This window comes from Sardina pilchardus, chromosome 22 (assembly GCF_963854185.1).
Source record: "Sardina pilchardus chromosome 22, fSarPil1.1, whole genome shotgun sequence".
Lineage (NCBI taxonomy): Eukaryota > Metazoa > Chordata > Actinopteri > Clupeiformes > Clupeidae > Sardina > Sardina pilchardus.
In genome coordinates this window covers 3,758,122-3,820,621 of record NC_085015.1, presented here as the reverse complement: position 1 = coordinate 3,820,621, position 62,500 = coordinate 3,758,122, and the positions used below count along the sequence as shown (strand labels likewise).

General features: G+C 43.1%; 4 protein-coding genes across 4 annotated transcripts in view; 1 reads left to right on the top strand and 3 right to left on the bottom strand.

Annotated features, from left to right (window-relative positions):
- Positions 1-9,072, top strand: part of csf2rb (colony stimulating factor 2 receptor subunit beta) — a 23,882-nt gene extending 14,810 nt beyond the window's left edge. Inside the window, exons 8-14 of the mRNA XM_062526200.1 lie at positions 116-270; positions 2,964-3,088; positions 3,527-3,707; positions 4,171-4,267; positions 4,873-4,942; positions 5,593-5,687; positions 6,322-9,072. Coding sequence (XP_062382184.1) covers positions 116-270; positions 2,964-3,088; positions 3,527-3,707; positions 4,171-4,267; positions 4,873-4,942; positions 5,593-5,687; positions 6,322-7,285 — 1,687 coding nt within the window. The 3' untranslated portion in view covers positions 7,286-9,072. The remainder of the gene's footprint in view (positions 1-115; positions 271-2,963; positions 3,089-3,526; positions 3,708-4,170; positions 4,268-4,872; positions 4,943-5,592; positions 5,688-6,321) is intronic.
- Positions 9,073-10,148: 1,076 nt separating this feature from the next.
- LOC134070014 (NACHT, LRR and PYD domains-containing protein 1 homolog) lies at positions 10,149-17,647 on the bottom strand. The gene is made up of 4 exons (XM_062526201.1): positions 17,551-17,647; positions 17,056-17,229; positions 14,981-15,127; positions 10,149-12,025 (listed from the first exon to the last, which is right to left on the bottom strand). The coding sequence occupies exons 2-4, from the start codon at positions 17,223-17,225 to the stop codon at positions 10,723-10,725; spliced, it is 1,620 nt and encodes a 539-aa protein (XP_062382185.1). The 5' UTR covers positions 17,226-17,229; positions 17,551-17,647; the 3' UTR covers positions 10,149-10,722.
- A 4,973-nt stretch (positions 17,648-22,620) lies between these two features.
- Positions 22,621-54,656, bottom strand: LOC134070514 (NACHT, LRR and PYD domains-containing protein 3-like; the record flags this gene model as incomplete). Its single annotated transcript, XM_062526898.1, has 9 exons — positions 54,640-54,656; positions 54,054-54,505; positions 50,441-50,564; positions 48,460-48,531; positions 45,773-47,647; positions 41,023-41,196; positions 38,518-38,691; positions 37,543-37,716; positions 22,621-22,780 (listed from the first exon to the last, which is right to left on the bottom strand). Coding segments are annotated over exons 1-9 (3,222 nt in total), but the record flags the coding sequence as incomplete, so codon positions are not given.
- Positions 54,657-56,187: 1,531 nt separating this feature from the next.
- LOC134070513 (NACHT, LRR and PYD domains-containing protein 1 homolog) overlaps positions 56,188-62,500 on the bottom strand; it is a 24,498-nt gene continuing 18,185 nt past the window's right edge. The window contains exon 9 of the mRNA XM_062526897.1: positions 56,188-59,676. Coding sequence (XP_062382881.1) covers positions 58,482-59,676 — 1,195 coding nt within the window. The 3' untranslated portion in view covers positions 56,188-58,481. The remainder of the gene's footprint in view (positions 59,677-62,500) is intronic.

Sequence of the window (62,500 nt, the reverse complement as noted above, 5' to 3'; positions counted from 1 at the left end):
TCTCTCCCTCTCTCTCTCTCTCTATTTTGGTCTTTTCACTTCCTCTTTGTGCCCCATTCTCTTCCTCTTCTGTTCACACACTCAACACACTCTCTCCTCCTTCCCTGTTTCTCAGGAGTGTGCCGTGCTGTCCGAGCCCATCGTTGACCTCTGACCCCAGTGCTGCGCTGCTGGAATTCCGTTGCTTGCTCAACGTCTCGGACCCGCAGGACTTAAGAGTCGAGCTGACCCCGACAGAGCACTCCAGAACCTTCAAATCCTGGAAGTACAGTGAGTGTTCTCTCTCTCTCTCTCTCTCTCTCCCTCTCTCTCTCTCTCCCTCTCTCTTTCTCTCTCTCTCTCTCAATTCAATCCAACTCAAAGGAGCTTTATTGGCATGACTCAAATATGCAGTGTTGCCAAAGCTGACATATTACAAAACAAACAGATACAATATCTCTCTTTCTCTCTCTCTCTCTCTTTCTATCTCCCTGCCTCTCTCTCTCTCGCTCTCTCTCTCTGTGTATCTCTCTATCTCTCTCTCACTTCCTCTTTCTTTCTCTTTCACTCTTACTCTATTTTTCTCTATTGTTTTACTCTCCTGTTTTCTCTTTCTTGTACACTTACTCTGTCTGTTTTTCTCATTCTTTTTTTATTATCAGACTCTCATACAGTCTATGTCTGTCTTTCCTTTACTCCATCTCAAAGCACTGCCTGTTGTTGTCCTGTCTCTATCACTTCCCCTCTCTCTCTCTCTCTCTTTAAACACACTTTTTTTTCACCCACAAACACACGGGTGACGCGTCTGCCTCTGTGTAGGTCTCTGGTCTCAGCCAATGCTGCCACCTAGTGTTGAAACAGGAGAACAGGCCGAGTGAGATTAGTTCTGAATGCTAAATTCTAAGATGATGTCATAATGCTGCAGTCAGTGGGCAACACACTCACTCGTAACGTACAGCGGGGGAGGGGGGGGGGGGGGGGGGGGGGCTGTAACGTAACTGGCAGCAGCACCCATACCACATTCAGGTCCAGTGTTGTGCATGAACGAGTTCAAAAGAACGTGTTCATTGAACACGCTCATTTTTCTGTGAACGCTGAACTGAACGCAACACATTTGTAAATAATGAATTTGAACGTGAATTCGCTCAGATTTTGGGAAATGAACGACGAACGTCACTGTTGATGTCCAATTAAACGTTACGGAATTTATTTTGTCCTGAGAAGTCGAGTGACACTATCTGCTGGCAATTTAGAAACAGTATATCGTTGTCACACTCACTGCCCACGGGCGCCACTCCTAAACTACAGCTTTGCACTACCTTACATTACCCATGATCACGTTACGCATGATGCATTGTACACAGAACCGCTGCTGAATGCAATCGCGGAAAGATTCTGCACTTGTCAGTGATGAGAGGGATGCATAACGTGTTCAAAGAGCCCTACAGTATGTCACTGAACAGTTCCATCGCAGCAGGTAATGAAGCAAGGCAGCCTCCTCCATACTCCCGGTGTAAAAACTACACTCTTCTGCTGTCAGGCATGCACAGCTGACGCATTTATTATTAATTATTAATAAATGCGCGGCCGCATTTATTAGGCGTCGGTATCTGCCATAGACCTAAAAGAAATTCTCAATTAGATGAGAACAACAGGTGGCTGTAGCCTATATTCCGTCAGAAACAGATTTTCATTCAAATGAACTGAATTTGAACTAGTTCAAAATTAAAAATGGTGAACTATGAACGTGAACAGTTCACTTTGCACGTGTGTGAACTGAACTTTGAACTAGTTACTGAAGAGTGTGAACGTGCACAACACTGTTCAGGTCCTGGGGCCGGTTTCACAAAGCACTTTGAGTTTTGTCCCTCAAGTATCAATCTTAAGGCTTAATTTCTCCTTAGGTAAGGAATTTATTTAAAGGTGTTACACAAAACAAAATTTCTTATATGGTATGGTAAGGAGGCCAAATCTCATGGTAGGCTCACAGGTAGGACATCTGACTTGAGTGTGTTACCACTAGGCCTAAATAAACCATACAATATCAGTATTAGGTGCATAGGTCTAATGATATTAGCGGAGAGATGGCAAGAGTGGTTAATTAACTTGATTTATTAGCATTAACTCAGATAATAATATGGTTAAGGTCGAGTCAGAGGTGCCTTAAGGAGAAAGGAGAAAACCTTAAATACATGAGGAGAATAAGGAGAATACTTGACCAATTTTATTTTAAGTGGGCCTTAAGATCAGATTTTAATGGAAAACCTTAACTCCAGTGTTTTGTGCAATTGGCCCCTGGGTCCTAGGGGATCTGGGTTTGTTTCCTGCTCCCATTCTCACCTCATCTCTCTCTCTCTCTCTCTCTCTCTCTCTCTCACTTGCTGTCACTCTGGCCGGTTGAGTTAAAGGCATAAGAAGCCGAAAACCCGCCCTCTTCAGCCAAAAAAAAGGCCTGACAACAATTTTGTCATAGAAAAAAAAATGTTCAACCCAAATTTTATCTGCCCGCCTAAGGCTTTTTCCCCCTGCCCGACATAGTCAAAAGAAGCCCACTTGGTCTGTTAAGATTGAAATGAAAAGATTAAGAGTCAAATTTGTTGTTTGTTTACGCAAACCTGGCCAATAAAGTTGATTCTGATTCTAAAGCTGATTCTGGTTCTGATTCTGAATCTGGTTCTGATTCTAAAGCTGGTTCTGATTCTAAAGCTGATTCTGATTCTGAAACTGGTTCTGATTCTAAAGCTGGTTCTGATTCTGAAACTGGTTCTGATTCTAAAGCTGGTTCTGATTCTGAAACTGGTTCTGATTCTAAAGCTGGTTCTGATTCTAAAGCTGATTCTGATTCTAAAGCTGATTCTGGTTCTGATTCTAAAGCTGGTTCTGATTCTAAAGCTGATTCTGGTTCTGATTCTAAAGCTGGTTCTGGTTCTAAAGCTGGTTCTGATTCTGATGAGTGCTGATTTGTGTGTTCTGGTTCTGTCCAGTCCAGCCTCCGTCTCCGGCCCGCTTCCGTGTGGAGGAGAAGGACAAGAGCTGGGTTCTGCGCTGGGACCGACCCAATGTCCAGCCCAACGTCAAACTCTGCTACCAGCTACGCTACAAACCCAAGGTGAGAGTCTGAACCAGCAAGAGCACCCTGTGGATTGCGGAGTCGTTAGAAGTCTAATTGATTGATTGATTGATTGATTGATTGATTGATTGATTGAGGTGCTAAGGTAGAGATGACGGTGTGTGGATTGCGGAGTCTTAAGAAGTCTGATTGATTGATTGATTGATTGATATGCCACTGTAGAGATGACAGTTGGTGGATTGCGGAGTCGTAAGAAGTCTGATTGATTGATTGATTGATTGATTGACAGATTGATCGATTGATTGATTGATTGATTGATATGCCACTGTAGAGATGATGGTGTGTGGATTGCGGAGTCTTAAGAAGTCTGATTGATTGATTGATTGACTGATTGATTGATTGAGAGTCTTAAGAAGTGTCTGTAATGGGCGGTCGATCATGCGTGTTCCTAACTCCCATGATGCCCCTGGGCTGCAGGAGAGTGAGGAGTGGAAGCCGCCCATCTCCCTGTGCTCCACGTCCACTACCTTCTCCCCAAACCAGCTGCTCCCCGACACCACTTACGTCGCCAGGATCCAAACCCTGCTGGACCAATCAGGCACCTATGACGGAAAACCCTCTGCCTGGTCCATAACTGTGGAATGGACAACACCTCCAGGTACCTGACCTTTGCTCTCTCACCTTTGACCTTGACGAGTAATAAAGGGAAGGGCTGCAGAAGTGAGCATATGCTAAAGTGAAAGACTATCTATTCAGAGTTGGGGTGAGAAGAATAATATTTGAAGTAGTGGCCTTGTGTGTTGGCTCTTTCCACAAAGTAGAAAACCTCAACAAGTCGTGTCTTGTAGAAAGATCACTACAGACCAGACAATGTGTTACCACACACACACACACACTCACACACACACACACACACACACACACACACATGCCCAAACACACACACACACACACAAATACATCTTAGGGAGCTACTGGTGTACAGACTTTTTTGTTGTCACTGCTGTGACTTTGCTTTGATCCAGCAACCTAAGTTTAGGCTACTTTCTGTAAATGTGCATGCAAGTTTCAAATGTGTGTGTGTGTGTGTGTGTGTGTGTGTGTGTGTCTTGTGTTTGCAGCTGGTGTTTCTCTGGCCACCATCTTGTATATCATGGTGGCAGTGGTGGTGGTGCTCATCTTCACCTTCATGGTGGTCACGCTGCCCAAGTGCCAAAAGTAATTACGCTCAACTCCATTATCCACACACTCAGCATCCAACTCCATCATCCCACTCACTCAGCATCCAACTCCATTATCCACACACTCAGCATTCAACTCCATTATCCACACACTCAGCATTCAACTCCATTATCCACACACTCAGCATTCAACTCCATTATCCACACACTCAGCATTCAACTCCATTATCCACTCACTCAGCATTCAACTCCATTATCTACTCACTCAGCATTCAACTCCATTATCCACTCACTCAGCATTCAACTCCATTATCCACTCAGCAGTCAACTCCATTATCCACTCACTCAGCATTCAACTCCATTATCCACTCAGCAGTCAACTCCATCATCCACTCACTTATCAACTCCATTATCCACTCACTCAGCATTCAACTCCATTATCCGTACTGGTGAAGCAGCATTCAGTGTTAATTATGGAGTATAACTAAATATACTCACAACTCTATTATCCACACCAGTGAAGCACACACTTAGCATTCAATGCATGTTCATTATACATTATAGCTAAATATACTCATAAATACACAAATACATTTGTTTTGATGATAAACCAAGTGTGTGTGTGTGTGTTTCTCCCTACAGGAGAATACATGACTGGAAGCGGTCCATTCCATCTCCGACACACAGCAACGTTTTGTCAGAAGTGATTAAGGTGAGAAAGGGGTGGCGTCAGACGCTGCACAGTGCTGAATCCCGACGGAATTACGGATCACTCCCAAACTGTTATAGTGTCTTCCTCGGGTAATGCCTGACATTCGCTGAAAATTTCAGCGAAATTCATCCATTACTTTCTGAGTTATCTTGCTAACAAACAGACAAACAGACAGACAGACAAACAAACAGACAAACAGACGCCGGCCCCCGATGAAAACATAACCTCCTTGTAGAAGTGTCGCAGTTTCAAAAGCCAAGCTCAGCAAATCCCTATTGATAGCTGGACAGGTTGATTCCTTTGCGGGGCAGCCGTGGTGTACTGGTTAGCGCACCGGGCTTGTAACCGGAGGGTTGCCGGTTCGATCCCCGACCAGTCCACCATGGCTGAAGTGCCCTTGAGCAAGGCACCTAACCCCTCACTGCTCCCCGAGCGCCGCTGGTTGGGCAGGCAGCTCACTGCTCTGGGTTGTGTGATTCACCTCACTGTGTGTTCACTGTGTGCTGTGTGTTCACTAATTCGGTTAAATTGGGTTAAATGCAGAGAACTGAATTTCCCTCACGGGATCAAAAAAGTATATATTCTATTCTATTCTATTCTATTCTTCTATTCTTTGTAAGATGTCGCCTCTCTCTCTCTCTCTGCCTCAGAGGAAAGCCAGTGACTGGCTGTACGTGGTCAGTGAGAAGGAGAAGGTGTCCATGTGCACCATCCAGGACCAAGAGGACACTCACTCCCGACTCAGGTGAGCACTGCAGCTGCTGTATCATGCCACATCACACATCGCAAGCAGAGGACTAGGTAGCCTCCACCCAATCCAATTCAGTTCAGTTGAATTGAATTGAATTGAATCGAGTCGTCCAGTCCAGTCCAGTCCAGTCCAGTCCAGTCCAGTCCAGTCCAGTCGAGTCGAGTCGAGTTGAGAGTTGAGTTGAGTTGAGTTGAGTTGAATTGAATCGAATCGAATCGAATCGAATCGAGTCGTCCAGTCCAGTCCAGTCCAGTCCAGTCCAGTCCAGCCAAGTCCAGTCCAGTTGAGTTGAGTTGAAGAGAGAGCAGTTGAAGTGGCCCACAGCCCAGAGCGTGGATGGTGGGACTGGTGTAGACTATTACAGTGATAAACGTACTGTATGCTTGTTTTATTCAACAGCTTATCTTTGATCATTTCCTAAAACAAAATGATAACTGCAATGTACGGCAACACACACACACACACACACACAGACACACACACACGTAAATACTGTACATAGACACACGCACACACACACACACACACACACACACATAGACACACGCACACAAACACACACACACACACACACACTTGTGGTCAGTGGCTGAGAGTATGAGTGTGTGTGTTTGTGTTTGTGTTGTAGTTCCTGCAAGGAGCGTCTGTGGCCTTGCGCCGATGACGAGGACGGTGACCGAGACTCCCTCCAGCTGGTGACGTACCAGACCGGCTCCACCACCGGGGGGCGCTCTGCTGGCTCTGGCCCGCTGGACAGCTCCGGCATGAGCTTCAACGGGCCCTACATCTTCTTCCGCAAGGAGTCCGGCCCGTCCAGCTCGCAGTCCCTACAGCACCCTCGGCCACCGGACCACGACGACGCGGTCAGCAGCTGCGGATCGCCGTCCTCGGAGCTCGCGTCCCCGTGTTCGTCATCGCCGTCCTCTCTCTCGCTCTCGCTCTCGTCCTCGCTCTCGTCCTCGCTCTCGCCCGTCTCGGCCGTGTCCTTCCTGTCCTCGCTGTCCTCGATGCCCGGCGGGTACGTGGCCACCCTGCAGATGTCTGTGCCCATGGAGGGCGCTGCCCCGTCGGACGACGACGACCCCGACGACGACCCCGACGACGCCAACAACCCCGCCGACCTGGCCCTCTGTGCCCTCATCGCTCGTGATCCCGGCGACGAAGACGACCGCTCGCCAGCGCTGGCTCCGTCCTGGCAGAGTGCGTCCTCCGGCGAGGGGCGCGGGGGGGCACGACCCCCCCTACCGACGGACCGCCCGCCAGCCTACACGCTGCAGCCGCCCGCCCTCCACACCGTGGTGCTCCCCCGCCCCTCCGGCTACTGCTCGCTGCCCAGCCTGGACCTCAGCGGCTGGGCCTCCTCCTGCTCCTCCTCCCCTGCTGCGCCTCCTCCTGCTCCTGCTCCTCCAGAGACAGATGGAGCACCAGCTGCAGTCACAGCGTCGCCGTCCTGCCCACGGCCACCAGAGGGCGATCAAGGGGGATCCTCCGGCGGGGAGCGGCGCCAGTACGTCCGACTGAAGACGGGATACACCACGCTCCAATCAGATCCAACAGAGCGGCGTCCCACCGTCCAATCAGATGTAGGATAGGACAACCACCCGGCTGCCAGCCTGAGGACTGGATCCTTTACGAAGACACCGTCCAATCAGATTTGAGACTGGACAACTAGCTGTCCAATCAGTTGGCAGAACACAAAGCTAATCCAACTGCTACGTCTGGTATTAACATTAGCTCAGGTGAGCTAATAGTTTAGCGATGGCCGCTTAGACTTCAGTGGGTGCCTGAAGCTTTCAGAACTGGCCAGTAGGTGGCAGTATGGCTTCACTCTGGCCTGTTAAGGTGATTTGAGTGACAGCTGTCAGTCGGCCAGCGAGAGGGAGGCTCCAGGCTGGTTCCGCTCCATGCGTCGTGTATTGTGTCTATACCTGACCTCCTCTCGCTTGAAAGGATTCATGAACTTAATGACACACACACACACACACACACACACACACTCACACACACACACGTATGTATAAATGTAATATATGTGCATATGTAACACACACACACACACACATATTTAAACAGTACATATTTGTATTTCACTCACACACTCTCTCTCTCTCACACACACACACACTGTATATAATATGGAATGATTTACCTAAAGTTCTATGTTCTTGTGGTAGCTTTTGATCTTGTAAGAAATGTTTAAAGACTCATCTGTCACCTTGCACTTAATTGATTAATTGATAATTAGCTTTTTTAGTTATTAGTTTGTTCATTGATGATTTAATGTGTAAACATACTTAATATAGTATATTTAATAGTTCATGAAAACTTGTCATATTAATTGTTGATATTTTATATTGTTATTACTGATTGTGTTATGCTGATTTGACAAGAGTATATATATTTTTTTTTCTGTTGGTGGGCTATGACTTTTCAGGCAAAGTCTAAACAAAATCTGCTCTATATTAACTGTGATAGACAGTCTTCTGTGTGTTTCATGTACCAATGACCAATGAATGTCAAAGCGATATCTCTGAAAATGTTGAATCCTATCTGTAGATGTTTGATTAGTGGATTCAATTAATATATTTAAGTGTGTGTGTGAAACAGAAATATGGTTTAATCTGTATGTATATTACAGATGTCTTTAAATAAGAGTCCATTTGTGCCTAACTTTGTTTATCCGCAAAACATGCTGTACACTTCCATGGATTAGCCCATAAGACAGATAGATTTGGGGCGATAATAGCTTTCCATCCACCTGCTTACATATAGGGTGCCTCTCAATTGGGCTTATTTTATACGTCCTCCCTCACTCCTCGGCCCTCGATCCTCACTGATCTAGATAAAGAATGATGGGGCGGCAACAATGGGATAGTCTATCCAGTGGGAACGCCCCTCGAGCATCAAGGAGAGATGTTGAGAGGCACCCATAATGTATAATTCGGGGGCTTTTTGCCTTCATAGGACAGTGACAGGAGTTGGATGTGAAAGGACTGTGGGTCAAATTCTGTGGGTACTAGGGGTCGGATTCTGTAGGTACTAGGGACCAGATTCTGTAGGTACTAGGGGTCGGATTCTGTAGGTACTAGGGACCAGATTCTGTAGGTACTAGGGGTCAGATTCTGTAGGTACTAGGGGTCGGATTCTGTAGGTACTAGGGACCAGATTCTGTAGGTACTAGGCGCCAGATTCTGTGGGTACTAGGCACCAGATTCTGTAGGTACGAGGGGTCAGATTCTGTGGGTACTAGGGGTCAGATTCTGTAGGTACGAGGGGTCAGATTCTGTGGGTACTAGGGGTCAGATTCTGTGGGTACTAGGGGTCAGATTCTGTGGGTACTAGGGGTCAGATTCTGTAGGTACTAGGGGACAGGTTCTGTAGGTACTAGGGGACAGGTTCTGTAGGTACTAGGGGTCAGATTCTGTTGGTACTAAGGATCAGATTCTGTAGGTACTAGGGGTCAGATTCTGTGGGTACTAGGGGTCAGATTCTGTAGGTAGGAGCCAGATTCTGTTGGTACTAGGGGACAGATTCTGTGGGTACTAGGGGTCAGATTCTGTAGGTACTAGGGGTCAGATTCTGTGGGTACTAGGGGTCTGATTCCGTGGGCACTTGGACCCAAAGGTAGAATGGTAGTGTATAGACACTGCACACAGCTCCATCTCATCTCCATTCATCTTAAAAGTGATGTTCATATACTGTACATTTGCACACAAGCGTCATCGCTCCCTCTGTTCGCTGATTGGACCTGCACATTGTTGTCTTGAGAAAACCTGCGAATATACCGCAGACCCAGACGATGTACTGAAGGGAAATGATAATGAGCGGAAGTACATAGGAGGGCGGAGCCAGGCTACTGTACTGAAGGGAAATGATAATGAGCGGAAGTACATAGGAGGCGGAGCCAGGCTACTGTAGGGCGGAGCCAGGCTACTGTACTGAAGGGAAATGATAATGAGCGGCAGGACATAGGAGGCGGAGCCAGGCTACTGTAGGGCGGAGCCAGGCTACTGTAAGTTGCTTTTCAGGTGCAGTTCACGCATCCCTTGAACTCGACCTGATCCAAGGATTCCCACCGCGCCTGATTTGTATACTGTATACCAAAAACATGAACATAAACATCAGCACATCTAAAGGGCAAATAATTACATGTCATATTATAACAATGAAATAATCATACTGCACTGTTCTGATTTTTTTTGCACTGGTTAGACGAAAACTGTGTTTTGTTGTCTTTGAGCTCTGCACAGTGACAACAAAGTTTAATTTACTCCAAGCTTGTTCCCACTGATCTATAAAGAACACTGGATAGACTATCCCATTGTTGCCGCCCCATCATTCTTTATCTAGATCAGTGGGAACGAGGACTGAGAGAGGAAGGGAGGATCGATAAACAGATGAATGAGAGAGCCCCTGTGTGCGGGAGCTTTCTACTTCTTTGGATATTGGTGTGCAAAAGGAAAAGGACAACTTCGTTTGATAAAATTATTTCTTCAAATGACTCCGCTGGATTTTATTTCATTAATATTATTATACACATTAAAAATGGAAAAAGTGCACCATTCAGAACTTAACAATTCCTTGTGGCTCAATTCATATCATCAACATCATGTTACGTGTAACTGTGTACAAAACGTGGTATTAGGAAGCCTGAATGCTTCAACACTGGAGCATTATTTGATGAAGTTCATTTTGTTGGAATCTGTTTGAGGAGAAACAAACACTCCTGCTGTTCCCACCATTCCCAGCTATTGGAAAACATATTTGAAATGTGCACCAGCTAGCAATGTTCTATCAGAGCCAACTGTGCTATTGTCTTCTGACAAGGCAAGGCTGTGGACTATTACCAAGTTAGATGACTAGCTTTGGAAAAACATAATGCCTGATTGTCTGATTTCATTTTATATTCATTAAATATCTAAAAGTGTAAACTGTGGCTCCATATTTCAGTTCACTCTAAAGACGGTCATGCTCATGTTCCTCCCATGATCTGTAGGGGGTAAAGTGGTGGGTCATGTTCCCAATGTACTCAATCCCAGCCCAACTCTCTCAGCAGGGAAGAGTGTTGACTCAGAAGGATTTTGAAGAACAAACTTTTTTCAGGAGACCCACAAGAGCGCAAGGCATCAAACACACACCTCATCTTGCCCTGGTCAGTGAGCTCCGCTTTGATGTTGTTGTACTGTTCTCTTTTGATGATGTCTTTCGACAGCATCTCATCTGCTAGAGGCATCACATTGGTCACCCTCTGAATGAGCGCTGCCATTTTGTCTTTGAGGAACTCTTCTACAGTTTCATCTACTGTGTGAGTATTGTCCTGCTGAGGTTTCCGCAATCGTTCAGTTCTCTGGACTTCTGCTTGGTTGACTGTCTGTTGCTCCACAGAGGTTGGGATGTTGACGGCCTCAGATGAGCTTGGGAGTGTGGACTTGTCCTGTTGAGGTTTGTTCCAGCATTCCATTTCCAAGATCTCTGCTTCCCAGACTTGCTGACTGTCTACAGAGCTGAGGAGCTCCATCTTGAAGTCGTCAGCCTTGCTTATGCGCACCTTAAAGAACTTGGGAACAAAACTGCCCTCTATGAGTTTCCGCTCTACTGGATAAATTGTAGACTTGCAGTCAGTTTTTAACCTATATAAGTCATTCAACTGAAGATGTTCTTCAGGACAAGGCAAAGCAAGTCTGAACCCTCTGAATCCCTCCAATTGTTCCTGATCCTCCACTAACTTTGTGAGATGCTTATCCATAGGCAGCAGGTATGTGCGGAAAATGAGGGGTACCATCCTGCTCCAGTAGACCTGGACATCTGCATGGATCTTAATCTGAGAGATGAGAGACATTAGAGAGTAGAAAATCCCACGAAGAGAAAAGGAGGGGTTCATCAGTTTGGCATGGAAGCGACTCAGCTCACACTTCTCTATCAACACTCCACTGTCCTGCTTATGCAGAACCTTCACAGCATCCTTCAGAGAAGACAGACTACTTCCCAAACAGAGGAAATGTGGCAGGTGGATCTCCTCCAGCTCTCCTGACATGAGCTTGATGTCCATTGAAGGGCCAGCTGGTCTGTACTGCATGTGGGGCAGCTCATCAGCCAAGAGATGCCAGTCCATGAAGCGGTACTGCAGGGTGACTGGACCAGCACACGTCCAGCGCAGACCAGACTCTGAGCACTCATAACTTCTTGCTGTAAGTGGAGACACTCTCAGGATGTAGGTGGAGACGCTCTCCTCTGTGGAGACTTCAGGCTTCACCAGGACCCAGTGGCTGGAGTCTGGAACTTCAGCACAGGATTTACAACTCCTCTGTGGGGCATCCATGTGGTGATCCTCCCTTTAACGCACACACACACACACACACACACACACACACACACACACACACAGTTAAACACAGAAAAAGCAGCACAATGACACAATTGAGTCTGGAACTTCAGCACAGGATTCACAGTGGTGATTCTCCCTTTAAGACAAACACACACACACACACACACACACACACACACACACACACACACACACATACACACACACACACACACCTGAAGCTGTTTGGACGTTCGGATGTGATGCTTTAACTGAGCTGAGCACTGAGCAGAGTGAACACATGCAAGACAGTAGGTCCCAGGATGTGTGTGTGTGTGTGTGTGTGTGTGTGTGTGTGTGTCTGTGTGTGTGTGTGTGTGTGTGTGTGTGTGTGTGTGTGTGTGTGTGTGTGTGTGGCCTCAGGCTATGTGCTGCAGAACTGATGGAAGTAGCCACAAACATGTTCAACATTTCTCTCACACTGTTTACAATCACACCCCATTGTTTAGTTTTTGTTTTTAAATATTTGGGTTTTAGGCCTTTAATTGGGCAGGACAGTAGAGGCAGGAAGTGAACAGGAGAGAGAGATGTGTTGAAATGACCCGGGACATGTGGACCTGAATATGGTATGGACGCTATAACCAGTTGCACCCCAGCAAACCCCCAGTGCCATCCTTTTTAGAGTCCACCACCATCACACCTGTACCAAAGAGAGGGGCGGCCTCATGCCTGAAGGACTACAGGCCAGTGGCCCTCACGCCAGTGCTGATGAAGTGATCTGAGGGCCTTATCAACACACACACATCCTGAACATCGTTCCAGCAACCCTGGATCCAATGCAGTCTGTGTACAGGTCAACCAGGTCCATACAGGATGGCATCTCTCAATTCTGATTTAATATTATCATCCCCACTGACCTCATGAACAAACTGCATAATGTGGGTCTCTATGCTGCTTAACTGGATACTGAACCTCCTCACTGGCAGGCCACAGCTTGGAAGCCACTGCTCCAGCACCCTCATCATGAACACTGGAGCAGCACAAGGTCACGTACAGTACTCAGCCCTATACTGTACGCCCTCTTCACACATGACTGGGTCACGTACAGTACTCAGCCCTATGCTGTACGCCCTCTTCACACACATGACTGGGTCACGTACAGTACTCAGCCCTATACTGTACGCCCTCTTCACACACATGACTGGGTCACGTACAGTACTCAGCCCTATGCTGTACGCCCTCTTCACACATGACTGGGTCACTGTCCAGCCCAACAGCATCATCATTAAGTTGGCGGAGGACACCACAGTCATTGGTCATCACGGGCGATGATGAGTCAGCACACAGGAGGGAGGTGGCAGAACTGGTCACATGGTGTGAGGCTAACAAGCTTTCACAGTCACACACGCTACAAGAGAGAGCGACAAAACGACAGGCTGCCGTTCATTTTTAATGGGAGTAGACTCTTGCCGGAAACAAGCAACAAGCTTGCCGCTGTCGCGAGCAAGGCGGGGCTAAAATAGACAAGCAGGCTATTTTATGCAAATGTTGAGCGAAGCGACAAAGCAACTGCCAATCGGAGTGAAGGCAGCGTGACGTTCCTTGTTTGAAAGTAAAGTTGAAATTTTTATCCAAGATGGCGGGGCTAACTAATCGAAGGCAGTATTCCTGTACTAACAAGTAGGTTCAGGGTTTGTTGCCTTATATTTTGCTACTTCTAGTGAGGAATATGAACTTTAAAATCCAAAAAGCCAGGTTTTGTAACCAAAAAATATATCTGAAGGTATGTACGAGCTATCGGTCAGCCACCTAGCACGTAGCAATCGTTAGCCGTCAATCACTCGCGAATCACCTCCCCACTCAACGGCAAGTTGGTGGAGTTGTCGCTGTCTCTTGTAGCGTGTGTGACTGTAGGGTGAACATCAAGAGCAAGGAGATGGTGCTGGACATGAGAAGGGGTGAGCAATTACACCTGCCACCACTAACTGGACACTCAGAGGTGGAGAGAGTGGACAGCTACACATTCCTACTTCTCACATAGCACATGATATTGGCATTACTGATCTCCAGCTTTGTTTTATACATGTTAATGCATAACCTCCCAACACACACACACACACACACACACACACACACACACACACACACACACACACACACACACACACGGTTTGAACACAGAAAGAGCAGCTTAATGATGGGTCCAACATTGCTCAAGTCAAGCTGTACTGTAGGGAGTCGGGACGTGTGTGTGTGTGTGTGTGTAAGAGAAAGAGAGAGAGAGAGAGTGTGTGTGTGTGTGTGTGTGTGTGAACTACTGCTCTGCACCAACATACACTTGTCACGTATCACATAAGTGATATTTCTCCATTTGAAATGGGCTTTTTTAGAGTATTTGCTGTGTGTGTGTGCGTGTGTGTGTGTGTGTGTGAGAGTGAGTAAGAGAGACACTGAGGGCCAGATGTACTAAGAAAGTGCTAATAGCGAGTTTTTGCATGCGCAGAATGCAAACACTGTGCCTTGCGTGGAGTTTACTAAGCTGTCACTTCATTACACTAACAGCGTTCATCACCGCCCGTCCCCGCCCCCTCTACGACGCCAATTACGCGTGCAGAGCTGAGCCACAAGCGCAGTTGAATATTGCAACATTAAAAAGAATCAAAGTTTAGCGATCATCAAGAGATGTCAATGAGCAGCGACAGATAGAGTAGGCTTAGTAGTTCTACTAATCCACCCACTTCTCCTCCCCTGTGCTTGCGTGATACACCCACTTTTTAGCTGATACGCCCAAGAATGCATGACACGGAAAAGTGCAAATAGCTGTTTTCAGCTCCCACGACAGGCAATCTGCGTTTTTCCTTCAGTGTGACCTGTTTGTACATACCATCGCCATGTTTTTACGCGCACGTTACGCCTGAAATGGCCGCAAAAACGTTAGCACATCTGGCCCGAGAGTGTGTGTGCCATTGTCCACCAGACTCACGTGTGAGTGTCCAGAGAGAGCAGCTGTGCTCCTGGGTCCTGCTGGACTTTGTCTCTGAGGTGCAGCTCTGCAGCATCTGAGTGGGAGCTGCTAGCAGAGGCTGCTGCTGCTGCTGGACTCTCCTTCAGGAAGGTACGACCATCCACTCTAGAAGACAAATGATTACTCATGTGTTAATACTCTATGTTTCTACAGTTTACAAACTATTAAACAAAAACACACACACACACACACACACACACACACACACTCTCTCACACAAACCGGTACTCACTCATCACTGGGTTATTTTCCCAAACAGAGATCTGTGTGTGTGATCAGACTCATGACACTTTCTCTAGTATCAGGGTATCACAGTGGGTATCAGGGTATCAGGGTATCAGGGTATCTGGGTATTCCCCCCCCCCCCCCCCCACACACACACACACACACACACACACACAGTCTCTTATGAACTCCACTCACTCATGACTGGGTCATCACCCCCCACACACATCTCCAGTATACTATACTACATCTCTCATCTATAACACTCAAACACTGTACATCTAACTATACAACAGATACACACACACACACACACACACAGACACACACACATACACACACACACACAAACACACCTACACAAAACATTATTCGCCCGCACACAGTATATTATTTTCATGCACTCATCAGAGGCAGCAGCTGTAAGGATCTAAATTCCCAGGCTGATGACATTCCTTTCAATCATATATGGACTCTTGATTAGCTACTATTGTGGACCTCCTGTCACATGTTTGTCCAAAGTCCTCAGAAGTCAACTTGGACCAGGAAATGTAACCAAATGTATTGTCATGTCTTGATTGATTTACTCAAGTGGTTTCACTACAACAATGGTCTCAGTTTCACCTACAGTACTCATCATGTGATCTCCATTCATGTAACCCCTGTCACTGTGTGAACCAATCACAAACCTTGTAGCCTATAAAAGCGTAGACAAAACATTATTCATGGAGTCTCTTAGCCATGAGCTCCCACACTTCGGTGTGTAGTCATCTTCCTCTGAGCTGGTAAAGTATGTTTCATTCTCTGTCTGTTTTTGTATCTTAGCCTAAGTATTTCTTGAACCTGTTTAAGTAACTTTCACGCTTTGCATTTAGATGTACTTCTGTAATGTGTTGGATGACTAGCTTGTACCTGTCCAATAAATTTGTTATGCTGATCCGCGTAGCCATTATGTACTTATGCGGCTGTGTCCGGTCCCAGGTAACGTGCTAGCGTTATGGATGGCTAGGGTCTAACTACCGCCGCCGTAGGAGTTAACCATCTGGAAAGGGCAAACTGTCTTCGAAATTGACTAATATTATGAAGCGATGGGCCGTTATGTTTTACGGGGGCTGCCATAGAAATGTCTATGGTGATCTGTATCGAGTAATCGCGTCCTAGCATAGCCAGAACCCTCTGTGCTAGTATGTGGTTGTGGAGCAGCACGTATCACAGTATTAATAGTCCAGGTCACCGGGGCAGACCCTGAATCCTTTCTGGAAACTAGTAACAATGATAACGTATGGGAACCGCCCGAATTACTCGGCAGTGGAGGAGAATAGGACCCTCAGCATATTCCTAACGATACGGGGTCGGTAAGAATGACTGGTGGCATTGCACAGTAAATAGTTGATCAGACGCTTATGGCTCACATAAGCCTGATCCCGGAGAATTCACAATGTTACTTTCGAAGGCACCACCAGGCTCACCAGCCTGACCCCTGAGAATAATGTTACTTTGAACTAGACCTTCTTATATTTGGCGGAGTCAGCTTTATTAGGATTCAACAGGGGTTATCATTTAATGTCTCAAACAGCGCGCGGCTGCTTCACGGATTTTCCTTTGACCACTTCCTGTTCCCTCATTGGTTCAGAAAAGTGACGTCTTACACAGCTGTCTCATGCAAACTCCTATTTGAACAATAAAGTGTCACACAAACACACACACACGTATCAAGGGTTATTACACACATAAGCAAACACTCACTCCACTCACTCATCACTGGGTTCTCCCCCCACACACAGATCTGTTGTTGTGTTCAGACTCACTTTAGTTTCTCCAGTTTGCAGCGGGGATTCTTGAGGAGCTCTGAGAGATGCTGAACTCCTGCATCATGAAGCTCATTGCCACTCAGGTTCAGCTCCTTCAAACTGCAGGAGTTTGATCTGGCAGCTGACGCTATCGCAGCACAGCTCTTCTCTGTGAGGGAACAACGCATCAGCCTGGAGAAACACAACACATGATGACATATCTGATTATTACACTCACATACTATACCTGTAACTATACCACACACACATACACACACACACACACACACACACACCTACACAAAACATTATTCGCCCGCACACAGTATATTATTTTCATGCACTCATCAGAGGCAGCAGCTGTCTCATGCATAGTCCTATTTGAACAATAAAGTGTCACACAAACACACACACACCAAGGGTTATTACACACATAAGCAAACACTCACTCCACTCACTCATCACTGGGTTCTCCCCCCACACACAGATCTGTAGTTGTGTGTTCAGACTCACTTTAGTTTCTCCAGTTTGCAGTGGGGATTCTTGAGGAGCTCTGAGAGATGCTGAACTCCTGCATCATGAAGCTTATTCTCACTCAGGTTCAGCTCCTTCAAACTGCAGGAGTTTGATCTGGCAGCTGACGCTATCACAGCACAGCTCTTCTCTGTGAGGGAACACCACCTCAGCCTGGAGAAACACAACACATGATGACATATCTGATTATTACACTCACATACAGTACTATACCTGTAACTATACAACACACACACACACACACACACACACACACACACACACACACACACACACACACACACACACACACACACACACACACACACACACACACACACACACACACACACACACACACACAGTCTCTTATGAACTCCACTCACGTCTGGGTCATCAACCCCCACACACATCTCCAGTATACTACTAACTCTCTCATCTATTACACTCAAACACTGTACATCTAACTATACAACAGATACACACACACACACCTACACAAAACATTATTCGCCCGCACACAGTACATTATTATCATGCACTCATCAGAGGCAGCAGCTGTCTCATGCATAGTCCTATTTGAACAATAAAGTGTCACACAAACACACACACACGTATCAAGGGTTATTACACACATAAGCAAACACTCACTCCACTCACTCATCACTGGGTTCTCCCCCCACACACAGATCTGTTGTTGTGTGTTCAGACTCACTCTAGTTTCTCCAGTTTGCAGTGGGGATTCTTGAGGAGCTCTGAGAGATGCTGAACTCCTGCATCATGAAGCTCATTCCTACTCAGGTTCAGCTCCTTCAAACTGCAGGAGTTTGATCTGGCAGCTGACGCTATCGCAGCACAGCTCTTCTCTGTGAGGGAACAACGCATCAGCCTGGAGAAACATAACACATGATGACATATCTGATTATTACACACACATACTATACCTCTAACTATACAACATGCACACGCACACGCACGCACACACACACACACACACACACACACACACACACACACACACACACACACACACACACACACACACACACACACACACACACACACACACTCTGAACTCCACTCACTCATCACTGGGTCATCACCCCACACACACATCTCCAGTATACTATACTACATCTCTCATCTATTACACTCACACACTGTACACCTAAATATACAACAGATACACACACAGATACACACACAGATACACACACACACACACACACACACACACACACACACACACACACACACACACACACACACACACACACACACTCTGAACTCCACTCACTCATCACTGGGTCATCACCCCACACACACATCTCCAGTATACTATACTACAGGGCTATTCAATTAGTTTGTAATAGGGGCCAGTTCATGAAAAGTCTCACAACTGAGGGGCCGGAGAAATACCGCTTGAAATATGAGTAATCACGTACAAATGATACAATAAACTACAACAGCACCAATATGGGTGTTCAAATATATATATATATATTTTTTTTGTTTTGTTATTTGTGTTTTGGGAATATTTCTGCCACAGGCCCAGCCTACCACAGTGGTTGGCCAACATTGGGAAGGTGACACTGGATCTATATTGCTAATATGTTGCATTTTGTAAAACCATAATAACGTTTTTTGGTGGTTATTTATTATATTTGTGTTTTGGGAATATTTCTGCCACAGGCCCAGACTACCACAGTGGTAGGCATTGGGAATGTGACACTGGATCTACATTGCTAATATGGCTGATATGAAATCTGTGATAACATTAACAGCAATGGAATCTGAGATTTGCGCAGTAACTGCTAAGTCCATACAATTTCCAATGGGTAGGCCTACAACCAGGTTTCAAACGGTGCTCAAAAGAAATAAATGTGCGTAATCGGTCGCATATTTAACTCTTCTCAACATACGTGTACATTTAACGTTCCCACCATAAAAATTGGATGAGCGTGTTCACAAATCAATGTTACTTACAGTGGACTTGACATCAAGGTGATGGATGTGTATTTTCACAGATTCACCCTGAAACTATTTGCGTGGTCAAACCCGTTAAAATGTTAGTAGCTTATATACTCCAACGTAGTGGCAATTTACCTTGAAACTAAGCTAAAATGGAACTTATGTTCAACTCGTTCTAAACATTACGTGCAATTGGCTAAGGTGCAGTGGCTGCAGGACTTCCGAGCGAGTGAGCGCATGAAACAGAACTGATGCCACCGAAGTTAAACTTTTAAACCGACTCCTATTTGCCTCAATAGCTACATTACGAGTGGCGAATGTTTTCGCGAGGATATGCTTGGACTGGAGAGGCACACTACCGCTGAGATTTCATGCACCAAAAATGCTTCATGCTTTGAGGAAAACAACTTGGCGCACGTCAACATGTTGGTGACGCTGCGTAAAAACGAAGCAAGGCACAAGTAACGTCTTTGCATAATACCCAGTCACACAGTAGCCTACAACGGCAACGCACCACACAGAACATTATTTATAGGCGCTACTCGCAGTGTAGCCTATCGCTGTACCTCCATTATTGTGTTTTCCACCAGCTATATACGTCTCTACTGATTATAAGGATTTGCTTATATAACATCAGCCAACACTTCAAGGGCCACTACAAAGTATCTCGGGGGCCGGATCCGGCCCGCGGGCCGCTAATTGAAGAGCCCTGCTATACTACATCTCTCATCTATTACACTCACACACTGTACACCTAAATATACAACAGATACACACACAGATACACACACAGATACACACACAGATACACACACAGATATACACACACACACACACACACACATACACACACACACACTCTCTGAACTCCACTCACTCATCACTGGGTCATCACCCCACACACACATCTCCAGTATACTATACTACATCTCTCATCTATTACACTCACACACTGTACACCTAAATATACAACAGATACACACACAGATACACACACAGATACACACACAGATACACACACACACACTCTCTGAACTCCACTCACTCATCACTGGGTCATCACCCCACACACACATCTCCAGTATACTATACTACATCTCTCATCTATTACACTCACACACTGTACACCTAAATATACAACAGATACACACAGATACACACACACACACACACACACACACACACACACACACACACACACACACACACACACACACACACACACACACACACACACACACACACACACACACACACACACACACACACAAAACATTATTCGCCCGCACACAGTACATTATTTTCATGCACTCATCAGAGGCAGCAGCTGTCTCATGCATACTCCAATTAAGTGTCACACAAACACAAACACACACACACCAAGGGTTATTACACACATAAGCAAACACTCACTCCACTCACTCATCAGTGGGTTCTCCCCCCACACAGAGATCTGTTGTTGTGTGTTCAGACTCACTCTAGTTTCTCCAGTTTGCAGTGGGGATTCTTGAGGAGCTCTGAGAGATGCTGAACTCCTGCATCATGAAGCTCATTCTCACTCAGGTCCAGCTCCTTCAAACTGCAGGAGTTTGAGCTGGCAGCTGACGCTATCGCAGCACAGCTCTTCTCTGTGAGGGAACACTTACTCAGCCTGGAGAAACATAACACATAACACATAACACAAGACATATCTGATTATTACACTCACATACTGCACCTCTAACTATACAACATGCACACACATACACACACACACACACACACACACTGCATTTTATCTTCATCAGAGGGGGGCACTGGCACACATATACTCACCTATTTGAACAATGAATTTGTGAACACACACACACACACACACATCGGTCATCACTCGGAGTGGACACAGGTGCGCACACACACACACACACACACACACACCCTCGAGAACTCCACTCACTCACCACTGGGTTTCCCACACAGATATTCAGCATATACAACAACTATTACACTCACAAACTGTACATCTAACAACACACACACACGCACGCGCACGCACACGCACGCACACACACGCACACACACACACACACGCACACACACTCCACACACTCCACACACTCCACTCGCTCCTCACTGGGTTAAACCCCCCCCACACAGATCTGTTGTTGTGTGTTCAGACTCACACTAGTGTCTCCAGTTTGCAGTGGGGATACTTGAGGAGCTCTGAGAGATGCTGAACTCCTGCATCATGAAGCTCATTCTCACTCAGGTGCAGCTCCTTCAAACTGCAGGAGTTTGATCTGGCAGCTGACGCTATCGCAGCACAGCTCTTCTCTGTGAGGGAACAATGCTCCAGCCTGGAGAAACAGAACACATGATGACATATCTGATTATTACACTGACAGTACATACTGTACTTCTAACTATACTACAAACACACACACACACACACACACACACACACAGTCTTCCACCACACACTGCACTTAATCTTCATCAGAGGGGGGCACTGCCGCACACACTCACCCTATTTGAACAATGAATTAGTGTCACTCACACACACACACACATACCGGTCAACACACACACACACACACACACACACACACAGTCTTCCCCCACACACTGCATTTTATCTTCATCAGAGGGGGGCACTGCCACACATATACTCACCCTATTTGAACAATGAATTAGTGTCTCACACACACACACAAACAAACACACACATCGGTCATCACTCGAAGTGGACATAAGCACACACCGACACACACACACATCGGATAACACTCTGAGTGGACACACACACACGCGCACACACACACACACACACACACACAGAAATAGACATACACACCACACACACACACTCCACACACATCCTCGAGAGCTCCACTCACTCATCACTGGGTTTCCCACACACAGATATTCAGCATATACAACAACTACTACACTCACAAACTGTACATCTAACAACACGCTCCACACACTCCACACACTCCACACACTCCACACACTCCTCTCACACATACAAACTCCACACACTCCACACACTCATCAGTGGGTTCTCCCCCCACACACAGATCTGTTGTTGTGTGTTCAGACTCACACTAGTTTCTCCAGTTTGCAGTGGGGATTCTTGAGGAGCTCTGAGAGATGCTGAACTCCTGCATCATCAAGCTCATTCTCACTCAGGTCCAGCTCCTTCAAACTGCAGGAGTTTGATCTGGCAGCTGACGCTATCGCAGCACAGCTCTTCTCTGTGAGGGAACACTTAAACAGACTGGAGAAACATAACACATGATGACATATCTGATCATTACACTCACATAAGTCCCTTTCCCACCTAACTTCTAGAAGTTACCCGGACATATTTACCCGGTAGTGGCACGACACGGACGTTTCCCACATGAGCTTTATGTCCCAGTGAGATACGGGTAATTGTGTTCACACTAGACCCGAGTAGGAGCCGCGAGGGGTGGGGCAATGTCAGCACATGCAGGGGAAGGGAGATGACGCTAAATAAATGCGTTGTTGTGCTGTGTTGCCTGGATGATGCGAACTTACATCAGATCCAAAACATCATGAAACAACAGAAGTAGTTAGCTCGCTAGTCAGCGGGAGCTAGCATAGAGGAAAAAATAGCTAACGCCAGGACCACAGTATAAACAAAGCTCTACTTCAACCCTCTCTGGTATAAACATCCAACACAACAAATTAATAGAAAATAATGACACACCTGGAAAATATATAAACAGCACACAGAGGTCTGAGGCTCCTTCCCAACTCCTACAAAAAGCAACAATGCTAAACTAGAAATGCAATTCCAAGGAATTACCAGTGCATGAAAATGCAAAAAAATGTAGATATGGCTACTAAGGTGTAGCTAGGGTAAACATGGTGGTTGCATAGTTTAAAGAGAGTTGATAGTGTTAAGGTAGACATTTAAAAGCTTAAATATTCCTGTTCTAACTTAACTAATGATTTCTAACAGGTATTCTAAAATGTTAACTATGCTAACAATGCTAACCAGGTTGATAAGTTAACTTAGCTGATGATTTCTAGCAGTAACGCTAAAAATGCTAACTATGCTAACATTGCTAACTATGTTAACAATGCTAACCACGTTGATTAGCTAACTTAGCTAATCATTTTAGCAGTTGTGCTAAAAATGCTAACTATGCTAACTATGCTAACAATGCTAACCAGGTTGATTAGCTAACTTAGCTAATCATTTTTAGCAGTTATGCTAAAAATGCTAACTATGCTAACAATGTTAACTATGCTAACAATGCTAACTTGCTAGTGAGGACTTTTATTTTGAAACAGTAGTTGCTAGGGTATCCATGGTGCCCACTATCAGGAATAAAGAAGTTACTGTAGTATAATCATGTTGGTTGCTATGGAAACTGTCAAAAACGCTTAATTTTAATGGTTGCTATGTTGGTTGCTAGGTACATGGAGGTTTCATTTAGTTGACTGGAGGCATAGTTGATGATAACTGACAGTTGGAATGGTTGAACAGTTAAATAGTTGAGTAGTTTCAGTGGTAAAATGATTTAATAGTGTATTATTGCAGTGAGGACTTTTATTTGGAAACGGTTGTGGACAGAGGAAACAGTAAACAGGATATGTAGTCTTCACAGAGAGATTGTATGCTTATAGCCTGAGAGAGAGAGGGCTGCTGCAGGTGGGGCTGGCCACCTGGCATAAGATTCTAATTGCTCAACGACCCGATTGTGATGTCATAGAGGCCAATGTTAAGTCTATGGGGAAATTTTAATAGTTTTTATTTAATAGTTCAAAAAGTATAAAAGTTACAAAGTTGAAAAGTCATACCAACCCGATCCATTAGATTAGAAGACCTAAATTACAGAGTTTGAATGAAGTTTCTAAGTTAAACGGTTGAAGAGAAATTGCGGTTAGAAAAATCGATCAGCGGAATAATAATAACTAGAAATGCAATTCCAAGGAATTACCAGTGCATGAAAATGCAAAAAAATGTAGATATGGCTACTAAGGTGTAGCTAGGGTAAACATGGTGGTTGCATAGTTTAAAGAGAGTTGATAGTGTTAAGGTAGACATTTTAAAGCTTAAACATTCCTGTTCTAACTTAACTAATACTTTCTAACAGGTATTCTAAAATGTTAACTATGCTAACAATGCTAACCAGGTTGATAAGTTAACTTAGCTGATGATTTCTAGCAGTAATGCTAAAAATGATAACTATGCTAACATTGTTAACTATGTTAACAATGCTAACCACATTGATTAGCTAACTTAGCTAATCATTTTAGCAGTTGTGCTAAAAATGCTAACTATGCTAACAATGCTAACAATGTTAACCAGGTTGATTAGCTAACTTAGCTAATCATTTTAGCAGTTATGCTAAAAATGCTAACTATGCTAACTATGCTAACTTGCTAGTGAGGACTTTTATTTTGAAACAGTAGTTGCTAGGGTATCCATGGTGCCCACTATCAGGAATAAAGAAGTTACTGTAGTATAATCATGTTGGTTGCTATGGAAACTGTCAAAAACGCTTAATTTTAATGGTTGCTATGTTGGTTGCTAGGTACATGGAGGTTTCATTTAGTTGACTGGAGGCATAGTTGATGATAACTGACAGTTGGAATGGTTGAACAGTTAAATAGTTGAGTAGTTTCAGTGGTTAAATGATTTAATAGTGTATTATTGCAGTGAGGACTTTTATTTTGAAACAGTTGTGGACAGAGGAAACAGTTAACAGGATATGTAGTCTTCACAGAGAGATTGTATGCTTAAAGTCTGAGAGAGAGAGGGCTGCTGCAGGTGGGGCTGGCCACCTGGCATAAGATTCTAATTGCTCAACGACCCGATTGTGATGTCATAGAGGCCAATGTTAAGTCTATGGGGAAATTTTTAATAGTTTTTAATTTATAGTCCAAAAAGTATAAAAGTTACAAAGTTGAAAAGTCATAGCAACCCGATCCATTAGAATACCTACGTTACAAAGTTTGAATGAAGTTTCTAAGTTAAACGGTTGAAGAGAAATTGCGGTTAGAAAAAGCTGTCAGCGGAATAATAATAAAGATAATAACTAGAAATGCAATTCCAAGGAATTACCAGTGCATGAAAATGCAAAAAAATGTAGATATGGCTACTAAGGTGTAGCTAGGGTAAACATGGTGGTTGCATAGTTTAAAGAGAGTTGATAGTGTTAAGGTAGACATTTTAAAGCTTAAACATTCCTGTTCTAACTTAACTAATAATTTCTAACAGGTATTCTAAAATGTTAACTATGCTAACAATGCTAACCAGGTTGATAAGTTAACTTAGCTGATAATTTCTAGCAGTAATGCTAAAAATGCTAACTATGCTAACATTGCTAACTATGTTAACAATGCTAACCAGGTTGATTAGCTAACTTAGCTAATCATTTTAGCAGTTGTGCTAAACATGCTAACTATGTTAACAATGTTAACTATGCTAACAATGCTAACCAGGTTGATTAGCTAACTTAGCTAATCATTTTTAGCAGTTATGCTAAAAATGCTAACTATGCTAACAATGCTAACCATGCTAACAATGCTAACTTGCTAGTGAGGACTTTTATTTTGAAACAGTAGTTGCTAGGGTATCCATGGTGCCCACTATCAGGAATAAAGAAGTTACGAAAGTATAATCATGTTGGTTGCTATGGAAACTGTCAAAAACGCTTAATTTTAATGGTTGCTATGTTGGTTGCTAGGTACATGGAGGTTTCATGTAGTTGAATGGAAGCATAGTTGATGATAACTGACAGTTGGAATCGTTGAACAGTTCAATAGATGAGTAGTTTCAATGGTTAAATGATTTAATAGTGTATTATTGCAGCGAGGACTTTTATTTTGAAACAGTTGTGGACAGAGGAAACAGTTAACAGGATATGTAGTCTTCACAAAGAGATTGTCTGCTTAATAGCCTGAGAGAGAGAGGGCTGCTGCAGGTGGGGCTGGCCACCTGGCATAAGATTCTAATTGCTCAACGACCCGATTGTGATGTCATAGAGGCCAATGTTAAGTCTATGGGGTAATTTTTAATAGTTTTTAATTTATAGTTTAAAAAGTATAAAAGTTACAAAGTTGAAAAATTATAGCAACCCGATCCATTAGAAGACCTACGTTACAGAGTTTGAATGAAGTTTCTAAGTTAAACGGTTGAAGAGGAATTGCGGGCAGAAAAAGTGGTAAGCAGAATAATAATAACTAGAGATATAATTCCAAGGAAATTACGAGTGCATGAAAATGCAAAAATGATGAGGACTTTTATTTTGAAACAGTTGTGGGTAGAGGAAACAGTTGAACAGGATATATAGTCTTAAGAGAGCCAGAAAGCCTGAGACAGAGAGTTGCTGCCAGGTGGCTTTGAACACCTGGCTTAAGATTCTAATTGCTTAACGACTTCATTGTGATGTCATAATCCAATGTTAAGTCTATGGGAGAAAAAATGTTTTAAAAAATTCATATAAATTAAACGATAAAGTTTTCAAAGATGAAAATTACATAGCTGAAGTCACCTAAGTAAGACCTACGCAGCGCAGTTTGAATGAAGTTTCTACGTCGAACGGTTGAAGCTGAATTGAACGCACAAAAAGTGTCTGAAGAAGAATAATAATAATATCGATAATAAGAATAAACAGCATAACAGTAGAGTGCATTTTCATGCACTCTAATAAGAAGTCTAGGAAGAACAGTACAGTGCATTTTCATGCACTGTAATAAGAAGACTAGGAAGAACAGTACAGTGCATTTTCATGCACTGTAATAAGAAGTCTAGGAAGAACAGTACAGTGCATTTGCATGCACTGTAATAACAGCGACGTTAACTATTAGCTGTTAATTGCTAACCACTGTAATAAACAGCTAGTTGCAAGCTAATCGACAACACTTCAAGCTATTCACGTTTGCAAGGATAATCCTGCCTGTCCCGCAACAAACACAACAACGTGATTGCAGTTTAAATTTTTCTTGTACGTACACAACAAAATGTCACTGTTTTCTGTAGCTACTCCGGTGTTGTCATCTGTGTTCATACTCGTAGGGCAATGTTTATCGTTACCATGGCAATTTGTACTTTCTGCCTCGCGCTGCAAGCAGGCTGCAAGGGCGCATTTCTATACGTCATCGGTACGCTCCCCCATCTCTACCCAGAACTGTGCCGGCTGCGTTCCCACCTAAGCGCACCCGGGTAACATCTAGAAGTAGTACTAGGGGGCTAGTAGGGTGAGTTCCGGGTAAGAAAATACCCGAGTTTTGCGTTCCCACATACAGCCACCCGTTTGATATCCGTTTGACATCCGGATGTCTCGCTCATGTGGGAAAGGGACTATAACATACCTCTAACTATACAACACACACACACACACACACTCACATCTGCAGCTCACATCTAACAACACACACACAAACACACACACACACACACACACAGCGGTCATCACTCGGAGTGGACACAAGCACACACCGACAGACAGGCAGACACACACACAAACACACACAAACACAAACACATTGAATAACACTCTGAGTGGACACACACGCGCGCACACACCAACACAGAAATAGACATACTGTACACACCACACACACACACACATACACCCACTCCACACACACCCTCGAGAACTCAACTCACTCATCACTGGGTTTCCCACACACAGATATTCAGCATATACAACAACTATTACACTCACAAACTGACTGTTCATCTAACAACACACACACTGTGACGGGTCGCATGCGTACCGTCACGGTAGTGATACGCTACCTTGTTAAAAGAGTCTGTATTTGTTGTCTGTGTTTGTCTGACGTGTCTATGTTTTCAGTTGACCTCCATACTGCTCTAAAATCATTCGCTAACATTGTCATTCATCATACACCTCTGCCGTAATCCCGTAGCTGTTTATAATTACAGTGCATGAAAATGCACTGTACTGTTCTTCCAAAACTTCTTCTTCTTATTACAGTGCATGGAAATGCACTGTATTGTTATTCCTAGGCTTTTTCTTTTTATTATTACAGTGCATGGAAATGCACTGTATTGTTATTCCTAGGCTTTTTCTTTTTATTATTTTTATTTTTATTATTATTCTTCCAGGCCCTAATTTGACTTGAACCGCTTATCGTAGGAACTTGGTTCAAACTTTGTCACGTAGCTCTTGCATCAAAGTTTCGGCCTATTACTTTTCATACTTCTACGACTTTTACTTTTTGAAATATTAAATAAAAACTAAACTTAATTTTGCCATAGACTTAACATTGGCTTTGTGACATCATAATTAGCTTTTAAAGAAATAGAATGGAATCAACTTTGCCAGTGTTCTCTCACTGACTTCAGCAACTTCAATGGAACTTCTTCTCTGTGTGTCTCTTCATTGAACTGGATAGCTCACTTGTCATCCCCACTTTCTTTCACTTCTTTTTCTTCACTTCCTCTCACTTTCTCTTTCACTCTCTCTATTTCTCCCAATTTTGATAACTTTTCAAAACTATATTTAAAATAACACTTTTTATAGCAAAGCAATCACTATAATTACTTAGTAACAACCTAGCAACCACTTCCATAATGACACCCTGGCAACCACCTTAGCAACCAATGTGATTTCCCTAGCAACCAACGTGATTTCCCTAGCAACCAACCTAGTAACCACTTTATTTAGCCTAGCAACAACTTAGAAATCACTTTAAGTACCCTACCATAATCCTTGCAATGGCTTTCCATGCACTGGTATTTCCTTCAGGAAATGCTTTTCTAGTTTTTATTATTATTATTCTTCCAGGCCCTAATTTGACTTGAACCTCTTATCGTAGGAACTTGGTTCAAACTTTGACACGTAGCTCTTGCATCAAATTTTCAGTCTATTACTTTTCATATTTCTATGACTTTCACTTTTTGAAATATTAAATAAAAACTAAACTTAATTTTGCCATAGACTTAACATTGGCTTTGTGACATCATAATTAGCTTTTAAAGAAATAGAATGGAATCAACTTTGCCAGTGTTCTCTCACTGACTTCAGCAACTTCAATGGAACTTCTTCTCTGTGTGTCTCTCCATTGAACTGGATAGCTCACTTGTCATCCCCACTTTCTTTTGCTTCTTTTTCTTCACTTCCTCTCACTTTCTCTATCACTCTCTCTATTTCTTCCAATTTTGATAACTTTTCAAAACTATATTTAAAATAACACTTTTTATAGCAAAGCAACCACTATAATTACTTAGTAACAACCTAGCAACCACTTCCATAATGACACCCTGGCAACCACCTTAGCAACCAATTTGATTTCCCTAGCAACCAACGTGATTTCCCTAGCAACCAACCTAGTAACCACTTTTTATAGAATCGTAACCACTTTATTTAGCCTAGCAACACCTTAGTAATCACTTTAAGTACCCTAGCATAACCCTTGCGATGACTTTCCATGCACTGGTATTTCCTTCAGGAAATGCTTTTCTAGTTACAGTGCATGAAAATGCACTGTACTGTTATCCCTAGGCTTCTTCTTCTTCTTCTTCTTCTACTACTTCTTATTATTCTTCTTCTAACGCACGCAATTCAGCTTGAACCGTTTAACGTAGAAACTTCATTCAAACTGTGTTACGAAGGTCTTGCTTAGGACATCAGCGCAATGTATTTTTTAACTTTGTAACTTTTATACTTTTTAAACTATAAATTAAAAACTATTAAAAATTCCCCCATAGACTTAACATTGGCCTCTATGACATCACAATCGGGTCATTAAGCAATTAGAATCTTATGCCAGGTGGCCAGCCCCACCTGCAGCAGCCCTCTCTCTCTCAGGCTTTAAGCATACAATCTCTCTGTGAAGACTACATATCCTGTTAACTGTTTCCTCTGTCCACAACTGTTTCAAAATAAAAGTCCTCACTGCAATAATACACTATTAAATCATTTAACCATTGAAACTACTCAACTATTGAACTGTTCAACCATTCCAACTGTCAGTTATCATCCACTATGCCTCCAGTCAACTACATGAAACCTCCATGTACCTAGCAACCAACATAGCAACCATTAAAATTAAGTGTTTATGACCGTTTCCATAGCAACCAACATGATTGTACTGCAGTAACTTGTTTCCTGATAGTGGCCACCATGGATACCCTAGCAACAAATGTTTCAAAATAAAAGTCCTCACTAGCAAGTTAGCTAGTTAGCATGGTTAGCATTTTTAGCATAACTGCAAAAAATCATCAACTAAGTTAGCTAATCAACCTGGTTAGCATTGTTAGCAAATTTAGCATTGTTAGCATAGTTAGCATTTTTAGCATTACTGCTAGAAATCATCGGTTAAGTTAGCTAATCAACCTGGTTAGCATTGTTAGTAGAGTTAGCATTGCTAGCATAATTAGCATTTTTAGCGTAACTGCTAGAAATCATTAGCTAAGTTAGCTAATCAACATGTTAACATGAATAGAAATCATTAGTTAAGTTAGAACTGGAATGTTTCATCTTTAAACTGTCTACCTTCACACTATCAACTCTCTGTAAACTATGCAACCACCATGTTTACCCTAGCTACACCTTAGTAACCATATCTACATTATCTATCTTTTTTTGCATTTTCATGCACTGGTAATTCCTTGGAATTGCATTTCTAGTTATAGTGCATGAAAATGCACTATACTGTTCTTCCAAAGTATTCTTATTATTACAGTGCATGAAAATGCACTGTACTGTTCTTCCTAGGCTTCTTATTATTAAACTTCTTCTTCTAACGCTCGCAATTCAGCTTCAACCGTTTAACGTAGAAACTTCATTCAAACTTTGTTGCGTAGGTCTTGCTTATGCCATATGTGCTTTGTATTTTTCAACTTTGTGACTTTTATACTTTTTAAACTATTAGTTAAAAACTATCACCATTTCCCCCATAGACTTAACATTGCTCATTATGACATCACGGCAGCAATTAGAATGTTACCCCAGCTGGTCAGCCACCTGGGCACCAACTGTCAGTTTCTCTCAGGCTCCTCTCTGAAGACTACATATTCTGTTCCCCTGTATCCTCTGTGCACAACAGTATCAAAATAAGTCCTCCTAATTCCATCCAACTTTATATCCATTCATCTTCTTCAAACCATTCACTCATCCACCCATTCTAAACAGTCTGCCTATCAACAACATCAATTAGACGCTCTACATTGAACTTTTAAACAATCTACTCTGTCTCAGGCTGGCTCTCTTAAGACTAGCCAGTTAAATTGATTACACCTGTATCTGTATCCACTACTCTCAGTAGAGAGCTGTGTCTCTCCATTCTACAAGAATATAAGGCACATTCCATCCAACATTCTATCCATTCATCTTCTTCAGACCATTCACTCATCCACCCATTAAACTGTCTATCAACATCTATTAAACAATCTGTCTATCAACATCCATTAAACTCTCTGTCTATCAACATTAATTAGACTATCTACATTCAACTTTTAAATTATTTACTCTGTCTCAGGCTTTAAGAGTAGGCCTACTCTGGCTCTCTTAAGACTAGCCAGTTAAATTGATTACACCTGTGTCAACTACTCTCAGAGAGCTGTATCAGTGTCTCTCTTAACAAGAATATAAGGCACATTCCATCCAACCTTCTATCCATTCATCTTCTTCAGACCATTCACTCATCCACCCATTAAACTGTCAATCAATATAAAACAATCTGCCTATCAACATCCATTAAACATTCTATCTATCAACATTAATTAGACTATCTACATACAACTTTTAAAGTATTTACTGTGGGTCCCTCTCAAGCAGCGTTTATATGTCCTCCCTCGCTCCTCGATCCTCAATGATCTACATAAAGAAAGATGGAAGAAGGGCTAGACTATCCCATTGTTGCCGCTCCATCATTCTTTATGTAGATCAGTGAGGAGCGAGAGAGGACGCGTAAACGCTATGAGAGGCACCTTCTGTCTCAGGCTTTAAGCATACAATCTCATTAAGACTACAGATCCTGTTTCACTACTTCCTCTGTCCACAACTGTTTCAAAATAAAGGTCCTCACTGCAATAATACACTATTAAATCATTTAACCATTGAAACTACTCAACTATTGAACTGTTCAACCATTCTAACTGTCAGTTATCATCCACTATGCCTCCAGTCAACTACATGAAACCTCCATGTACCTAGCAACCAACATAGCAACCATTAAAATTAAGTGTTTATGACCGTTTCCATAGCAACCAACATGATTATACTGCAGTAAATTCTTGTTTCCTGATAGTGGCCACCATGGATACCCTAGCAACAAATGTTTCAAAATAAAAGTCCTCACTAGCAAGTTAGCTAGTTAGCATAGTTAGCATTGTTAGCATAGTTAGCATTTTTAGCATAACTGCTAGAAATCATCGGTTAAGTTAGCTAATCAACCTGGTTAGCATTGTTAGTAAAGTTAGCATTGCTAGCATAATAAGCATTTTTAGCGTAACTGCTAGAAATCATTAGCTAAGTTAGCTAATCAACATTTTAACATGAATAGAAATCATTAGTTAAGTTAGAACTGGAATGTTTCATCTTTAAACTGTCTACCTTCACACTATCAACTCTCTGTAAACTATGCAACCACCATGTTTACCCTAGCTACACCTTAGTAACCATATCTACATTATCTATCTATTTTTGCATTTTCATGCACTGGTAATTCCTTGGAATTGCATTTCTAGTTATTATTCCACTACTTCTAACGCACGCAATTCAGCTTGAACCATTTAACGTAGAAACTTCATTCAAACGTTGTTGCGTAGGTCTTGCTTATGCCAGGTGTGCTTTGTATTTTTCAACTTTGTAACTTTTATACTTTTTAAACTATTAGTTAAAAACTTTTACAATTTCCCCATAGACTTAACATTGCTCATTATGACATCACGGCAGCAATTAGAATGTTACGCCAGGTGGCCAGTCCAGGTGCAGCAGCTCTCTCTCTCTCTCTCAGGCACACTGGCTCTCTTGAGACTACATTTTCTGTTCCCTGTATGAACTGTATCAACATAAGTCTTCCTAATTCCATCCAACTTTCTACCCATTAATCTTCTTCAAACCATTCACTCATCCACCCATTCTAAACAGTCTGCCTATCAACATCAATTAGACGATCTTCATTCAACTTTTAAACAATCTACTCTGTCTCAGGCTGGCTCTCTTAAGACTAGCCAGTTAAATTGATTACACCTGTATCTGTATCCACTACTCTCAGTAGAGAGCTGTGTCTCTCCACTCTACAAGAATATAAGGCACATTCCATCCAACTTTCTATCCATTCATCTTCTTCAGACCATTCACTCATCCACCCATTAAACTGTCTATCAACATCTATTAAACAATCTGCCTATCAACATCCATTAAACTCTCTGTCTATCAACATTAATTAGACTATCTACATTCAACTTTTAAAAAATCTACTCTCACTCTGGCTCTCTTAAGACTAGCCAGTTAAATTCATTACACCTGTATCAACTACTCTCAGAGAGCTGTATCAGTGTCTCTCTTAACAAGAATATAAGGCACATTCCATCCAACCTTCTATCCATTCATCTTCTTCAGACCATTCACTCATCCACCCATTAAACTGTCAATCAATATCTATTAAACAATCTGCCTATCAACATCCATTAAACATTCTGTCTATCAACATTAATTAGACTATCTACATACAACTTTTAAAGTATTTACTGTGGGTGCCTCTCAAGCAGCGTTTATATGTCCTCCCTCGCTCCTCGATCCTCAATGATCTACATAAAGAAAAATAGAAGGGCTAGACTATCCCATTGTTGCCGCTCCATCATTTTTTATGTAGATCAGTGAGGAGCGAGAGAGGACGCGTAAACGCTATATGAGAGGCACCTTCTGTCTCAGGCTTTAAGCATACAATCTCATTAAAACTACAGATCCTGTTTCACTACTTCCTCTGTCCACAACTGTTTCAAAATAAAGGTCCTCACTGCAATAATACACTATTAAATCATTTAACCATTGTAACTACTCAACTATTTAACTGTTCAACCATTCCAACTGTCAGTTATCAACTATGCCTCCAGTCAACTACATGAAAACTCCATGTACCTAGCAACCAACATATCAACCATTAAAATTAAGCGTTTATGACCGTTTCCATAGCAACCAACATGATTATACTGCAGTAACTTCTTGTTTCCTGATAGTGGCCACCATGGATACCCTAGCAACAAATGTTTCAAAATAAAAGTCTTCACTAGCAAGTTAGCATGGTTAGCATAGTTAACATAGTTAGCATAGTTAGCATTTTTAGCATAACTGCAAAAAACATCAACTAACTTAGCTAATTAACCTGGTTAGCATTGTTGCAATTTTAGCATTGTTAGCATAGTTAGCATTTTTAGCATTATTGCTAGAAATCATCAGTTAAGTTAGCTAATCAACCTGGTTAGCATTGTTAATTTAAGTAAGCATTGTAACCATAGTTAGCATTGCTAGCATAGTTAGCATTTTTAGCATAACTGCTAGAAATCATTAGCTAAGTTAGCTAATCAACCTGGTTAGCACTGTGAGCATAGTTAGCATAGTTAACATTTTTACCATTACTGCATGAAATCAGTAGCTAAGTTAACCAATCAACCTGGTTATCATTGTTACCATAGTTAACATTTTAACATGAATAGTAATCATTAGTTAAGTTAGAACTGGGAATGTTTCAGCTTTAAACTGTCTACCTTCACACTATCAACTCTCTGTAAACTATGCAACCACCATGTTTACCCTAGCTACACCTTAGTAACCATATCTACATTATCTATCTATTTTTGCATTTCATGCACTGGTAATTCCTTGGAATTGCATTTCTAGTTATTATTATTATTCCGCTGATCAAATTCATTTTTTCTATTCAGCTTGAACCGTTTAACTTAGAAACTTCATTCAAACGTCGCAACGTAGGTCTTAAATAGGGGAATGCTGCTAAGTATTTTTCAACTTTGCAACTTTTATACTTTTTAAACTATAAATTAAAAACTATTACAAATTTCCCCATAGACTTAACATTGGCCTCTATGACATCACAATCGGATCATTAAGCAATTAGAATCTTATGCCAGGTGGCCAGCCCCACCTGCAGCAGCCCTCTCTCTCTCAGGCTTTAAGCATACAATCTCTCCGTGAAGACTACATATCCTGTTAACTGTTTCCTCTTTCCACAACTGTTTCAAAATAAAAGTCCTCACTGCAATAATACACTATTAAATCATTTAACAATTGAAACTACTCAACTATTTAACTGTTCAACCATTCCAACTGTCAGTTATCATCAACTATGCCTCCAGTCAACTACATGAGACCTCCATGCACCTAGCAACCAACATAGCAACCATCAAAATTAAGCGTTTATGACCGTTTCCATAGCAACCAACATGATTTTACTACAGTAACTTCTTTATTCCTGATAGTGGCAGCCATGGATACCCCATCAACAAATGTTTCAAAATAAAAGTCCTCAGTACCAAGTTAGCTAGTTAGCATGGTTAGCATAGTTAACATTATTAGCATAGTTAGCATTTTTAGCATAACTGCTAAAAATGATTAGCTACGTTAGCTAATCAACCTGGTTAGCATTGTTAGCATAGTTAACATTATTAGCATTGTTAGCATTTTTAGCATAACTGCTAAAAATGATTAGCTAAGTTAGCTAATCAACATGGTTAGCATTGTTAGCATAGTTAGCATTGTTAGCATAGTTAGCATTTTTAGCATTACTGCTAGAAATCATTAGCCAAGTAAACCAATCAACCTGGTTATCATTGTTAGCATAGTTAACATTTTAGAATACCTGTTAGAAATCATTAGTTAAGTTAGAACAGGAATGTTTAAGCTTTAAAATGTCTACCTAAACACTATCAACTCTGTTTAAACTATGCAACCACCATGTTTACCCTAGCTACACCTTAGTAGCCATATCTACATTATCTATCTATAATTTTTTTTGCATTTTCATGCACTGGTAATTCCTTGGAATTGCATTTCTAGTTAGTTAACGTTGCCATCTAACACTACGGTGATTTATTACATGCTAGCAACCACCATCATTACATCGTTTACCGTTTACACCCATTAACTATCCATTTCACATATTCGGTTGCAATAATCACACAACACAAATGTCTCTTTACCTGTTCGTTTATTTAGCTTAATTGTGATACATGTTCTCATAGCGTTTGTCTCATAGACTGTAAAAAGGGTTTGTCTCACCGGTGTCTTGTCTTGAGTCCTTGTTTGTATTAGAGAATGTTTGCCGCATTTCTCTTGTTTAAATTGCTGTCTAAACTTCCGGGTCGACAGGAAGTGACCCAAAGTTTATATATGTTCAATATTTTCGCTGTTTTTATATATTTTGGCTATGCCAAAATGAGCGATGTTGTGAGCTGTATCCACACTGGTATTCCTAGCTTATTATGAGATTTATTATGGCTTTATTAGCTTTTTCTAGTATTTACCTAGAACACCCCTGCATTTTCTTGTATGTTGGTTTGTGCCAATTTCAGAGGGGTAGTTCTAGGTCTATTTATACGGTGTCTCATTCTATTCGTGAGGGCAGTATGTTACAGGAAATGGGTCCTATTATGCTCTCAGTGACTTGCTGAAGGTCAATTTTATTGCCGGCTTCTTTGATTGTATTATTATGCTTTTTGACCATCATGTCAGTTTTTATTTCATTTATTGAAAGTATTTATTTTCTTTGTTTTTTTTCCCCATTATCTTATTTGCCAAATATTGGCCTTAATTGGGTAACAGTAAATAAAATCCCATCTTCCAACCTAATCCTTGCCTCCTCCTGAGTGTAAACCACCTTGCTCAAGACGCACATCCACGTCTACCCTTAACACACACACACACACACACTCACTCCACACCTACACACTCCACTCACTCCACACACTCCACACACTCCTCTCACATATACAAACTCCACACACTCCACACACTCATCACTGGGTTCTGCCACCCACACACAGATGTGTTGTTGTGTGTTCAGACTCACACTAGTTTCTCCAGTTTGCAGTGGGGATTCTTGAGGAGCTTTGAGAGATGCTGAACTCCTGCATCATGAAGTTTGTTGTAACTCAGGTTCAGCTCCTTCAAACTGCAGGAGTTTAATCTGGCAGCTGACGCTATCACAGCACAGCTCTTCTCTGTGAGGGAACAATACTGCAGCCTGGAAAAACATAACACATGATGACATATCTGATTATTACACTCACAGTACATACTGTACTTCTATCTATACTACACACACACACACACACACACACACACACACACACAGTCTTCCACCACACACTGCACTTAATCTTCATCAGAGGGGGGCACTGCCGCACACACTCACCCTATTTGAACAATAAATTTGTGTCACACACACACACACACACACACACACACACACACAGACACCGGTCATCACTTGGAGTGGACACAAGCACACACCGACACACACACACACACACACACACACACACCGGTCATCACATGGAGTGGACACAAGCACACACCGACACCGACACCGACACCGACACACACACACACAACACACACACACACACACACACAAACACACACACACTCACACCACTCACTCCACACACTCCACAAACACACACACACACACACACACACACACACTCCACACGCTCCACACACGCACACTCCACACACACACACACACACTCCACACACTCCACTCACTCCTCACACTCCACTCACTCCTCACACTCCTCACACTCCACACACTACATACACACCACACACTCCACACACTCCACACACGCTCCACACACTCCACACTCCACACACACACACACACTCCACTCAGTCCACACGCTCCACACACTCCACACGCTCCACACACTCCACACACTCCACACACTCCTCTCACACATACAAACTCCACACACTCCACACACTCATCAGTGAGTTCTGCCCCCCACACACAGATCTGTTGTTGTGTGTTCAGACTCACCATAGTTTCTCCAGTTTGCAGTGGGGATTCTTGAGGAGCTCTGAGAGATGCTGAACTCCTGCATCATGAAGCTCATTGTCACTCAGGTTCAGCTCCTTCAAACTGCAGGAGTTTGATCTGGCAGCTGACGCTATCACAGCACAGCTCTTCTCTGTGAGGGAACACTTAAACAGACTGGAGAAACATAACACATGATGACATATCTGATTATTACACTCAAAGTACATACTGTACTTCTAACTATACTACACACACACACACACACACACACACACATACACACAGTCTTCCCCCACACACTGCATTGCCCCACACATACTCACCCTATTTGAACGATGAATTAGTGTCTCACACACACACACACACACACACACAAACACACACATCGGATATCACTCGGAGTGGACACATGCACGCACACACACAAACACGCAAAGATAAACAGACACACACACACAAAAAGGTTCTACACCCTTTACCATGATCCAATCAGTGACTCAATCACTCACTCAGTGCAGAGAAACAATACATGATGACATATCTGAGACAAAAGTAGAAAATCCACGCACATCCTATTCAACCTGGGTGCCGGATCTTCAAAAAGGCCATACAAAAAAGGATAAAAAGTCTGCACACCAGTATAGCTCCCAGTGATAATTTATTGAAGCAACGTTTCGAGCAACAAGCTCTTCCTCAGGCTTGACATATCTGAGACAAACACAAACTGTACCTATAAATATACAACAAACAAACAAACAAACAAACAAACAAACAAACACAGACACACACACACACACACACACTGCATTTTATCTTCATCAGAGGGGGGCACTGCCACACATACAGTATACTCACCCTATTTGAACAATGAATTTGTGAACACACAAACACACACACACACACATCTGTCATCACTCGGAGTGGACACAAGCACACACCGACACACACACACATATCACTCAGAGTGTACACACATGCGCACACACACACACTCCAAACACACCCTCGAGAACTCCACTCACTCACCACTGGGTTTCCCACACACAGATATCACATTACACACACACACAAACACAGACACACACACACACACACACACACACACACACTCTCTCTCTCTATCTCTTCCCCTGCATTTTATTATCATGCACTCATCAAAGGGGACCACTGCCAAACATATACTCACCATATTTGAAAAATCAGAGCACCACACACACAAACACACACTGAAATCTGCTCTGTCCTCACCCACCTGGACACAAAAGGCTCGTATGTGAGAATGCTGTTCATAGAGTTCAGTTGAGCATGTAACACCATAATCCCACAACACCTCATCTGCACACTGGACCACCTGGAGCTCAACACCTCACTATGCAACTGGCTGCTGGACTTCCTCAGTGAGAGGCAACAAGTAGCACAAGTCCAAGGCTACTCCAAGGCTGAGTGCTCAGTCCCCTGCTCTTCCCCCTGCTGACTCACAAACCTTCAGCACCAATCACGTGGTGACGCTTGTGGATGACACAACTGTGGAGGGTCTCATCTGACCACCATCTCCTTCTGAATGTCAACAAGACCAAGGAGATTATTGTTGACTTCCGGAAGGGGCACACACTGCATTACTGCTACAAAATAGCCCAGCGACGCCTCACATTCTACCAAGGCATCATTGAGAGCATCCTGACCAGCTGCATCACTGTTTGGGGCGGGAGCTGCACTGCACTGCACAGCTGGAAGGAACATGTAGGACACATACAACACCCACCGCACCCTCACAGTGACCAGGGGGGTAGTCTAAGTACTGTATGTGGTTTAGTGACAAACCTGGGTAAGTTAACTCAGAGTAAGTGCCAAGTGGTAAACCTCCCAATAGAAGAGCTGTAAAACTTTATTCTCCTAGCAAAAGAATGCCACACTGCATTTTATCTTCATCAGAGGGGGGCACTGCCACACACATACTCACCCTTTTTGAATAATGATTTAGTGTCTCTAACACACACACAAACACACACACACACACACACACACACACACACACACACACACACACACACACACACACACACACACACACACACACAAATTGGTCATCACTCGGAGTGGACACAAGCACACACCGACAGACAGACAGACAGACAAACACATACACACACACACCCAAACACACACAAACACACACACACACACACACACACACACACACACACACACACACACAAACACAAACACATTGAATATCACTCGGAGTGGACACAAGCGTCCACACACAAACACACACAGAAACAGACATACACATCACACACACACATACACACACTCCACACACACCCTCGAGAACTCCACTTACTCACCACTGGGTTTCCCACACAGAGATATCCAGCACTATTACACTCACAAACTCTAACAACATACACACACACACACACACACACACACACACACACACTCCACTCACTCATCACTGGGTTCTCCCCACACACAGATCTGCTGTTGTGTGTTCAGACTCACTCTAGTGTCTCCAGTTTGCAGTGGGGATTCTTGAGGAGCTCTGAGAGATGCTGAACTCCTGCATCATGAAGCTCATTCTGACTCAGGTCCAGCTCCTTCAAACTGCAGGAGTTTGATCTGGCAGCTGACGCTATCGCAGCACAGCTCTTCTCTGTGAGGGAACACTTAACCAGCCTGGAGAAACATAACACATGATGACATATCTGATTATTACACTCACAGTGCATACTGTACTTCTAACTATACTAAAAACACACACACACACACACACACACGCACACACACTGCATTTCATCTTCATCAGAGGGGGGCACTGCCACACATATACTCACCCTATTTGAACGATGAATTAGTGTCTCACACACACACACACACACACACAAACACACACATCGGATATCACTCGGAGTGGACACACGCACGCACACACACAAACACGCAAAGATAAACAGACACACACAAAAAAAAAGGTTCTACACCCTTTACCATGATCCAATCAGTGACTCAATCACTCACTCAGTGCAGAGAAACAATACATGATGACATATCTGAGACAAACACAAACTGTACCTATAAATCTACAACAAACAAACAAACAAACAAACACACACACACACACACACACACACACACACACACACACACACACACACACACACACACACACACACACACACACACACAGACAGACAGACAGACAGACAGACACACACACACACTGCATTTTATCTTCATCAGAGGGGGGCACTGCCACACATATATTCACCCTATTTGAACAATGAATTTGTGAACAAACAAACACACACACGCACACACACAAACACACACACACACACACACACACACACACACACACACACAGACACACACACACACACACACACACACACGGAATTGAATTGAAGTTGTACATATTTTTTTCATACCTTGTTAACACAAAATAGGGCTACGGGTTCACAAATCCGTTTTACAAGTTCACAAAACCGTTTTACAGATACACAAATTCTCACCTGTGCATCACAAGTTCCTGGCCTCATCCCCTCGAGACTTTTGCCCCACTCACACTGCAACGATTGGGGCAAAACACATTCGCACATCCGTGTTTCATAGTCTGAGAACATGCACAACATTCGTGCATTTGTAAACCCAAATGTGAACTAATGCAACAGAAGTTGTGCATCTGTGAAATATTTTCTCATTAATAAAAGTTTTGCACGACTACAAGTGAATTGATACAAGTGCTTGAGTCTACATCTGCGAGTTTCCGTAGCTGTTTTTGGGGGACGAATACTTTTGCACCAATTATACCACCTAGCGATGTGCAAAACCGATTTGTACTTGTGCACACAGAGAGCATCGATCGAAAACAAAACAAGGCGGCCGGATCTGGATCTGGATCGCGCCCACACATCCCTGCTCATATAAGTAGCCTAACCTCCGCTTGTTTCCTCATCAATATAAAGGACAAGGACGCACAATTTGTAGATTTTCTTTTCACAGAGTGAGAAAACATATTTCGGAGTGATTATTTGCACCCGGGTGTAAATAGTGGAATGGAGGGTCTCATCTGACCATGTGGTGCAGAGACAACCATCTCCTTCTGAATGTCAACAACACCAAGGAGATTATTGTTGACTTCCGGAAGGGGCACACACTGCATTACTGCTACAAAATAGCCCAGCGACGCCTCACATTCTACCGAGGCATCATTGAGAGCATCCTGACCAGCTGCATCACTGTTTGGGGCGGGAGCTGCACTGCACAGCTGGAAGGAACATGTAGGACACATACAACACCCACCGCACCCTCACAGTGACCAGGGGGGTAGTCTAAGTACGTGGTTTAGTGACAAACCTGGGTAAGTTAACTCAGAATAAGTACCAAGTGGTAAAGCTCCCAATAGAAGAGCTGTAAAACTTTACTCTCCTAGCAAAAGAATGCCATTGGGCTCTTGTTGTATTGGGTTTACCACTTACTCTGAGTTAACTTGCCCAGGTTTGTCACTAAACCATGTACTTAGACTACCCCCCAGGATTGTGGATGAGTCCAGCCACCCTCACACAATCTCTTCAGCCTCCTGCCCTCTGAGAGAAGGTACTAGAGCCTCCGTGCCTGCTCTACCAGACTCTAACAGCTTCATCCACCAAGCGGTCAGGAACCTGAACTCTCTCTCCTCTGATCCACCCCCCTCCTCTCTGTCCCCCAAAACTCTGAACCCTGAATTCTAGACCCTGCTGTCTGACTGCTGCCACAACACGTTTTTTGCTGTTGTTTTGTATATAGGGTATAAGTATGTCTGGTAAATGTGGAGAACTGACAATAAAACTGACTTTGACTCTGACACTGGCATCAGACATGCCCACCATGCATGAGTTTTACAACAAATTAATTATACAACACACACACACACACACCAAGGGGTTTCTCTCACATACACACTGTAATTTGTCCATCCCTACAAAGACACCCCCCGACACACAGATTAGGATCCAAAGGGGTGACAAAGTGTTACAATTATAAATTCATAATAAACACTAGAAAAGCACTCAGAGAGTGCAGACCTCCGCCTGTATTGTTCTTCCTAGGTTGTCATACATTTGAACCTAAACTATTCAGATCGCCACCACGTGGCCATACCATGCCATTACACCACTAAGCGAAAAACATACACGGCTGTGGAATCCCGACGGTGTTACGGATCACTTTGGTTTCTTTCGTTTCTTCCTTTGGTCATTTCTGACCGTCCCTGAAAATGTAATCGAAATCCATCCATAACTTTTTGAGTTATCTTGCTAACAAACAGACAGACAGACAAACAAACAAACGCCGGTCCCCGATGAAAGCATCCTTGGCGGAGGTAAATAAATATTATCACAATATGTGAAATGCTATATCTGTATCTCATATGTTATGAATATGAATTTAATACACAGTGTTGTTAATAGGCAGGGCATATGGATATGGAGAGTGGGTAACTTAGTTCAAAATACTGTAGGATAGCTTCACGAAGAACAAAACACGGTAACACTTTATAATAACTACACACAATTCAGCATTTATTAAGCATTTGTTACCTATTAGTTAATGGTTTGTTCATCATTAATAATTTATTGTTCATGTATAATTCATCATCAGTAAAGCATTTGTTCACAAAGTTATGAATGGTTTGTTCATAGTAAATAAAAACAATGTTTGTAAATACATGGTTTATACCTTATAAATACTGAAACAACCATTTATAAATGAAATCATTTCCCTATTAAGAACCAGTTACAAACTATTAGTAAATGTTTTGATCATCATTTGTAAAGTATTACTCCTATGTTAATTCTCATACTGTAATTCATGATTAACTCAGGAGTTACAAGTGGTTAGTTAATGATATTTGTGAGCTCATCTAAAGTGAGGACTGAATAATGCTTGCTACACATTTACAAATGAGTTATAAAGGTTACATTTGCATTTATTCATTAGACACTTTCATCCAAAGAGACACTATCAATGAAAGTAAAGAGCAAGGCCACAATGGTGGCACCTGGGGATTGAACCCCCAACTATTTGGCTTACATCATGCTAGGCCAGTGCCTTATCCACTACACTACCTCTGGCCACTGCTAATATAGCTAAAAATTCACAAATATAAAATAAACACGCATGTTTACTATGAACAAACATTTAGAATTGTGTATACGCATGATTTACAGATAAGAGTTAAGGTAGGAATTATGCTTTAAAATTAAGAACACAGCATTAGCATGCTTAACAGTGTGTAGTAGACACTCTTGCATAGTTTTACTTCAGTATACAGTACGTCGGTCAATCACTTGTATACTATAACTCTCTAACTATTGTATCAATGCGCTGCTTAGTGCTACATCAAATGTAGTCATACGCATAACAGGAAAGTAGTTCTCTTAAAACAAGTTAAAGTAGATCCAATCTAACTTTACATAGTAGCAGAGGTGGTGTAGTGGTTAGGGAGCAGGGCTATCATTCTGCAGCCTGTTCAGTTGGGGGTTCGATTCCCAGCTCCTGCGGTTATGTTTAATTTAATTGACATGTATGTTGCTCTGGATAAAATTGTCAGCTTAATGAATGAATGTGAATGTAGTATTTACAACTCATTTGCAAATGTGTAGCAAGGCATAAAAAGTCCTCACTTTAGATGAGGTCACAAAATATAATTAACTAACCACTTGTAACTCCTGAGTTAATCATGAATTATAGTATTAGGAAGTGGTTTATAAAACATGTATTCACATCCTTACTAATCATTAGTGCATACAGTATGTAACAACTGTTAAATAATGATATAGTACTTCATTAACAAAATGTTATTGCATGATCTATTAAGTATTAGCAACAATTTATACATATCTTAGAAATAGGCTTATTCACTATGAACAAACCAATAATAACTTTGTGCACAAATGCTTAACTGATGATAAATTATGCATGAACAATGAATTACTAATGATGAACAAACCATTAACTAATAGTTAACAAATGCTTAATAGATGATGAATTGTGTGTAGTTATTATAAAGTGTTACCCAAAACACGACTGGATAAAATCTGCTTTTCTGCTTCTTCATTGTTGCAAATCTCAACATCAAACATCACAAACAAAACTAAATTTAGATCTAAGCTCATTACTAGTGGCATCTGGGATGTCAGGATATTGACACTGTGGTGACCCTGATTACAGGGTGTCCTGCACACACAATGTCCCAGATTACTGGTCAACTTACCATGCTGATGTGACCACTGGAACCAGCCTCTGTAGAACTTCATCTGGACTGAGGAGTTCAGTCTCATCAGTCTCTGGTGTCTTTATGTACTTCTGCAGGTCAAACTCATCCAGCTGCTCCTCTGGAATCTTAAACCTAAATCTCCTAGTCTCCCACTGTCCTGGTACGAGCATTTCTACATCCAGAGTTCCAGAGCTCCTGTCAATCACCTCCACTACAGCATGACGATTCAGCTCATTCAGACAGTAGAACAGGTTAATCTTTCTGTCTGAAATTCTTTGATCTCTGATCTTCTGTTTGATATACTGGACTGCTTGCTCATAGCTCTGTGGTTGACTTCTTGTCTGTGGCAGTAGGTGCATTAAGAGTTCCTGATTGGACTCCAGTGAGAGGCCCAAAAGGAAGCGGAGGAAAAGGTCCAGGTGTCCATTCTTACTCTGTAAGGCCAGGTCCACTGCAGTCTTGTGTAGGTCATGCATTGTCACAGCTCTGAACAGAGCAGAGAGCGGAGAGGTTTGTTGTTGGTCAGACATGCTTCTCTCTGTGTGTCTGAAGCAGAGGAACACATAAACAGCTGCAAGAAACTCTTGAATGCTCAGATGCACAAAGCTGAACACTTTCCCCTGGTACAGCCCAGACTCCTCTCTGAAGATCTGAGTACACACTCCTGAGTACACTGATGCTTCTGTGACATCAATGCCACATTCTCTCAGGTCTTCCTCATAGAAGATCAGATTGCCCTTCTCCAGCTGCTGGAAAGCCATCTTCGCCAGTTTGAAAACTATCTCTTCATCTGTCTCTTTACTCTCTGTGTACTTGACATTTTTTATGCTTGTCTGAATGATCAGGAAGTGAGTGTACATTTGAGTGAGAGTTCTTGGCATTGCTACTTTTTCTGATTCAAATGATGTTCTCTCTACCACTGTGGCTGAAATCCAGCAGAAGACTGGAATGTGGCACATGATGTAGAGGCTTCTGGATGACTTCAGGTGTGTGATGGTCCTAAGGGCCAGGTTTACATCACTGGTTCTTGTTTTAAAGTACTTCTTGAAGTACTTCTTTTTCTGTGGGTCATTGAATCCCCTTATTTCAGTCACCTGATCCACATATTTAGGAGGGATCTGACTGGCTGCTGCTGGTCGGGTGGTAATCCAGAGAAGAGCAGAGGGAAGCATATTTCTCTTGATAAGGTTTGTCAGCAGTACATTCACTGAAACTGGCTCTGTCACATCACAACATCTCAGGTTGGAATGGAAATCTAGAGGCAGTCGACACTCATCAAGACCATCAAAGATGAACATGACTCTGTGCTCTGAGTTGGTGAAGATTTTTGAATCTTTTATTTCTGGGAAAAAGTGTTGAATAAGCTCCACCAGACTGAGTCTTTTGTCCATCATCAGGTTCAACTCTCGGAAAGGAAGAGGAAATATGAAGTGGACATCCTGATTGGTTTCTCCCTCAGTCCAGTCCAATATGAACTTCTGCACAGAGACTGTTTTCCCAATGCCAGCCACTCCCTTTGTCAATACTGTTCTGATGTGATCAGATTCATCAGACGCATCATCATATTGATCAGATATATCATCAGACATATCAGACCAATCATCATCATCATCGTCCAATAAGGGTTCAAAGAGGTCACTGCATTTGATTGGCCTGCTTTGTGCTGCTTCTCTCCAGGATGCTCTCTCTATCTGTCTGACCTCATGTTCATCATTGACCCCTCCTCCTCCCTCTGTGATGTAGAGGTCTGTGTAGATCTCCTGGAGGAGTCTGGTTTCTCCCTGATTAGGTACTCCCTCATTCAGATGCTGAAACTTGCTCTTCAGTGTAGAACGATGTTTCTCATGGACCTCTGCCTCCTTTGGTGTCCATCTGGATCAATGACAGAATCACAAATACACATCTGTTGTGAGCAAAATATCACCACAATATTCCTACAATTAGTCCTGCTAGATTCAGAATGTATATGTCTTAGTTTATGCTACATAAGTGTTAACTATTAAAAAGGATTAGACATGTAATGTAAAAAAGACTACAGCTCATAATGTTTTTCTCAACAGGAACATAACGTGAACATCCAGGATGTAGGCACACACACACTAACATACATGGAGAGATGGTTTACAAGGGGCTGGCAGACAGTAGAGTTTACTTGACTCATCTGCTCATTGTTAAGACATAGGGGTTCCTTTACATACAGCATGAAGAGTGGTACATATGTTGCTGTGTTTTGTTTTATGTTGTTGTCTTGTGTCATGTTGTGCTTTGCTTTAAGTTGTTGTCTTGTATTGTTGATGGTGGCACTGAGTTTCCCCTTTAGGGGATTATTAAAGTTAATCCTATCCTATCCTATCCTAAGAGCTACTATGAAAAAATCAAACCAGAAAGTAATAGGGTTGTAGTGGGTTTCTGAGATAAACATGATTAAATCTGATGGAGCAGAGGTGCTGTGTACAGGGTGTTGGTGACTGGCTGACAGAATGTCCTGATGCTTGAGCTCACCTGTGTCCTGCAGTAGCTCACCTGTGTCCTGCAGTAGCTCACCTGTGTCCTGCAGTAGCTCACTTGTGTCCTGCAGTAGCTCACCTGTGTCCTGCAGTAGCTCACCTCTCACCTGTGTCCTGCAGTAGCTCACCTGTGTCCTGCAGTAGCTCACCTCTCACCTGTGTCCTGCAGTAGCTCACCTGTGTCCTGCAGTAGAGTCCCTCTGTCCTCTGACCCGGGTCCCATCTGGCCTCTTGGACCCCTGCTGGACACTGTTAACACAACTAAAGGGTGAGTGTTCTCACATCTCCCTCACAAACATCAAACCTCCACTCCATCACTAGTGTCTTATAGTCACTCACATCCAAACCTCCACTCCATCACTAGTGTAGTCACATCCAAACCTCCACTCCAACACTAGTGTCTTATAGTCACATCCAAACCTTCACTCCAACACTAGTGTGTTATAGTCACATCCAAACCTCCACTCCATCACTAGTGTAGTCACATCCAAACCTCCACTCCAACACTAGTGTCTGATAGTCACAGCCAATCCACTCCAACACTAGCATAGTCACATCTAAACCTCCACTCCAACACTAGTGTCTTATAGTCACATCCAAACCTCCACTCCATCACTAGTGTAGTCACATCCAAACCTCCACTCCAACACTAGTGTATTATAGTCACATCCAAACCTTCACTCCAACACTAGTGTCTTATAGTCACATCCAAACCTCCACTCCAACACTAGTGTCTAATAGTCACATCCAAACCTCCACTCCAACACTAGTGTATTATAGTCACATCCAAACCTCCACTCCATCACTAGTGTCTTATAGTCACATCCAAACCTCCACTCCAACACTAGTGTCTTATAGTCACATCCAAACCTCCACTCCATCACTAGTGTCTTATAGTCACATCCAAACCTCCACTCCAACACTAGTGTAGTCACATCCAAACCTCCACTCCAACACTAGTGTAGTCACATCCAAACCTCCACTCCAACACTAGTGTCAATATTTGCCCTCTATTGACCCATCCCACTCACGTGACCTTAGTAAGAGCGGCTGCCATTTTGGACATGTAGTGGACTGAAGTTTGAATGCAATGGACGAGAAAACGTAAATGAAAAACGAGTAAAATAAAAATGCAGAAAACACCTTCACTGTCCAGCGAAGTAGGGCATTTATAGGGTGAGCAGAGGGATCGTCCCTGGAGCCGGTGGTCGCCATGTTATTACAGCTAAGGTTTGTTTACATTCACATTTAACGAACTGCATGTCGCACTCTGAAACAAGTTAGTATCAACCAGTGGCATTTTCTCCCGGGAGCTAAGGCCCTATCTTGTCCGACAATATCACTATTGTATACAGGACTGTTTTGTGCATTCTTTCTTTGTGTGGAGATGTGCGAGGGAGGGAGAGAGAGAGACAGTGCGTGTGTGTTGCAGTTACCAATGACCCTCGTCCAGTCTGTTATGTGTTTTACATGGTCTGTAGGTTAAAGTAGGGATAATCAACGACGCGCCGTGCGTTTATAGGACAATAATGCACGTTCGAAGTGGTAATAAGGACCCGACGCCGCAGGCGGAGGGGACTTTACACTTCGATAAGTGAACAACAAACAACAAACAACTAAATACGTATTCGTCACTTGGCTTCCTCGGAAATGTCCCTTACGCCTCGTCACTGGTATTAACATAGCATTAACAAGTTGACCATGTTCGATTCCACTTATGCATGTGAGAAATCCTAGTCTATTCACTTCAGAGGAGAGCTGAATTTAGTCAAATTGTGTTCGCTCTCGAAAGCTTTGCCCGCGGACATGCGATTGATCTTGCAAACGCAAACACGCATGCCAGAAATCTCTATCACATATTAAAAAATATAAAGACAAACTTGCGCTCACGAAGCAGACGATTAAAGCCTCAATGCTTGCATAAAACGTCACCTCACTGAATATGAGCCAAGGCCATCAGCAAGTCCATGCAGCACTAGAATGGGCCTAATGTTGAGTTTCGCAAATTACATGTCAAAGATATGTGTTGATAACTTTATTGTTACTTTGAGGCTACCAAAGGACGCTGTTGTTCTATTCCTTTCGATTATCCTTTTAATTGTTTCCGCGTGTTAGCCGTGGTAGACTACTGGTAGTTCATGTCCAAAATGGCACTTACTTTTGCTCTGACGTCACGTGGGATGGGTCAATAAAGACTGACCTGTCAGTGTCCGATGAAGACACGCCCCCTTTGGAGTCTCTGCTCCTCTTCTTCTTGTCATCTGGATCAGAGTCCATCACGTCTGGAAACACACACACACCCACAAACACAAACACACACACACACACACAAAATAAAAGTTGACACAGTGTTGTGTATCTATGCAGTCCTAACATTAGAGTACTGTGGAGGGCAGTGTGTGATTCTAATCCAAACACACGTTTGTCAAATGTAGCTCGTTGCTGCTTATGATCCTCGACAGTCTAACTAATATCTGATGGCAGTGCAATATTTTAGGTTATGACTATTTATGATTTGGCCGATATTTTATGCAGAATTCAGTTTAAAAAGCAAACTACACATACTGTGTAGTTCACTCAGTGGCGGAACAACTGCACACAGCCCCCCCTTCCTTGCCGAATTTCGGACAGTCACGGACATCACGTGAAGCGGCCAGTTGCTGTTCGCATCTTATTTCGAATTTCCATCGTTCGCTGAGCAGATATTGATACCTAAATATGTGCGGTCTGACAGCGGAAGAGTGTAGCTGGAACCTGCCTCTCTGTCTCTACTGCATGCATGCTAATGATTTCGTTCCAAATTATGCCTTAGTTTGTAGTAGAAGTCACGAGCATGAAGAAAGCCCACAAAGTATAATCCTTTCTCGTTTGATCGATTATTGGAATTTTCATTCATAATTGAAATAAAAACTATAGATTCTGCTTTCATTGTGTGAGAATGATCCGGGGCTGATGCTTGGCATAAGAGCAAGATAAACTAGGCATAATCAACTTCCCGTAGCCTATAGTCCAAGCCTACTGTACGTTGTTCACAATGGAAATTTGATGATGACGTTCAACAAGTCTTCAGATAGGCTATCGTACCCATCATGCACTGCAGTTGTCGAAAAATTACACAAACATGATTGAAAAAAAAAACAAGCCATAACAACATAGCTTACTGTATCTAAAAAAACATGAATAATTATTACATTACAAGACAGCTTTAGGGATTTGATTTCCCTGATAGTTTTTGAGTCATGACTCCCACCATGATAAAATAGTAGATCTAAAATGCTAGATATACTTAAGTTTGCCACTTTTTATTGAATGTATGTGTGATCTACGCTAAGACACATTCGTTCATAACTCGATGCAAGTCGAGACACTTTGAAAATGAGCTTTCGACGAACCGCAGAGGGCCCTTCAAGACTTCGGGAAGGGCCTGGGCCCAGGGGCAGCTGCCCTGCCTGCCCCGCCTATAGCTCCGCCCCTGAGGTCACTATAGTGTGACATGCACTAACAGTTTGCTTTTCATAAAATATAGGCCATTATTGTCATATAAACCTAGGCTACAACGTTATGTTAACCAGTTGCAACACCCTGTAGCCCCATACAGAAACATAACATTCACATTTATGCAGCTTGAACATATTTCAGTAGCCTATTAGCACATCTAAATAAACATATTTCCATCTACATTATGTTGAATACATAAATTCCCATATACATTTCAAAACATAAGCAAATACTCAGTAGAGCCCACTTTCTAGTACTGTATGTTCTGCATATAATCAAATATATTTAAATATGCTAAGAAGCATGATCAGGTGACCCTTGATGAAAGATGACAACCGGGCATCTGACAGCCTACATCTGGCCAGTGAAGCAGCCGATTTGTCAACCTTGTGAAGTTCCTCGTCCCCTATTTGTCTTTAGAAGCTGATGAGCGTTTGTGGATTCACTGGGTGCGATTTTCACAGCTCAGGCCTCCACCAACTTGTTTGTAGGCGATTCAACAGGTTGGATTAGTGTCGTAGCCGTAGTGAAACACACACAGTGACTGAACTGGTCAAACAGCATAGTTGCCACTTGCCAGTACTCTGAAGTCTTCCCTGTCACCTAACCCAGTTACCTCTGCGCGGAAATAGCCAGGTGTTGAAATGAACACAAAATACAAATCCTGCGAACCAATATTGTTTGCCCGCCTGATGGTGTATGTACCCGTGTGCAGATGTCCGCACAACCTCACTGCTCTGTAGGGAGACAGGTGAGCGTCTCACCAGACTCTCGGCGCGTCGACAGAATGTCACATATAGGCACATAAGTTCGCGACAGGAAACTGTTCGTATGAGTCTTTAAAACAATGTGTTTAGGATTCGATAGACAGAGCGTACGTACGACATAGCGTACGCTATAGGCTACCGCTTTGGGTGAAACGGGCAAAGGTTTCAATGTTAGGCTACACGAGGAGATAGCCTACCTGTACGGCGACCGTGTCCGTGTCGTTTCCTGAATCCCGATGAATAGGCTATGTAGACTACAATCAACTCTGGCTACAATAGTTCGCCTCCTGCTGTTCAAATAACAGCAAGGATTATTTTACCAGACTCATGACACGTCTAATCTGTTTTTGGATTCTGGAGGTGAGAAGTGTGACATATTTCAAACTAAGAATTTCACTGCCGCTGAATTGAGGCGCTGCCTTCTCCGCTGTGATCTGACTGACTGTGCTGGGTGATCTCCCATAGAGAGACTTCGGTAAAGTTAGACAGAGAAATTCATAGACATGAATGCAGATAGACTCACGCATGACATAGGCTACCACATAGCGTTTGTGAAACACTGATTTAATTAATGTACTGTAACATTAGAGCACATGGAGCAACAACAGAATGTAGGCTATAACAGAGGTGTTTATTTATGTCATGAGGAAATATCCCAGCTACCCAGAGGCAAAGGAGAAGAACACAATGAAGACAGGAGGACGATGTAGAATGTCATCGTGCCATTAAACCAGATATATAGAGATTTAGAGCACACTACACTACAGCCACCATAAGGGGTACAGTAAATACAAATCCTTTTTGTGTTTTTGTGTTGTTGCTTTGCGTTCACTATTGAAATTTTAGATGACACAGATGATAGAATAACTCCTCTGTCAAGTTTAATAACTAAAATGGAATCAACTAACACTACAGCCACCATAAGGGTTCCACTTTCCAAAGTGAAGGGGGGTGGGAACACCTGATAAAAAAAGAAACACAACAAAATAATTTTAGTCTTACAACAAAAAATAAATCGGCATGCAACTGTAATCCTGAGTCAATTGACGTCCTCACCGTGAATATGAGTTGTGATGTTAACGTCTCTCTGGACCTGGTTATGAGCCACTGAAGGAGACACCACAGTCTGACCACTGGTCTGATCTGAAGGATGACGGTTGCAAAGATCAGTTATTAGACACAAACATTATCACCAGTCTTATAGATACAAACACCATCACCAGTCCAGTCTATTACAAACACCATCACCAGTCTATTACAGACACACAAACACCATCACCAGTCTATTACAGACACAAACACCATCACCAGTGTACTACAGACACAAACACCATCGCCAGTCTATTACAGACACACAAACACAATCATCAGCGTACTACAGACACAAACACCATCAACCATACTTAATTGTGTGTGTGCGTGTGTGCGTGTGCGTGTGCGTGTGTGTGTGTGTGTGTGTGTGTGTGTGTGTGTGTGTGTGTGTGTGTGTGTACAGTATGTGTGTGCTTCCCTGTGCTGGGCTCCTGCTGGGCTGGCAGTAGTCGCGTCTGCGGATCTTAGATCTCCAGATGGGCTCTGTGTGCTGAGAGCTGATGACCTCCATATCAAACTCCTCCTCTGGCTGCTCCATGTACACCTCACAGAAGTTACGAGTGGAGAGCGGCCACAGGTTCATCTTCTCAGGGAGGATCTCGGACAAACACAATGTCCTCACAGCAACACTGTCCTTCAGCCAGAGCGGGCCCACAGCGCCTGGTTTGTCGACCCACACCCCCCTCCTCTCCTCCTTCTGGTGGATGGCCTGGATGTGAGCTGGGTCATTGGGCACCAGGTAGGTGTGGAGAACCAGGGGAGCGGTGCAGGTGCAGAAGAGCAGCAGCTCACAGTGGACTTTAGGAGAAATCAGATCCCTCAGGTAATACACCACCCCAAACAGAGAGAAGGAGGGATGGACAAGCCTGGCATGGTGTCTGGTCAGCTCACACACCTCCACACACACTCCACTCTCCTGCTCACAGCATCACGCAGAGATGCCTCTGAACCCCCCAAACAGAGGAAATGTGGCAAATGGATATCCTCCAGCTCTCCTGACCTGAGCTTGATGTCCATCAGAGGACCAGCAGGTCCTAACTGCGTGTGGGCCAGATCTTCAGCAAAGACATGCCAGGACACTATGCACCCTGATAAAGTCCCCTTGGCCTTTGGAATTAAAATGACCCCACATCAACACTATACCCTTCACCATACTAAGAGTTTGGCATGTTTTATGTCAGTTATTAGCTGTTAGCTAATTAGCTGGTTTGAATTGCATTGAGCTCAATGAGAATGAAACTAACAATGGAATCAAAATAACCCCACATCAAAACTATACCCTTCACCATACCAAGAGATTGGCATGGTTTGATTTTATGCATTTACTTTAGTGTTCCAATACTTTTGGAGGACACTGTAAACATGTATAAACACAGATATACAGTAATACATGGAGAATAAAGACCAGTTGGGATATTTACTCCATATAGTGAAAGCACATCTGGAGACATTATTACCACCATCACATCACACAGTGAACGCCAGCACATCTGTAGGACATGCAGTAGGAGCTACGTGTAGAGTTCACATCTGCAGAACATGCAGTAGGAGCTACATGTAGAGTTCACATCTGCAGTGAAGAAACAACGGCACCAGAGCTGCATGTAGAGTTCACATCTGCAGTGAAGGACCGACGGCACCAGAGCTGCATGTAGAGTTCACATCTGCAGTGAAGGAACGACGGCACCAGAGCTGCATGTGGGGCAGCCGTGGTGTACTGGTTAGGGCTTCGGGCTTGTAACCGGAGGGTTGCTGGTTCGATCCCCGACCAGTCCACCACAGCTGAAGTGCCCTTGAGCAAGGCACCTAACCCCTCACTGCTTCCCGAGCGCCACTGGTTGGGCAGGCAGCTCTGGGTTAGTGTGTGATTCACCTCACTGTGTGTGCGCTGTGTGTGTTAAATGCACAGAAACAAAAAAGAATCAAAAAAGTATATATTCTATTCATGTAGAGTTCACATCTGCAGTGAAGGAACGACGGCACCAGAGCTACCTGGTGGAAGCAATCTGGTGACAGGTGTACCAACAGCCACATACAGAGACATGACATCATTTCTCTCTCATAAAATAAGGTAACTGAATAATAAAATAGTAAAATGTTCATAGTATGATTTAAAAAAATATTCTTCCACAATGCCATCTTTAGGCACATGGCTCGTTTTCATTCCTGAATTCTTTAAGCATATGCAGCAAAATGAGTTTTGAGTAAAAATAAACTTTAATATTAAAAAATACCATTCCCATCAAGGTTATACTACAGTACAAAAGTAATTAACAACATCGTTCCCATCTAGGATAGGGATGGGAATTGATAAGATTTTTCCGATTCCGATTCCATTTTCGATTCTGCGAAACGATTCGGTTCTTTATCGATTCTCTTATCGATTCTCTCATTTGGAGAAAATAACAAATCGATCAAGTAGCATCAACTTTAGTTCAGTTCAGAAGTGAAAAGAGAGGCTAGAGGTAGACTAAAGCCTACCTTACACTGACAAGATTTGGGAAGGATTCTTGAAAGACTGTAGTCTTTTGAGTAAAGTCTGAATGAGGGGCATTAGTTAAAAGACTACAATCTTTCAAGAATCTTTCCCAAATCTTGTCAGTGTAAGGTAGGCTTAAGACATGTACTGCCAGCCTCTGAGCCAGTCCGCCCCTTGTCACAGTCATCTTCTAAATTAAATGCATGAGATGGTTGCGTTCATTTAATGTTAACTGTTAAATAGCAGGTGCTACAACTAGGCAAATGGCACTAACATGAACGGTGAAACAGAAAAAAAGTGTTTGTTTAAAAGTAGGTACTATGCTAAACCAAACCTCTATAATTTCAAAGGTCTATACTAAACTATACCATATATCCTCAAATTATGGCTAGATTATTTCATTTGCTTAGGCTGCACAAAGCAGAGGACTTTATTTGGGGCAGACGTGCACTGGAGACAGGCCGTCTGCGTGTTTCATTATGAGACATGTAGGCCTACCGGTAGGCTATCAAAATCGAAAGATTTTCAATTTGGTTTGGGATTTAATTAATTTTGGACAGTTTGCTTATATTGCTAAATGTTGTGACTGATGACCACTGAAAGCTCGGGGGTATTTGATGCATCACGATTGCGTTTCATGTAGTTGAAACAGTGTCGGTATTTCCACCTGCTGTTTATTACGAGACAGCGCTGCTTTCATTCATTCATTGAATGTGGGTGCTGTGGGCTTATGGAAACCTTATTCAGTAGGCATTAGCCAAGTAGCCTATATTGAGTATTTAGGTAGCCTATGCATGATTTAGCCTACTTTTAATTAAATACGTTGGCTGGAATGCCTCCAATTGTGTTTAAATGTCGTCTCCTGCTTCAGCCTCAGAACGGGGCGGCAAGCGAGTGTGTTGGAAACCCATGGTGTACAACGACTTTTAATTGACAACAATATCAAACCAACTAATCAACAATATAAAATATTAAGAAGAGCTCTTATTTATTTCAGTTAAATATAATTTCGGGTCATAATTTAAGGATTGTAAGCAACGTTTGCAATATTATTTTGGCTGCCAACACGCAAGTTTTATCTGCTTTGCGTTCACGGGCTTAGCCTAAAGCCTACTCATTCCATCAAATAGATAAAGACACATGATAGAAACAATACCTTTTTTCTTGTTCTGTTGCTTCTTGATTGCTCTTGCACATAGGCCTAGCCTACACAAAGAGACCAAGAGAGGAGGACTTATGGCTATCGCACCAGTCCGCTCAATTTGTGTGTTTCTGCCAAGGCGGCTATTCAGCTTTCTTTCTTTGATTCTTTAAATGTAAGCCTTTAGCCTATTACTTATTAGGCTATTATTATTATTAGGCTATATCATTTATCATAATCATTATGAAGTTTAGCTACTGCTAAACCCTTTTGCAGAGGTGCTGGCGGAGGTTTGCGCCCTCCGAGTGCTTTCAGTTTTGGACTGCATTTGTGCTCTAACGTCAAATGTAGCCTAACTTAATACCTAACTTATTTAAACTAACTAGCATTTGAGACTGATTGGGCAATGGGCATTGAACGCTGGTGTATACTTTTCTGCATTAGCCTTATGAAGTTTTGTGTGTTTGTCATGCATCGATAGGCTATGTCATTGCGCAACCACTGATTGATTTCTTCTTTTGGTTCGGTGTAGCCTACTTACAAAGTCATAGAACTCACTGTAGCCTACGGAAATGTTTCTGCACATTTGTAGTATTTCCTCCTGTTCAAGAAATATCCACTTTGCTTTGTACTTGCCCTGTTGTCATCCTTTCGGGTGTAAACCCATTTGTGCTGCATCCATGGCAGTCGGCTGCGCTGAACTCGACGACGCCATGGACGTTGCGTATCTTGCGTAAGCTACGCAACCCGCGTGGCAACGTCCTTCGTGCCCATTGGAATCGATAAGGGAATCGTTTGCAAAACTGCCAAGCGATTCCAAGGAATCTAAACATGGGGAACCGGTTCTGAACGAGAACCGGTTTTCGATTCCCATCCCTAATCTAGGATATCCTACAGTCCAAAGTAATTAACAACACCGTTCCCATGTAGGATATCCTACAGTACAAAGTAATTAACAACACTGTTCCCATCTAGGATATCCTACAGTCCTCATGCTGGTTGTCCCGACTCTTCCATCAGGTCAGGGCGTTCCCATCTAGGATATCCTACAGTCCTCATGCTGGTTGTCCCAACTCTTCCATCAGGTCAGGGTGTTCCCATCTAGGATATCCTACAGTTCAAAAGTAATTAACAACATCGTTCCCATCTAGGATATCCTACAGTCCTAATGCTGGTTGTCCTAACTCTTCCATCAGGTCAGGGCATTCCCATCTAGGATATCCTACAGTCCTACTGCTGGTTGTCCCAACTCTTCCATCAGGTCAGGGCATTCCCTCTGAAGGATATTGAGTAGCGCCCCCTGTGCTGAAGTGCTGCAACAATCCAGCATCCGCCTCATCTTCTCCTGCTCTGGGGTTGCCACCCTGATGTTTGCGTAATCTTCTTCTTTGACGTGACCTTGTGAGAACATCTCATCGGCTACCGCCATCACATTTTTTACCCTCTTGACCAGATTTGACCGGTGCCTTCTGAGGAATTTTGCAGCCGATGAGTTGTCACTGCTCTGGTGGGGATTGTCCAAGCGGCACTCTGTTTTCTTGACCCCTGCTTGCCAGATTCTCTGTCGGTCTGCACAGCTGAGGAGCTCCATGCTGAAATCAGACGCTTCACTTATGGACACCTCAAAGAAGTTGGGAGCAATGGAGCTGTATCTGAGATCCAGATCTACTGGGTTAATCATGGAGTTGCAGTCAGTCTGCAAAGCATAGAACTCGTGCATCTGAAGAGGTCTCACAGGCCGGGGCTTCTTGAGGTTGTGACCTCGGTATGATTCCTCCTGGTCCTCCAATAACTTCCTGAGCTGGGCATCCTCTGGCAGAAGGTACGTGCGGAAAGTGAGGGGTACTGTGCTGCTCTGATAGACCTGAACATCTGCATGGATCTTCAGCTGTTTCTCTCTCTCTTCCTCCTTCCCTGGGAGAAAGAGAGACATCAAAGAGTAGAAGGGCCCAAGAAGAGAGAAGGAGGGGTTCACAAGCTTGGCATGGAAGCGACTCAGCTCACACTTCTCTATCAACACTCCACTGTCCTGCTTATGCAGAACCTCCACAGCATCCTTCAGAGAAGATGGGCTACCTCCCAAACAGAGGAAATGTGGCAGGTGGATCTCCTCCAGCTCTCCTGAGATGACTTTAATGTCCACTGAAGGGCCAGCTGGTCTGTACTGCATATGGGGCAGCTCATCAGCCAAGAGATGCCAGTCTATGAAGCGGTACTGCAGGGTGACTGGACCAGCACCCGTCCAGCGCAGACCAGACTCTGGGCACTCATAGCTCCCTGCAGGAGAACTCAGGCTGTAGGTGGAGACGCTCTCCTCTGTGGAGACTTCAGGCTTCACCAGGACCCAGTGGCTGGAGTCTGGAACTTCAGTACAGGATTCACAGCTCCTCTGTGGGGCATCCATGTGGTGATCCTCCCTTCAACACACACACACACACACACACACACACACACACACACACACACACACGGTTAAACACAGAAAAAGCAGCACCATGACACAATTGAGTCTGGAACTTCAGCACAGGATTCACAGTGGCGATCCTCCCCTTATCACACACACACACTAGGGATCGACCGATAATCGGCCAGGCCGATATTTTTGGCCGATATTCTGCATTTTTATAGTTATCGGTATCGGCCATATTTTTCACCGATAAGCCGATAACATATTTTGCAGCCGTTCTGTCCCTAACGCGGCCTCCACTGCCTGCACTCATCACTCTGAGCTCTACAGCAATGTCCCGCCCACCACACCATCTGATTTGCTAAGCACAACGAATCAGCCAATCCACACCGGAGGCTGAACGATGTGAAAGTCTGTTTCGAGGCGGAGAAATTGAACAACGGGAACGAGCTCATTCGTAGAAAGCAGCCCATGTCGCTGGCGCTGCAAGAAGTAACAAACTTCTACACGAAAGTTGCAAAAGGCAGCAACAGAAATAGGAACTTATCAGTCCCAATGAAACTGTAATGCTGTGCATAAAGCAAACAGTCTCACCGTTTGCTAAACGTAAGTTAACGTAGGCTAATTTCTAAAACCCCATTTGGCGACGTTGCGCTTGTTAATGTGTAGCCTCGGATGAAGAGTTAGATAGCAGCCATAGAGAGAGTCGAGGGAAGCCGAAATAAAACGTAACGTTAGTGTTGTGCAGGCTAATGATCCGTTTAGCCTAGGCTAAGCCAAAACAACAGGCTTTATTGAGAATTTAAAACTCACTAGCGAAATAAACGTGGCAGTGGTAAAGCCTTTCATGATGAATCCCCGAAGGTGATAACTTGTCAGAAAGTTATAACGTGACTCGGCCTCAGGTCCTAAAAGCACATTGCTTTTGTACATATGCACATAACTTTATTATTTAAGTGCTATTTGAACTTAAACACGCCAGTGTCATCCCAACTAAGTTCTCTTTTTCTCTCTACCTCTCCCCCATCTTCATGCGCGCTCACACACACGCAGACAGACACGCTGCCAAGGAGGCCTATAATAAATGCAAACTAATAACCAGTAGCCTAGCCACCTCTGCATTCCACACGTTTTAATATTTACGCTAAGGACTTATGCAAGTTATGTGTATAGTCTACATAACTAAATGAATATGAACTCATGAATTACACCTGCCACCACTAACTGGACACTCAGACGTGGAGAGAGTGGACAGCTACACATTCCTACTTCTCACATAGTACATGATATTGGCATTACTGATCTCCAGCTTTGTTTTATACAGATGTTAATGCATAACCTCCCAACACACACACACACACACACACACACACACACACACACACACACACACACACACACACACACACACACACACACACACACACACACGGTTTGAACACAGAAAGAGCAGCTTAATGTTGGGTCCAACATTGCTCAAGTCAAGCTGTACAGTAGGGAGTCGGGACGTGTGTGTGTGTGTGTGTGTGTGTGTGTGTGTGTGTGTGTGTGTGTGTGTGTGTGTATAAGAGAGAGAGAGAGAGTGTGTGTGTGTGAACTACCGGTACTGCTCTGCACCAACATACACTTGTCACGTATCACATAAGTGATATTTCTCCATTTGAAATGGGCTTTTTTAGAGTATTTGCTGTGTGTGTGTGTGTGCGTGTGTGTGTGTGTGTGTGTGTGTGGGTGTGTGTGTGTGAGTGAGTGAGTAAGAGAGACACTGAGGGCCAGATGTACTAAGAAAGTGCTAATAGCGAGTTTTTGTATGCGCAGAATGCGAACACTGTGCCTTGCGTGGAGTTTACTAAGCTGTCACTTCATTACGTTAACAGCGTTCATCAACGCCCGTCCCCGCCCCCTCTACAACGCCAATTGCGCGTGCAGAGCTGAGCCACAAGCGCAGTTGAATATTGCAACAATGAAAAGAATCAAAGTTTAGCGATCATACATGATACAAAGAGATGTCAATGAGCAGCTACAGATAGAGTAGGCCTAGAAGTTCTACTAATCCACCTGAAAAAAATACTTGAACTATTTAGCCTACTGCATGTAGACTAGGGATATGACTTGATACCTAGTCTAACAGATTGGGAAGTGTAGGCTACTGTATGTCGTGAAAGAGAAAATACGATTTTAGAGAGGCAAACAAAATTTAAGGTTGCTTTTGACATAGTACAATGAAGAAAACTGATGCTCTGAATACTAATTCTGCTGTCTCTAAAAGTTTTTCTAATAGACGCATTTAACCGCAATTTGAATTACACCTGCTTTTAGAAGGCGGAGGTTTTTCAACACAAAATAGATGTGCGCTGTTTTCATACATGTGGCGGAATACTTAATAAATCGATATTAGCACTTCTTCCCTGTGCTTGCGTAATACACCCACTTTTTTTAGCCTGGCACGCCCTCCCAGTGACGAAACACCTTTGGCGTTGCTGTCGCTGGTCTTGCCAACTGCTAATCGGGCAGGATTTCTGAATTCCACGAAACTGCGTAACTGCCCCCTTTGGTCGAGAACCAATCAACTTTGAGCAGCTCCAACGGCTCTGGGTAGAGGCGTGTTCAAGGCAGTGAAAAGAGTGTTGTGATTAATTTAAACTCGGCAAACCCCTTTCTAACATCGACCAGTAGCAAATCGAGGCACTTGAAGGAGGCGGGTCAACCATGCTCTTGGAGAAACCGGTGAGCACAGGCTCTTGGTCAGACCAAAGTCTTGCAGAGCTTTGAAAGTCGATGGCAATCAGGCTACCACTTTTTAGCTGATACGCCCAAGAATGCATACACATGAC

Coding starts and splice junctions, on each gene's coding strand:
- LOC134070014 (XM_062526201.1), bottom strand. CDS start 17,225: ATGCGTTGTTCCCTCACAGAGAAGAGCTGTGCTGCGATAGCGTCAGCT. Junction 15,128..17,055: donor TGCAAACTGGAGAAACTAAA/GTGAGTCTGAAC, acceptor TTTGTCTTCTAG/AGTGGATGGTCGTACCTTCC. Junction 12,026..14,980: donor CTCTCTCTGGACACTCACAC/GTGAGTCTGGTG, acceptor TGTGCGTTAAAG/GGAGGATCACCACATGGATG.